Here is a 59,690-nt window from a genome sequence, read left to right as displayed (position 1 = left end):
TGTGCACTGCCTTATTGTGCGCCAAATGTTGCAGGTCCCGTTTTGAAGCCCCTACTGTTTGTAAAAATGAAAGAAACTACAAAGGAGCACGACATCACTCAACCAGTCCACTCAAGCGAAATCTCCGTGAAACTACCCCTTTAGCATTTTCTGCGTCACAATGTAGGCCGAACACGTGAAGCTGTTCTCCATGCATGAGCCTTTCTTCGTGCCTCGAGGGATTTCACAGAGCGTGCTTGGTTCCCGGCTGGTTTTAACTGATGCTAACGATCGTTCGGGTGCTTTGCCACCCACTCTGTGGACATTTGTGGACATTTCCTTCTAATTCTGTAACTTGGGTTGTTTGCGGCAAGCTTCACAATCACTGTCCCGCTGCAACGTGAAAATGTGGTAGCCACCCATCGCTGTCGAAGTCGTGGTCTTTTTGGAAGGATGTGCGCTTAGCGTGGGTAGCTTGACAGTGCAAGAGAACAAATCTTACCCTGACACGATCCAGCGTTGGGCCGACATCGGATGGCTTCAGTTTTATTACGTTATGTCCGCGTCTAGAAGATATACTTTCCTCTCAGTGACACGCCACGGCCGAGCTAAAGGAGTGCGCGCCTCTCGCTCGCCAGAGGAGGAGAGCGCCTGTGCCCTCCTCTAGCCCGGCTAGCGCAAGGCAGCTCATACGCCGCATACACGGTCTGCGTGCTGATGCTCGCGGTCATGTGATGCGGGTTCCATGGCTTAAGATGAGCACGCAAGGTCGAGCCAACACGGTGGCTTCATGCGCATTGTGTTGCCCATAGCTAACAAATGGTAGTTCCGGTTCTGGAGGCAGGGAAATTCTCCATATTTTACAGCTGATGACGGCTCTATTATGTACTTTTGGGCTGGGCAAATAACATTCGCTCCGGTAGCACAGGGCGCTAAGCTAAGCCCCGGTAGCGCAGGACGTGCCCGCTTTTTAGCACTGTATATGCTTCTTTTGGCCTCCTAACTTCACTGGGCCCTATTATATCGCATTTACTGCCCTCAAGTTCCTCCATTAGCACTGCTAGACTCGCCTCCCTAGATAACGTTCTAGCGTTAAACGTCGCCAGGTTCATATTCCAATAACGGCCTGCCAAAAATCCCTGGCTCCTGACAGGCTGCCATTGGAATTTGAACCTGGTAACGCTTAACGCTAGAACGTTATCTAGTGAGGCGAGTCTATCAGTGCTATTGGAGGAATTAGAGGGCAGTAAATGGGATATAATAGGGCTCAGTAAAGTTAGGAGGTTAAAAGAAGCATATACAGTACTAAAAAGCGGGCACGTCCTGTGCTACCGGAGCTCAGCGGAGAGACGAGAACTAGGAGTCGGATTCCTGATTAATAGGAATATAGCTGGTAGCATGCAGGAATTCTAGAGCATTAACGAGAGTGTGGCAGGTCTTCTTGTGGAACCTAATAAGAGGTTAAGAGGTACAAAATGAAGGTTATACAGGTCTACGCCCCTACATCCAGTCATGATGACCAGGAAGTCGAAAGCTTTTATGAAGACGTGGAATCGGAGATGGGTACAGTGAAAATAAAATACACTATACTGATGGGCCACTTCAATGCCAAGGTAGGCAAGAAGCAGGCTGGAGACAAGGCAGGGAAGGAATATGGCATAGGCACTAGGAATACCAGGGGAGAGTTATTAGTAGTTTGCGGAAGAGAATAATATGCGGATAATGAATACCTTCTTCCGCAAGCGGGATAGCCGAATCTGGACGTGGAGGAGCCCGAACGGCGAGACTAGAAATGAAATAGACTTCATACTCTGCGCTAACCCTGGCATCATACAATATGTGGACGTGCTCAGCAAGGTGCGCTGCAGTGACCGTAGGATGGTAAGAACTCGAATTAGCCTATACCTGAGGAGGGAACGGAAGAAACTGGTACATAAGAAGCCAATCAATGAGTTAGCCGTAAGAGGGAAAGTAGACGAATTCCAGATCAAGCTACAGAACAGGTATTCGGCTTTAACTCAGGAAGAGGATCTTAGTGTTGAAGCAATGAAAGACAATCTTGTGGGCATCATTAAGTAGTGGGCAATAGAAGTCGGTGGTAGCTCCGTTAGACAGGATAGCAGTAAGCTATCACAGGAGACGAAAGATCTGATCAAGAAATGCCAATGTATGAAAGCCTCTAACACTACAGATATAATAGAACTGGCAGAGCTTTCGAAGTTAATCAACAAGCGTAAGACAGGTGAATTACGGAAATATAATATAGACAGAATTGAACATGCTCTCAGGAACGGAGGAAGCCTAAAGTGTGAAGAAGAAACTAGGAATTGGCAAGAATCAGATGTATGCGTTACGAGGCAAAGCCGGCAATACCATTACTAATATAGATGAGATAGTTCAAGTGGCCGAGGAGTTCTATAGAGATTTATACAGTACCAGTGGCACCCACAACCATAATGGTAGAGAGAATAGTCTAGAGGAATTTGAAATCCCACAAGTAACGCCAGAAGTAAAGAACGCCTTGGGAGCTATGCAAAGGGGGAAGGCAGCAGGGGAGGGTCAGTTAACAGCAGATTTGTTGAAGAATGGCGGGAACATTGTTCTAGAAAGACTGGCCACCCTATATACACAACGCCTCATGACCTCGAGCGTGCCGGAGTCTTGCAAGAACGCTAACATAATCCTAATCCACAAGAAAGGGGACGCCAAAGACTTGAAAAATTATAGACCGATCAGCTTACTGTCCATTGCCTACAAAGTATTTACTAAGGTAATCACAAATAGAGTCAGGAACACCTTAGACTTCTGTCAACCAAAGGACCAGGCAAGATTCCGTAAAGGCTACTGAGCAATAGACCTTATTCACACTATCAATCAGGTGATACAGAAATGTACGGAATATAACCAACCCCTATATATAGCTTTCCTTGATTACGAAAAAACGTTTGATTCTGTCGAAACCTCAGCAGTCATGGAGGCATTACGGAATAAGAGTGTAGACGATCCGTATGCAGAAATACTGAAAGATATCTATAGCGCCTCCACAGCCACCGTAGTCCTCCATAAAGAAAGCAACAAAATCCCAATAATAAAGGCATCAGGCAGGGAGATACGATCTCTCCAGTGCTATTCACAGCGTGCTTACAGGAGGTATTCAGAGACCTGGATTGGGAAGAAATTGGGATAAAAGTTAATGGAAAATACCTTAGTAACTTGCGATTCGCTGATGATATTGCCTAGCTTAGTAACTCAGGGGACCAATTGCAATGCATGTTCACTGACCTGTAGAGGCAAAGCAGAAGAGTGGGTCTAAAACTTAATCTGCAGAAAACTAAAGTAATGTTTCACAGTCTCGGAAAAGAACAGCAATTTACAATAGGTAGCGAGGCACTGGAAGTGGTAAGGGTATACATCAACTTAGGGCAGGTAGTGACGGCGGATCCAGATCATGAAATGGAAATAACCAGAAGAATAAGAATGAGCAGGGGTGCGTTTGGCAGGCATGCTCAGATCATGAACAGCAGGTTGCCATTATTTCTCAAGAGAAAAGTGTATAACAGCTGTGTCTTACCATTACACACCTACGGGGCAGAAACCTGGAGGCTTACGAAAAGGGTTCTACTTAAATTGAGGACGACGCAACGAGCCATGGAAGGAAGAATGCTGGGCGTAACGTTAAGGGATAAGAAAAGAGCGGATTGGGTGAGGGAACAAACGCGAGTTAATGACATCTTAGTTGAAATCAAGAAAAAGAAATGGGCATGGGCAGGACATGTAAAGAGGAGGGAAGATAACCGATGGTCATTAAGGGTTACGGACTGGATTCCAAGGGAAGGGAAGCGTAGCAGGGGCGGCAGAAAGTTAGGTGGGTGGATGAGATTAAGAAGTTTGCAGGGAGGGCATGGTCACAATCAGTACATGACCGGGGTTTTTGGAGAAGTATGGGCGAGGCCTTTGCCCTGCAGTGGGCATAACCAGGCTTACGGCCACTGCACGGCTGGTCTACACCCTCATTCCGTAATGCCTCCATGACTGCTGAGGTTTCGACTGAAAAAACGATTTTTCGTAATCAATGAAAGCGATATTTAAGGGTTGGTTATATTCTGCACATTTCTCTCTCACCTGATTGATAGTGTGAATATGGTCTATTGTTGAGTAGCCTTTATGGAATCCTGCCTGGTCCTTCGGTTGACAGAAATCTAAGGTGTTCCTGATTCTATTTGTGATTACCTTAGTAAATACTTTGTAGGCAACGGACAGTAAGCTGATCGGTCTATAATTTTTCAACGCTTTGGCGTCCCCTTTCTTATGGATTAGGATTATGTTAGCGTTCTTCCAAGATTCTGGCACGCTCGAGGTCATGATGCATTGTGTATATAGGGTGGCCAGTCTTTATAGAACAATGTTCCCACCATCCTTCAACAAATCTGCTGTTAACTGATCCTCCCCAGCTGCCTTCCCCCTTTGCATAGCTCCCAAGGCGTTCTTTACTTCTTCTGGCGTTACTTGTGGAATTTCAAATTCCTCTAGACTATTCTCTCTCACACTATCGTCGTGGGTGCTAGTGGTACTGTATAAATTTCTATAGACCTCCTCAGCCACTTGAAATATCTCATCCATATTAGTAACGATATTGCCGGCTTTGTCTCTTAACGCATACATCTGATTTTTGCCTATTCCTAGTTTCTTCTTCACTGCTTTTAGGCTTCTCCGTTCCTGAGAGCATGTTCAATTCTATCCATATTATAGTGCCTTATGTCAGCTGTCTTACGCTAGTTCTATTCTAGCTGAAACGCTAGAGGTTTTCATACATTGACGTTTCTTGAGCAGATCTTTCGTCTCCTGCGATAGCTTACTGGTATCCTGTCTGACGGAGTTACCACCGACTTCTATTGCACACTCCTTAATGATACCCATAACATTGTCGTTCATTGCTTCAACACTAAGGTCCTCTTCCTCAGTTAAAGCCGAATACCTGTTCTGTATACTTGATGCGGAATTCCTCTTGTTTCCCTCTTTGGGCTAACTCATTGATTGGCTTCTTATGTACCAGTTTCTTCCGTTCCCTCCTCAAGTCTAGGCTAATTCGAGTTCTTACCATCCTATGGTCACTGCAGCGTACCTTGCCGAGCACGTCCACATCTTGTATGATGCCAGGGTTAGCACAGAGTATGAAGTCTATTTCATTTTTAGTCTCGCCATTTGGGCTCCTCCACGTCCACTTTAGGCTAACCCGCTTGCAGAAGAAGGTATTCATTATCCGCATATTATTCTGTTCTGCAAATTGTAATAATGACTCTCCCCTACTATTCCTAGAGCCTATGCTATATTCCCCCACTGGCTTGTCTCCAGCCTGCTTCTTGCCTACCTTGGCATTGAATTCGACCATCAGTAAAGTGTATTTTGTTTTGACTTTACCCATCCCCGATTCCATGTCTTCATAAGAGCTTTCGACTTCCTGGTCATCATGACTGTATGTAGGGGCGTAGACCTGTACTACCTTCAATTTGTACATCTTATTAAGTTTAACAACAAGACCTGCCACCTTCTCGTTAATGCTATAGAATTCCTGTATGTTACCAGCTATATCCTTATTAATCAGGAATCCGACTCCTAGTTCTCGTCTCTCCGCTAAGCCCCGCTAGCACAGTACGGGCCCGCTTTTTAGCACTGCATATGTTTCTTTTGTCCTCCTAACCTCACTGAGCCCTATTATATCCCATTTACTACCCTCTAATTCTTCCAATAACACTGCTAGACTCACCTCACCAGATAACGTTCTAGCGTTAAACGTTGCCAGGTTCAGATTCCAAAGGCGGCGTTTACATAGCTCTTTATTATTGCTGCCATCTGAGGTAAGAAGGCGTACTCCAGTTAAAGATGACACTCAGTTCATTTATACTCTTTTATTCAGGAAATATAAAATTCACACTTGAAAGTAATTCTGGAATTTTTATTTTTGTTATTTCTTGTTTTCAGCACAACCAAAACTACCGAGAAAGAACACTTCCCCATCCCTAAGACACGAAACAAACACATGTCATGAGTATGAATACACAACCCGACAAAAACGAACACTATTACGAAATTATAGTATTGGTAATAAATGAATCGGCTAATTGAAGTTATCACAGAAATGCTTGTGTTGATTCATTCAGCCATTAAAGTAAAGCGTTGTGTCCCATAGATGTCCATTTGCTCTGATATGCTTTAGTGAAGAATTTTTGGTTTTCACTCTCTGAGAAAAGAGTGGGAACTAGAGGCAGTAGCAGTATGAAAATAATTCCTGATATAATACTTATTACTTAACTTTCTGTGTCTATTTATTGCTCAGAAATAGCATACCTTGCTTTATCTCGAAGTGATGAAATAGATATTTTGCCTCTGCTGTGAAAAGTGGCAAGATAAAAGAGAAAAAAACTTGTCTGTTCTGAGCATATTTAACCCAATGAGCTTTAAGCAAATAAACATCTGCTGAGAAAAATAATAGCGTATAATGTTTGCATAGGATCATAGCATATTATTACAGCAGAATATTAAAGCAAACGAACTCGGCACCAGTTGGAACTAAAGGAAGCCCGCAAATACTTTATGACATCGTTTCGCACTTTAGGCAGTACTTAAGCGTCGGCATTAAAGTAACCATTCTACATAAATGTTACTCCCTTTAGCGATTAGTGAATCTTTTATCACCGTAAGCGGCTGGTTCTGAGCAATGAATGATAAAAAAGCAGTAGATTCAATTAAAGGAACGATTGCATTTAAGTGGCATGGAATTCTTCTATAAAGGAAACTTACGTACACTCAACGCAAAAACGCAGAAATAATTCGACTAGCTTATTTTCAGTATCATCCCTGCCTTCCTTGTTTCTTCTCTATATTTGCGCTGTCAAGAAGCCAGCTGGATTTCCCATCTGCACCAACAGCGTCATAAACTGTATCGCAGCATTTTGCTCAACACCCACACAATACTCATGGAAGACAGGCATCATTACAAACACATAATCTTTTCTACGCTTTGTTCGGCAGCTTGTAGCAGTGGAGTCAAACTATCGAGAACTTGTGGTAGTATTAGGCCCGATAGCGAGTTACAGCAATGCAGTCCCACACCTTGCCTTTGGCTGCCAGATGTTTCCCGCCACTTAGCCAAACGTCTTCAGAATATCGCTTAGCGGCGGCAGCATAGACTTTGTCTTTGGTTTCTGGACGGGGTCAATGACCGGCAGCGATTTGCAGCCCTCTTCACCCGGTCGGTACTTTGTGCACACGGCGTCCAGGATCTCGCCCGCGTACTGTTGCACGATGCCTTCGGCGTAATCGATGTGGTCATCCGAGCAACTTCCTCGAATAGAGTCCTGGACACACTGCTTGTATGTCGCGAACGTGCTGAAATAAAACGCGTAGCCAAAAAACATTACAACGCAGTGAACGCCGTCCGCGCGGCGGTCATAACGGGCGCGTTTTTGTATGGGCAGTTCCCAGAGCCACTCTGTGGCAGAAAGCACGTTATGCACCTGACAGGCCAGCCTCTCGGCACTCTGCCCCCCCCCCCCCCCCCCCCATTCCCAATAAAAGGGTAGTCTGTGCTTGGAAATTGTCGCTCAAGCTCTCGTTGCTCGTCGCTCGCACTAGCAAGCAAGAACACCTCGCTACACACAGGCAAGCGCATGAGTATTAAAGCGTTTGCAGTGACTCGTATGCAAAATAAGTGTAACACTGCCAATACCGTGCCGTATGAGAGCCACAAAGCGAGATCTCCTCTTCGAATAAGCTTGTACGGAGACGATTATGCGGCATTTCTATTTAGGAATCGGGGCTAGTTTTCGAAGGAATTATTCCGTCATGTCAAGCAGACGCCTCAATTTGGCATTCAATTTAAATCATTTTAAGGATCACCGCTCACATCGCACGCAAAGTGAACAAATGTGACACGTAATGAATGTGAATCGCCCAACATTGCTTCGTACCGACCATGAACCCTATTGCATTATTTTATTTAGATTTGGCGGTGAGGCTCCACCTACCCGTCCCGACGTGGGAGCAGCTCGCTGCTCTACCGCCTTGAGTGGTAGCATACCTCAGGACCTAAATACAGTTCCCTGTCTGTCTGCCGCTCCGGAAACTTCGCTCGGTTTTGAAGCAAGTCTGAGAAAGTCTTGTACAATTTTTGGCCACACATTTCTTTCAGTTCTTCAGTATGGGGCCATGCTTGTAGCGATTTGAATTAGCCGTGCAAATAAAGTGCACTCGGATTGCGCTGCGCCCTGGCGAATTATTCAGAAAAACGAAGAAAGCAGTACGGCCATTGTACTAATTTGTACTAATTGTACATTGTACTAATTTTTCTGCATTGCTTACGATAACTACGCAATTCAACTATAAGACCGTCGTAATACTATGGACTTGACCAATCACGTCGCTTCGACCATTCAGGGCGTAACACTACAACGCAAAAGTACGGACCGGCAGTAGGACCGAATTTCATGCTACGACAACATCCCGCTCACTTAATTTAGGCTTTTTTAGTTTGAACTCAGCCTAATGTTGTCATTCTTTTCTTCTGCGTATATTTTAATCCTTATACCAGAGTTTTTTCTGGAATGCTGAGACGGATTTGTGAACAGGATAATATTGCGTTGCCATTTTCATAAACGGAGTGTTCAATTCTATGACTTCGAGTTTTCTTTTTTGAAACCGTATCTGCTTTCACCGAAATACACTTCTATGTGCTTTTATCTGCCGTGAGTCCAGCGACTTGAAATCAGTCACGCAGCATGAATACTGCTTCAAAAATTGCATCATGTCCAAAAGCAGCGATAACATAGGAAAGAGTTCTAAAATCATGCTGTATTCCAAAACTCTGCTTCATGTTCGTAGCGAGGCATGGGTGCCTTTCTACAAGTGCCCGTAATGCATAGATGCGCCAGAATTCAGTGATAAAATGAACGTCGCCGTCCCTTGTCACCTCCTAAAATAGGTAACGAAGTTGTGAAGACATTGTCTGATTGTAAGAAGTGATTTTGCTGGCTTCGATCAAAATCTGCGCCTATATCTTTTGTTGTTTGCAGCGAATTGTTGTTTTGTGGTTATTTTCATCCTCTGTTGGCGATAATATTCGTGGCGGTGTTCGTACATTAGTGTGTATGGAGAGTTTCGTAAGTGGTACTATCGAAGACCTTTGTTCTTGACACGTATTTCGGAGGTGCAATCCTGAGCATTAGGGCAGGCAACGCTGAACTTGTTTTTGTGCATCCCGCAGATGTATTATCCCTAACCCGACATTTCAATGAGTGCGCAGTATAGCTTTCCCTTTGAACACTTACTCGTGGGGCAGAATTTCATGCGGGCAGCTCGTGTTAAGGCATGCAGCCATTCGAACGGAATTCGCGTATTACCTTTGACGCTGTTCAAGGAGCTAGGCATATATCGCGCGATGTCACTGCTCCAATTTTGTACATCGCGATGCTCGCACTCTCACTGCGGCTGAACTATGTTCCACGCGGATGCTATTTTGGCTCGCTAAACGTAGAGCGTGGTGCAGGTCCTTTTGCAGCGCAGAAAGTACACGTGAAAACGTAGAGGTCGCGTTAACGAGCGTAAAATACGCGAGAAGTGGGCTCCACGTTGTACAAGTTTAATGATACACTTTCAGCAAAGACCGCCACGCTTGGGCGAACGCTTCCTGTTTTCTAAATTTTATTCGTTGCTGAATGTGAAATTTTATGTTTCCCGAGTTCATGGTACTGAAGCTAATGCTTTTTCTTTCATTTCTATGAGTAACATCGCTGTGTTTCTGCTGACAGGTGTAAGGTTTAGTTAAGCGCTAGCTCTTTCATTCATTTTGCAGGGTCACAGAAAACTCGTGTTCTTTCTTTCATCCGCTTGTTCACCTGGCCTCAGTTCTACGGCAGCGTTATGGCGCCTTCTGCGCAGCGCATGATGAACGATTGCAAAAAAGCTTGAGATTTGTTAAAACAAGGGTGTCATACAAATGGCAATATTGCCACAATAAAGGCTTGAGAGCTCGGAACTAACGTTTTTCTTTTCAAGCACGCGTGAAAAGTAGAAGTGCGGAACATTAGCCTATGGCCCTTAGCTTGATTGTGCTCTATAGACTGCATTTGAAAAGCAAGGTGACATTTTAGTGAGCGTTGAGAAAAAATGCATCATACATGCCGCAAAGTTTCCATACACTCTCAATTATTGGCAAAATGTTGAAATGCAATTGAGGCTACGCTTTTAGTCAATTCCGGCACACCGTCCCCCGTATAAGCGTGCGTACTGAGTTCAGCCAAGACCACAGCATAGAAACGTACTTCCAAACAAGACCATGCGGGACAAAACGCGGCGGACCCGCTGGTCGTGGCTGTATGCGGCCGATGAGCAAACGCAAGGCTGATATGCAACCCTGCCGAATAGGCGTCAGCAAAGCGCCACCGAAATGGTGAAAGTGTGCAACGAAGTAAAAGTTATAAGGAGCGCAGAGAGAGATCATGTCTGCGTTGAGGAGTGTGGTCTCAGAAGAGAAGAAAAAGCGAAGGGCTACAGTTGTCGCCTCTAGTTTGTTGGCTTGCGTGATCTTCGGGTGGTGGAAAAAAGCCAAGGCTGCGCCGGCTGCGGGAAGCAGCGAAAACATGGCGTGAGCGGGCGGATAGGTCGATTGTTGTCGGTTTCCATAATTGTCAGTGTGTGTGTGTGTGTGTGTGTGTGTGTGTGTGTGTGTGTGTGTGTGTGTGTGTGTGTGTGTGTGTGTGTGTGCGTGTATGTGTGTGTGTGTGCGTGTGTGTGTGTGTGTGTGTGTGTGTGTGTGTGTGTGTGTGTGTGTGTGTGTGCGTGCGTGTGCGTGTGCGTGTGTGTGCGTGTGCCGACGACGTCATGCGACCCTGTTTGTGCTGTGGAGGCATCCGTCCGCGTTAGAGAACGCTCTAAGTGATCTCTGTGACGTTCACGTCAGCCGATGTAAACGAAATTTGGAAGAAGCTTGTTCAACTTCAACAAGGCATGCCAGTGCGACGACCACACAAGAGTCATTAGAAGCCACGCGCAGGTGTGCGCTGTGTGCGACTGAGAACCAGTGTCCGATTTCCAAGTCAATTTTGGCTTCGCGTAGGCTAAGCTGCTTAAATGCTTAATTTGTGGCATTGCAATATTATGAGCCAGTGGGTAATAAATCGCAGCGATTTAAAGTCTGTACGTGGAGTGACAGGCCACGCGCATGAAAGTTTTAGCGTGTGACGCCAGCTATAACTGACGGCGTAGTGGAGTTTCTGTTTTCTCCATTTGCATTAATAGTCTATATTTTCTCCGGGTGGTAGCCTTGTGAACTAATTAATCATTTAAATTCTATGGCGAATTTTCTATAGTCCATGCGTTTTGTAGCGCAGCAAGCAAGCCCGTGTTCTGTTGTAACCCTTAGATCTTCAATTTTTGATCGCCTTCCTAACTTCGAGAAACGAATTCATTGCATTTCTTATTCGAAGTTGGTGGATAATCTGTAATTCTAAACAATTTTCTCGCGTGTTACTCACTTTCCTCTGTTTAGTGGGTTTATTTGCGTAGTTTCTTTACGTTTCTCTCTTCCCTGTAGAGGGCATTGTGTTCACTTGAACTCCAAGCTTACTTTGGCTCAGAACTTGGTTCGACCCGCAAATAATCATTTATATACGGCGACGTAGAAGCTCCAAAGTGTCGTTTTGCGCTGGAAGCACAATGCACCACAGCTTGGCTTGGAGATGAGCAGTACACTCGCTACATATACACGGTGCAAAGCTCTATACCACTGGTAAATGTTCGACATTACGATATCTTATGTACAGCGTATAAGCTTGGAATTTTATTAAAGGCCGAGAAACCTGGTTTTCAATACTTGCCTCGTCTCGTAGTGTTGTGGACAAGCGGAACTGCATAGCTAAAAATCATGAAAAGAAAACAAGATTGGAATATTGCTTTTCTCAAACTGCGCAGCGTTGATTTCCGGCTATGCATTACCAAATAGCCTCAAAATGGGCTTTATTACCCATCCGCCCGGGGCCATGTTTCTCAAACGAGAAAATATCCACAAATTATTTTTATTATCACCTTGCTGAACATTTACCATAGGCAAATAAACCTAGAGAGGGTAACACCAACAGCAAACCCCCCGACGACAGCTGAACCCCTTAGTCTCTATAGTAGAATCATACAGTGGGCCACAGCACCCGCAAACATGGAATATGCCAAGAATGGCTGCTCATCTGAGTGCGCGAACGTGGTACCTTTATGATGAAGCACAAAAAGAAAAAGCTGTTATTTCGCCAGTATCTTAGATGGGGAGAACTCATCGAGCGACAAGTGTTTCAGAAATTGCTCGCACGCGAATGACATTGACGCACTGAGACTAGCTGCAATATCATCGCCGGTAGGCTCACATTCGAGCGTCCTCTAGATTCTTTATGCTCATTTCTTGAAACTGGGCGAGTGCTGTTGAGCGCGAATAGATTTTTGTACGTGCAAACAGACGTCCTTTAGGTGTGAGGAGCGTGATTGTATGTCATCGTGACCGTTTGTTTAAGATGTGCTTTATAATTGAAAGGGCGAGTGCGAAGTGAAAGGTAAATAATAACTAAGAAGGAGTAAGACAACCTATTGATGTATCGTTAGCAAACATTTCTGCAACCATGCTAGTGCTTATGCCCAAGTCTGTGAGGAAGGGAACCCTTTACAGTAACTTGTCAGTATGTTAGGAAGACACTGAATAAGTTTAGACGAGTGTGAATGGGCAAGTGCAGCCTAATGAAGTGCCACTAAGTGTAAGATACACAAATGAGGGCCGGCTGGAAATGGGGGCCACTGAGGGGAATGACGGAAAGTGTGAAGGTATAAAAGTGTGAAATTCAACATAAACCCATGCCTGTGCAGTTTATTCCAAGGAGGACAAAATATGTGAACTATTGCTACTGGATAGTATTTCCAATGACGAAGAGCCGAGCAGTAAGAAGACGACGACGACGCTTAGAAGCTAGCGCGGGCTGTTGCCTCTTGGCAAAGCGCAGCGTATTTTCTTGTAAATATACTTGTACATAGCTTTTCGTCTGCGTCTTCCTACGTAACATATCTGGTGGAGGTGGACGTTCCCTGTACCTCGTCACGGAGCTTCGCAGTGGACGGTACGTCGAGCCTTCCTTCATGGCTCCCGGCGACGACAACCCGACTCCGCCGGCTCCGACACTTGCTGCCACCTCGACGACCTACATCACTCTCCCCGCTCTCCGTGATCTTGGCGTATTCTCGGGCAAAGATGGGGAAGACGTCGATGACTAGATCAGCCTGTATGAACACGTCAGCCGCGATAACCGGTGGGACCCTACTATTAGGCTCGCCAACGTAGCCTTTTACCTCGGTGGCACACCTAGAGTTTGGTATCGCACGCACGAAGATGAGCTCACCAGTTGGGATTCACTTAAGGCACAGCTTCGAGACTTGTTCGGCAACCCCTACGGTCACCAACTTGCCGCGCAGAAGACGCTTTCCGGCCGTGTGCAGACGTCAACAGAGCCCTATGTCACGTACATTCAGATCGTCTTGGCTCCGTGCCGCAAAGTTGACACCCACATGACTGAGTCCGACAAGGTTGCCCACATCCTCAAAGGCATTGCCGATGACGCCTTCAACTTGCTCGTTTGCAACAACGTAGCGACGGTGTATGCTGTTATAAAAGAGTGCCGCCGCCTGGAACTCGCTAGAAGCCGACGTATTGACCAGCAGTTTGCCCGTCTACCCAACACCCCAGCGACATCTTCCTGTGCCGACACACCTCGTCCCAACAACACTGCCGATGTTACCAGGATTGTCCGGCGTGAGATCGAGGCCGCCTATCCGGCTGCCTTCGACTCCAGTCCCATCTGCAGCCACGGTCTCACTGATCCAGGCAGTTGTCCGCCAAGAGTTCGAAAACATGGGTCTTCACACCATCTGCTCGGCCCATCGTCCTGATACCCGCCCGGCTTCTTCGATTCCGCCACGTCCCGCATCTTCTTACCCACCATGTTCCCGCAACCCATCTGAATGGCGCACTGCTGACGACAAGCCCATTTGTTTCCACTGCCATCGAATCGGGCACATTTCTCGGCACTGTCGCAGTCGCTGGAGTTCCCCGACCCGGTCTACTTATGCTGCCTACTCTCGCCCCCCAGCTGGCCCTTCTCGTCCCTATGCCGCGCGCTCCGATAACGCCGCCGCTGATTCTCCCGCACCTAACCGCTCCTATTCTCGTTCGCCTTCGCCCCAACGACGACAATCTCGCTCTCCCCAGCCCCATCGCTCCTATTCGCCGACTCCCTTCGGACGCCGCTCCCAGCCGGAAAACTAGACGATGCAGCGCCTCGAGGTGACGCTGCATTGCTCCCTACGCCGCCAAATCCTCTACTGACGTTGCCCACTCATCTGAATCTTCTTGACGTGCAAGTCGACGGTGTTTTTGTGTGTGCACTCATAGACACTGGGGCACATTTGTCCGTAATGAGCGCTGACCTTCGTAACCGGCTCAAGAAAATTATCACGCCCGCCACGATGCCTGTTGTCCGTGTCGCTGATGGTGGAACAGCCGCCGTAATTGGTATGTGTACCGCCCGCGTCTCCTTCGCCGATCGCTCAACAATCATGCTATTCACAGTCATCGCTCACTGTCCCCACAACATCATCCTCGGCTTAGACTTCCTCTCCGCACATTCTTCTCTCATCGATTGCTCTGCCAGTACTCTCCGCCTCGACCTGCCTGTTCTGGATCCCGCTGAACAACACCCTACTCGCCTCAGTTCCGTCGACTTCGTTCGCTTGCCACCTTCGGCACTGACTTACGTTGACTTCGTGTCATCCCCACCAGCCCCCGACGGTCACTACATCGCGGCTTCTGTGCAAGACGTCCTCCTTACACACGGGATCACAGTACCTCACACAGTTTTATCTATTACGGCGAATTGCGTCTGACTGCCAGTGGTCAATTTTGGCGTGACGACACAAGTGCTGCCACGCGGGATGTCTCTGGCCCAACTTTTCTCATTCGAGCATCACTCTGTAGCATCAATTTCAGTAGACGACAATTCAGCCGATCCTCCTCTACCGTCGCAGTCGGCAACTTGTACCATCGCTGATTTACAGAAAATGATTGCGCCCGACTTGCCGTCCGAGCACGCTCGTGCGCTCTAGCGCGTTCTCATTTCCTACCAAGATATTTTTTACTTTAACGATCGTCCTTTAGCCCAAACAACAGCTGTCAAACATCGCATTAATACCGGCGATGCCCCTCCTATTCATCGCCGCGCCGCCCGTATCGAGTATCACCGGCTGAGCGTCAAGTTATTCACACCCAAGTTCGCAAAATGCTTGCGAAGAACATTATTGAACCGTCATGTAGTCCATGGGCGTCACCTGTTGTGCTGGTAAAAAAGAAGGATGGCTCATGGCGCTTTTGCGTGGATTATCGGCACCTTAACAGGGTTACCAAAAAGGACGTGTATCCCTTACCTCGGATTGATGACGCCCTTGACTGCCTCCACGGTGCTCGCTATTTCTCCTCTATTGACCTTCGCTCCGGCTATTGGCAGATTGCCGTGGACGATCTCGACCGGGAGAAGACTGCCTTTGTAACACCCGACGGTCTTTATCAATTCAAAGTGATGCCGTTCGGTCTATGTAAAGCTCCTGCCACTTTTGAACGCATGATGGACTCCCTTCTTCACGGTTTCAAATGGTCCACGTGCCTGTGCTACTTGAACGACGTGATGGTATTCTCCCCAACATTCGCTACGCACCTCGAGCGCCTCTCAGCTGTCCTGGACGTTTTTCGGCGAGTCAACGCATCGAAGTGCCAATTCGGCCATCGCCAGATTACCGTCCTTGGGCAGAGTGCAACCGGACCCAGGCAAGATTCATGCTGTTACGCACTTCCCTGTTCCAAAGTGTGGCAAGGATGTGCGCAGCTTCATCGGCCTTTGCTCGTACTTCCGCCGTTTCGTGAAAAATTTCGCGGCTATAGCACGACCACTAACCGAGCTTTTGAAGAAAGACGCCCGTTTCCAATGGGGCGATAACGAGGCCTCTGCATTCTCGCTTCTAATTGACCTTCTCACAACGCCTCCCGTTATGGCCCATTTCGATCCTTCTGCGCCTACCGAAGTCCGTACTGATGCCAGCGTTCACGGAATTTGCGCAGTACTGGCACAACGCCAGCGTGGCCCCGACCGTGTTATCGCTTACGCCAGCAGGCTCCTCTCGCTTGCGGAGCGCAACTATTCCATCACTGAGCGTGAGTGTCTGGCCCTAGTTTGGGCGGTTGCGAAGTTCCGCCCATACTTATATGGCCGACCCTTTTCCGTTGTCACAGACCGTCACGCGCTTTGCTGGTTATACTCATTAAAAAACCCTACAGGAAGACTTGGTCGCTGGGCCTTACGCATCCAAGAATATTCGTTCTCTGTCACCTACAAATCTGGCCGACTACACAAGGACGCTGACTGCCTGTCTCGCTACCCGGTAGACGAGCCTGACGACGCCGACAGTAGTACCGCCAACGGCATTTTCTCTGTGTCTGCCTTCGCTAACATCGCCGATGAGCAGTACCGAGACCTATCGCTGTGAGTACTCATCGAGCGTCTGCGCTCTACACCTACCGACGCATCCGTTCGCCGGTATGTCCTACAGGGCGGCATTCTGTACCGAAGGAACTTCCTCGCTGATGGCCCTGATCTTCTTCTTGTCGTGCCAAAACATCTACGACAGACTGTGCTCTTTGAGATGCATGACGTACCACTGCAGGACATTTTGGGGTAAGCCGCACGTACGACCGCGTCCGCCACCGCTTCTGTTGGCCTGGTCTCGCTCGCTCCGTCCGACGCTATGTTGCTGCCTGTGATCCCTGCCAGCGTCGGAAAACACCTCAGGTGCTACCTTCCGGTCATCTCCAGCCGATCACGGTCCCTGTGGAACCGTTCTTTCGTGTTGGATTAGACCTCCTCGGTCCCTTTCCCACGTCATCCTCTGGGAACAAATGGGTAGCCGTCGCAACTGATTACGCCACCCGATACGCTATCACGTGGGCTCTCCCTACCAGTTGCGCCACTGACGTCGCGGACTTTCTCTTGCGTGACATTATCTTAGTGCATGGCGCCCCGCGACAGCTGCTTACTGACCGTGGTCGTAACTTCCTCTCGAAAGTTATCGCCGACATTGTGCGTTCCTGCTCTATTCAACACAAGCTGATTACCTCATACCATCCTCAACCCAATGGCCTGACAGAGCGGTTAAACCGTACTCTTACCGACATGCTGTCCAAGTACGTTTCGAAGGACCACCACGACTGGGACGTTGCCCTTCCTTACGTCACATTTGCTTATAATTCTTCCCTGCACGACACCGCCGGATTTTCTCCATTTTATCTACTCTACGGTCGCGAACCGACCTTGCCCCTTGACACGGTACTTCCTCCTGCGGCGATCTCAACAACCGAATATGCGCGCGACGCCATCGCCCTCGCCGCCCATGCACGCCAGCTTGCCCGTGCTCGACTGACGGACTCGCAAACCACGCAGCAGCGTCGGTACAACGCCCGCCACCGTGATGTACAGTTTTCGCCTGGTGCACTCGTGCTCCTGTGGTCGCCCTCTCCTCACGTCGGACTTTCAGAAAAGCTCCTTTCGCGATACACAGGGCCCTACCGCGTGATGCGCCAGGTGACGCCTGTGACGTACGAAATTGCTCCTGCGAGCTCAACCTCGTCATCTACTCTGTCATCTAGTGATGTCGTGCACGTCAGTAGGCTCAAGACCTACTACACTGCTTCAGACTCCGGCCTTTAGTCACTCCGGGACGGCGCTTTTGCCGCCGGGGGTAGTGCTACGGGTAGTATTTCCAATGACGAAGAGCCGAGCAGTAAGAAGACGACGACGATTAGAAGCTAGCGGGGGCTGTTGCCTCTTGGCCAAGCGCAGCGTATTTTCTTGTAAATATACTTGTACATTGCTTTTCGTCTGCGTCTTCCTACGTAACAATATGTTTATTCATAAGGTGAAATCACAACTGAACCTATTTTAGTACTCCAGTTGCCTGGCCAGAGTATTACCTCTGTTCATCTTTATTGTCATGCTTTGTAATGTGTCAGCATTCTATGGCGAGTACCCCAGCCCGTCAAGCCAAAAGTGTAATGCCTTGTATCTTCACGAAAACACATAGTTTGCAAAGACATTACATCGTTATAACCGTGAAAATGTAGTTGGAAGCATTTAAGCGATAAGGAACAATTTCATACCCCCAAAAATATCTACAATGAAAATGTCCATTGAGATACGTAGGGCTCATTAGAAAATGCACGAGGTAGCGCATAGTAAATATAGGTCAACTGTAATTTTGGTGTTGGTTCAACCTGAAATTTGGGGTTTGGTCAACCTAGAATTCGGAAGTAGGTCAGTTTAAAATTTGGGGTTGGGCCAACTTGAAATTTGAGGGTGAGCCAACCTAAATTTGGAGGTGGGTCATCATGAAATTTGGGAATGGCCAAATTAAAATTGGGGGTATGCTTACGCTTACTTAGACAACTGCAGGGAAGATTGCATTTTTTAGAGCGCAGCTTTAGGAGCCCGTTCCTGTGTTGAGCGTCGCCGTCCCTCGTCCTACCTCGGTGCAACCGAACGAACAAACACAGCGAAGCGTGAAAGAGCGAACGTGGGAACAGGGCGTTAGCAGAGAGAACGTGAAGAGCAAAGCGGAGGAACCACCTTGAAGCACCGCGAGATGGCGCTCACATCCGTGCATCTGAGCCAGCGGAGGCGCCGACAAAGAAGGTGAAAAGAAAAAGAAAAGAACCAGAAAGCTCGCTTTCGCAAATAATGCTCGCTGCAAGCGGTTCCCGGTAAAGATTCCAGTTGCATAAGCTGCAGTTTCCGGGAAGCCACAACTGTGTGGCCCGTCTATAATAACGCCATGCGTCACGACTCTGCCATTCGGTGCGTTGATCGGTTCGATGGCTCCATATATTCCGAAATAAGAACACTTATAGACCTGTGCAGAAATTTAGCATTAACGAGTGTCGTAATCTTCAGTGAATTTTTTAAAGTTTATCTAGAGTACCTATGCACTCTTTGCATTTCGATGCAAAGAAATTTTTTTATGAATGAAATTGGTTTTTAATAATTACAGTGATATTCAAAACAGATTGATGTAATTTCTAATGTCGCCGACAAAATGCATGTCCTTCACAATAAAATAAATAAAATAAATAAATAAAATAAAATAAATATCGGGCCCCTCGGTTAACCCCCTTTCTTCTCGTTGATTACATAACGAGGGTCTCGAATCCGGAACGTTGACGCCTTCAGGTAGCTTATGTGGGTTAATTGACCAGTTGCCTTCACCCAAAAAGATCACGTTCTCGTGACGCCTGCGGCAAAAAGGACGTTCCACGTCCGTCGCCAAGGTCTATGAGTGGTGGCGCTGGCTAACACTCCCAGGGTTCTACTAGGAGCACATAAATACCCAAAAAAGTGGATGGGAAAAAAGCGCCGCGGTAGCTCAATTGGTAAAGCATCGCACGCGAAATGCGAAGGTTCTGGGTTCGGTTCCCTCCTGCAGCAAGTTCCTTTGTCATCCACTTTAACTTCGATTAATTTATCGTTTATTTATTTTCATTTATTAGGCACAAGTAACTTCCCCTATGTTGTCCTTGGTGTCAGTGTTTGTTGGCTTCTTATGATATGACTAATAAAAATCGGGCCGCTTGGTTAACCCCTTTTCTTCTAGTTGATGTCCTTCACAATGTTATATATGTCATACACATGTGAAGCGTGAGACAAAATGTTCTGCAGTGAGTTATTGACACCTAGTTTTTTAGCATCGAAACAACTCCTTAGAGGAAGGAATAAAAGATAAGAAGGCAGACATCTTAGCCAGTGCATACACAAGCTGGACAAAAATGTTCAAGCGAACAAAATTAATTAGGAGAGCGCAGATTTCAAATAAAACGGAAACATGTATGCAGAGCAACTCGATGCAGCGCATTGCAGCAACAGCCCGCGTGTTAAGTAGCAGAGCAACGCAATAGTGTTGAGAACAGTCTGGACTGTGGTTGTCTTCCCTGTCAAGGTGCAATTACGGATGCCTAAATTGGTTTTCTATACAAATCAGGACCTGGGCAGTCACATGATTTATTTCTGATCATGTGGCTGCCTCAGAAGTTTACAGTAAAAATGAAGGCATGTTTCCTGCAACGTCACTTTTATATTGACTTTGAACAGTTATTGAACAAATCACAGCCCTAAGGGCCTAGGTTAAACCGTGTCTGGTATTGTCTAACGGCGAGTGGAATTTCTTTTCCATTCCGATACGACAGTTGCCAAAAGGTCCATGGGTCATTGGGACGAAGTTTTCTGGCCCTGTATAGATGTTTGCGGCTATGTAAGTGATGACGAAGCAATTAAGTGAAATGAAATGCATATTTTTAAAAGTTTTCTCTCGCTTATTGATAAAATATACATATAGTGCTTCAGTTAAGTGTCTCAGCCTTCACCTAAACAAAGCGACAATTGTGCTAAGTACGCTCCGTAAGCCAATAGTTTTATGTTTTTATCTCTTAGGACAGCTTTAGATTGAAATATGTACAATTTAACGCAGCAAACTTATTCTTTCTTTGCATAATAATGATGGATGGTTCTATTTTCATTAAAACTACTGCCGCTTAGCTGTCTAAATCTTCCTTTAGATAACATGTTTATGGTACACTAGAATGAAACACTCGGGAACATAAGAACTTATAGTTAAAGTATTGAACATACGTGTGTTTTGCTGAGACTTGTACGCGTCGCAGAAAAACAAAGTAATCGATTACTTCTGTACGAACTTTTCATGTCATTGCCAATATACTGTAAACATAGCCAGTTGGCCTGGAACATTGAGAGCGTCCTCTGCAGGCCTTCCTACATAGTTTATTTTTACTAACTTTTGCTTTTTCAAAAATTCCATTGGTCGACTTCCCTCGTTTTTGCCGCGAAGACACCAGCAGTGACACTTAGAACGGTCTCGATGTGCCCGCTGAGCTGTAAGGCAGTGCTGCAACGTATGGATATCTCGCGCACAAGATCGCCGTTACTCGCCATGTGGGTTCTGCCGGGACTTAAAGACGATGCTCCCAGTTGGCGCATTGAAAAGGTGGAAAAAATTGTTTTAGGTGACTTTATGGCAATACCATCCTTACTGTCAGTCGCTATAGAGATATACGAAAACCGTTTCAGTTCGCCGACCGTTCTCTGGTGGAGAGTCAGCGTTAGGAAAGTCACATTGAGCTCCTGGGTTTGGCTGTCTTAACATGGCACTTCAGCGAGGCAACTGTGTGACACGATCTGAGGCGTTCTACGGTTATGCTTGCCCCCAAAATCTTGTTCTCAAAACTTGTTACAGATTGTCTTTTTAATGAAGTGACGAATTACATATGTTCGGTTACTGGGAAAAGCCATTGAATTAAAACGAGCGTTAACGAGTAAAAAAGAAATCGTCAAATTCCCAAGTTAGAAAGAAATGTAAAAGATTACAAGCGATTATTTATACGACATTCATTACTCACACGTCTGGTTGTGTTCCTGGTATTGTACTTTTCTACAATTTTACATAATTTGGATTATAAAAGAAACAATTCAATGAACGCGCAGAAGGCGCACTGACAGGCTCAATTTTTGTCGGTCAACACCGCATGAAGTTGAAGCAAGTTTATGCCTTATCCATAGTTTGCCATTTTTAAAGCTGTATTTACAATAACACTGCAGATGCTGCTTATCCGGTTTTTTATTTTCTGTTCCTTTTTGTCGTCTACTTACTGCATTCAGAGCTTGGTATATAATGCGTTGACGGCATGGAATAAAATTAGGGCCTGCACTTTGTATTATCTTTGATTGTAAATAAATATTCTCATTTGAAGAGTGTACTAAAAAGTGAGAAGTGCTTTACTAGCAATAGTATCTATATGAGCGTTCCATGATAGATAAGATGAGAGATGAACACCCAGATATCTTATTGTTGATGGAGAAACTATGGGCACGCTGTTTATTATGTAATCGCATAACACCGGTTTAACTGTAGTTCTGAATCTGATAGCAGCGAATTTATTAATGTTAATTTTGATTTGCCCCTTATGGCACCATTTACTGAGATGTCTAGATCATACTGAGGGTAAGAGGTGTCCTAACGGTTAATAGTTTGTCTGTAGATGACGCAATCGACAGCCAAATGTCTGACTATAGAACGCATGCCATTATTATTATGGTTAATATAAACTAAAAAAAAAACAAATTAGGCCCGAGCGCGGAAGCCTGCGGTACTGCAGATTTCACGTGTATTAAAGGAGATGAACGGTCATTAACAAAAACTGTATGCTACTGGTTGGCTAAAAAGCTGGTAATCTACCTCATTAAGCTCGCATCTGTGTTAAGACCTGTCAGTTTATGAATAAGCCGCAACACAGGAGCAGTGTCACGAGCCTTCGAGAAGTCTACAAATATGGCACCAATTTCAAGCAAAGAATGAATGGAGTGATGCAAGTCATTAAATAATTACAACAGTTGCGTTTTGCAAGTTCGATAATGTAAAAATCCGCGCAGATTGATAAAGAAAAAGTTTAAGAAACTTCGTTACAGCAGATGAAATGATGTGTTCAAGAAGTTTGCAACACGTGCTGCTTAAGGAAATTGGTCTGCAATTTGATTTGTTAGATGAGTCACCAGATTTAAATATGGGAATTACGCGAGCTTCTTTCCAATAGTTTGGGATGCACATCTTGCAGATAGATTGCTGAAAAATGGTGGCTAAAATGTGACGTATTGCAGGTTTGGACATTTTAATCAGTTTAGGGCCGATGCTGTCAGTACAAGGAGCCGAGTTAGTTGTAAGACGAGTTAGTGGAAGTCGAGTTGGTGCGTTACTCACCAGCAGGCGTAGCCAATCTTGTGCTTTTGCTGTGCGACCTCGGAGCTCGTCTCCAGGATGGCGGTGATGTTTCTGTTGCACTGGTGTATCTTCGGTCCGATAGTGTTCATGCATACCACGTACTTCAGGTAGTCTGCGACAATACATCAGTATGATGATCGAGATTGCACAGAAAGACTATACACTAATGTTACTGAAATTCTATATAGTACTTCTTCCAGTTTGCTTGACAGTACAGCAGCACCGAAGAAGCTTTTTCAGGAGCTCTTGATAGCCTAGGCTACAACAGATTACTTTACGTTCTTCAGGTAGTCTGCCGGAAGTAAATATGTATTAATCAAGAATGAATAAAGAAGAGGGGCCGTACTATTATTCGTGATATTTTAAGTGTTGTAGTTATCTTTGCTTTTTGGTATTGAGCACTGAAGTCGTGGTTCAGAGGCTTGGATGCTACCTATGATGAACTGACAAGGCTAAATAGGCCGACAAGGACTGGATCGCGTAACTTAGGTTGTGACATGGCCATAACGCTAATCTATAGATCACGGTACATTGGTGTAAAGATTGCTTACAGAAAATATTAGTCTAGTTTTTATTTTTATTGAACAGCGGTTGAGTCATTAGATATGGTATTGGGTATGAATTACTCATGATCTCAACAAATAATCACCTTGTCTTTTAATGCAACAGTTTGAAACGCATGTCAAGTGCACTGTCACATTGGAAGTGAAAAAGGCGACGATTTATTTCACCGAAACCGGACGTGGGCGTCTCCTGGCACCAGGCACTATTGACGTGCACACGCGCTATGTGACCTCACTGCTTAAAACTGAGTCTATTCAGCACTGGACTTTGCAAGAGGGAAGAGCTGGTTATCCTAAGTGTCCAAGAGAAGTGCATATTTATAAAAGTCCATTTGGGAGCTTTCGACGACACAGTCAATGCAAGTCTTTCAATTTCCGCACTCGCCTAAATTTGGTGCACTCTTGAGTAGTTTCTAATTACATGTGACGGCCTCTTTCCCTTTCAGTGACGTGAACAGTCCCTTTCATCTTGTCAGAAGTGACACTGCACTTGCCCCACAATATGAACAAGCCGCTTTAAAGATGATGTAATTACATGTTTGTGGTACTATCGAGCCAGTCAGGGTACGTTCCCTAATTACGTAGTCAACCGTTACCTAAAGAAGGAGCAAAAAACGTGCAAAAATTTTTTTCTTAATCCTTAAAGATCAACATGTGATCCTGGTCTTTAATATAGGAGAAAATTGGGCAATCTCAGGTACAATTAAAATGGATTTCAGAACAATGCTCCTATCGAAAGTCGAGCCACCGCACAGTATTAGAGTAGAGTATATTTATCCCAACAAAAATGTACGTTTACGTAAGTAAGTGGTGGAGATGGTGGGAAAAGTGCTGCGTGACTGTTTCTTCAATGGCCTCATGTTTCCTTGAAACCAAACAATTACAGCATTAATAACTCAAGTGACAGAACGACAGTTGCAAGTGTTGGAACTCGACTGCACTTCTCATGAAATACTCACACCTGCATTCTCAATGTCGGTCGTTGAGCCGGCTTCCAACATGTTCATATCACGTAAGAACAATGCTACGCTATTAAAAAATTTATCCATGGGGCGACTTTTATTTACCATCTCGTATCGGTTTGTTAGGTAAGTGCATCCTACGTGAATTAAAGACTCGGTGAGGAAACTATTAACGTAATTAGCACTGCTTGTTTGTGCTCATAACACTGCTTACACAGAACATGTGCAAGCAAAAAATTCAAAGCAACACCTCCGAAATTACGTGAAACCGTGTATATAACTCATTACAGATGTACCACATTCAGTGATAAAACCATCAAGGTATTCAACCCTGTATCAGGTATGAGATTGAAGTACACGCCAGAGTGATTCGCAAGAATCATTTCGCAGAAAAAAAAATTGTTTATGACATTTGCAAAGCCAAGCCTTCTTTGGCATCGAATTAGTGTTACCGATAATAGATATTAAATTATTCTTTATTCTAGTTAGAGCGATACTTAACTATGTTCTAATGAAACCTCTCACTTCTGAAGTGAAAGATCACATTTGAATGAATGAATGAATGAATGAATGAATGAATGAATGAATGAATGTTGATTTGACAGAAAATATAAAGATCTGTATAAGAGTCTAACAAAAAGGCACGAGTGTCAGTCAGTTTCCAATTAAAGAAAATGCTCAAGCACACACGATAAGCAAACTACTTCAAGTGAATAAATCTATTGTAACTTGAAGGCACATGTAATGCCTGGAAGAAATGTTGAATGCTATTTGCAGTTTCGAAGTAAACAATCATTTTAGAAGCGACAGCAAATACACATTAACTTTTTTAAGATATGCCTATAGGTGGTGATTCGTTTACAATAGTGTGTATGGAAGGTTGATAATTTAGAATATCTGAAACAAGGAATGATTGATTTTGCATGCCGTAAATTGTCCGTATCTTGCTTTTGTTCTATGTTATGTACCTCGTGTTATATTTGTGTTCTTTGGGAAGCTATTTCCTGAACAAGAGGCTTTTAATAAGCCTGATATCTTGAAATATTGCAATGGCTGTTTTTTGTTAATAAGATTTTCTATTGTTAATATGCTATCCTTCTTGAAAAAAGGAGCAGAGTGGCGTCTACAGGGCGTATTCTGAATTATACGCATCATGTGTTTCTACAAGTTTAGTAAGATATCGGTATTAGTATTCGTCGTGGTAAACCATACAAATAAACAGTATTGGAGGCGAAAATGCACAAGGCTATAGTACAGTTGCTTCTTCAATTGAGAAAGTAAGAGACGCTTTAATTTATTAATAATGCCGATGGACCTTGCAATGCTAGATTTTATTCTGTGGGCATGACTGGACCAGTTTAAGCTTTCTTTTTTCAAACGTAACACCAATGAACCTATGGCACGTAGAATGTAGGATGACTTCATCACGCAATTCTATTACTATGTTATGATCAATACACTTGTTACGAAGCCGAGAAGCAATGTATTTTGTCTTTTCATTGTTTATTTCCAACTTCCATCCTGAAACCATCCTGAAAGATTACTGAGCCAAATATTTGTTTCTTGCTGGAGACCAGATACTTTATGACGAAAAATAAAGACATTAGTGTCATGAGCATAGATGGCTATGTCAAATGTTAGAGGCGTGTTTGTAATATCATTAACCTTTAACAAAAAATGAAGCGGCCCAAGAATGGTCCCCTGTGGGACAGTACATTTGATGTTAACCGGTGCCGACTTGGAATGACAGATGTCGGCGCACTGTGGTCGGTTCGCTAAGTAGCTTTTGACTAGGTTGGGAACGGTTCCCCTTACCCAATAATCGTTTAACATTTCTAATAAGATATCATGCTTAATGGAATCAAACGCATTTTTGAAGAGTGGAAATATTTAATCTGTATATAGCTTCTCTTCAGTGGGACGTATTATTATTTATTTGATGTGTAGCAGCACCGTTTCGGTGCATTAGAGTTTTCGGAAACCGTACTGTTTTTCTGTTATAGTATTATTTCGGGTGCAGAAATTTAAGATTCAGTCCTTGTAACCTGCTCTATATATTCCGGAAAAATTGGCAGAACTGAAATCGGTTTGCAGTTCCTCATGTCGTTCCTGTATCCCCCTTTAAAAATTAGCTATACTGGTGCAATTTTTTATTTTTCGGGAAATTCACCAGTACACAATATTAAATTGCGCGTGTATGACATGGGTTTGTTAATATGCATCGCCATAGGTTTTATTGGCTCTGCCCTTATGCCATCCACATCACATGCTGTGGGATTCTTCAACATCAAGAATAAACTATTTATTTCCGCTTGAACTGTCGGTGCAAGTAGTAGTCACCTGCTCATACTACACGGAATATATGACCTATATTTTGTGCTATCAACGTTGAGAGATCAGATTCACCGCATTTTAAGAAATGTTGATTTAACTTATCCGCCAGTGAAGTCCCTGTGAGTTAGAATACTTTATCAATGACCTCAAGAACGATCAAAACTGCTGGTCTAATTAAAGTGTCATCATTATTAAGTATTTCAAGCACACATTGCACTGCCTACAAGCCACACTTAGTACATTTCGTAATTTGAATATAAGCGACCTGTACCTCTCAATGAAGTTTGTATTTACATGTGGTCATGCTAAATTTGCTCATGTTAACTCGCGCATTAACACGACACGTAAGGAATGCGCACAAGGAAATGCGCTGTAAAACATGGTTATAGTCAGCGGTAATTTAGAGAATCCTGTGCCAGGATAGATTGGCGGCTCGTGCACGTGCCTATCATAGAATGGCCACAACACTCACTAGCGTGTTGGGGATGTCCGACGGTGCACTTCTCCTGAGTTACCGCAGTGATGCCATCAAATATGAGCTGCACCATTCCCTTGGAGATGCCGTTGAGGCAGTTCTTGATGTAATCCTGTAGGCACTTGATGTCGTTCTCGTCGGACCTGCGACATTTCCGGTACAAATTATGACCCTAGTACATCTGACACAATTAAGAGACGGGAGCGCGGTGGCATGCATCAGTCCATGTAGGGTGCTATTTATTGCCCCTTTCGCGCATAAAACATCTTAGCTGTGAAATTAAGTAGATATGTTTACGTTGCGCTACAAGCGGAGGGCTCACCTCAATACTCCACTCTTAGTGAAGTCCTGCATAACGTCCTCGGTATAAGCGTTATATTCTAGGTTCGGTCCAGACCACCGCATATAAGCGTTCTATAAAGCGAGGTCATACGTGTCAAAACGTGGCCTACCCGCTGCTCACGGATGTATGCGGCCAGTGAGCAAACGCAAGGTTTATATGAAGCTCTGCAAATTTGACGCCCAAAAAGCGTGTTGACGCGTTGAGAGGGTGCTTCGAAGCAAAAGTTGAAGAAGCGGTGAGAGAGATCCTGCGAGGGGGAAAAATAAGCGAAAGGCAAAATGAGAGATCGAATAGACCAAGGAAGTAGTCGTCGCCTCTGTACGTTGCTTTGATGGTGGATGACGAGGAAAGACTGCACCGGCCGGGAAGGAGCGAAGCATTGCGTGAGCACGCACTATGGTCATATCTTTGCACCGGCAAACTTACGCGACGGTGTTCGTGTTGCGAAGTCTTCTGCCTGCGTCGATGAACGCACTCTGTGATCTCAGTGATGTTATATTCTACCAATCTTACCATAAACTGCAAGAAGCGAGTGCGACTTCGACAACTCATCGCAGTGCGATGGCCACGGTGGATCGACGGCCATGTGCGCTGGACCATCGGGCCCCGGGAGTGCGTGCTGTACAGCTGCGAACCAGTCTCAATTCGGTAGGTTGATTTTTCTGTACCATACTACTAAATGTTTAATTCGTGCCACTGCATTACTATGAGTCAGCAGATAACGAGATGTTGGTGATTTAAACATCTGAATTTGTAGTGCTAATGCGGACAGGCGCATAGAAGTTTTGGCGTGTGAACGAGCTATAAGTGCACGCGTAGTTCCGTTGTGATTTGCTCAAATTGCATTACTGCTGGCGGTATTTTTCTTGCGTATACTGTCGTTAAAATTTCATAAGGGCTTCCGTTTTATCACTCCTCTAGTAATTGCGTGTTTCTAACCTTGAAATCTCCCCCTTTTTTATCCCCTTCGTTGACTCGGCGAAATGAATTCATTGCATATCACAGGTTGAGTTTGTGGAACGACGACTCCATGCTGAACAGCTTTCTGGTGTGTTACGCATTTTCGTCGGTGTAATGTGTTGATTTGCGCGGGCTTCTGGCTTTCCTTTTCAATGCGTCGAGGTCACTAGAACTCAAAGCCCAATGCAGCTCGAAGCTTGCTGAACACGAAAACAGCCATTTAACTCCGGCGACGCAGCAGCACCAAAGTGTTGGTTTGCGCTAGAAGGAGCATCTGCCACAACATCTCTTGGAGAGGAGCAGTACGTCAGTTGCTTGCAGAGGCGAAGTTCTATGCCACTAGCAAAAGTTCTACGGCGCGATATCTCACGACCAGCTAGCACTTTCATGCTCTATTGCAGACTGAGAAATCTATGGGTTTGAGTACTTGCGTCGTTTCATAATCTTTTCAGAAAGCAACACTGTATTGCAAAAGAACTGTAAAAGAAGGAAAACATATAAATAAGTTGGACATTTTGCTTTGTGTAGACGTGATTGCTTTGTTGTATCGATTTACGGCTATGAGGTACCCACTATCCCAAAATACGCCTTAATAAGACCTTTCATATGAGCTTTTGTTTCTCAAATTATCACGTGTCTGCAATTTCTTCTTATTGTCACCTAAATGTATCTTTTTTTGTACACAGGATTAAAGCAGGGGGGTTGACACTAATAACAACGCCACCAAAGATAGCAGAACCCCTGCTCTCCAGTGCAACTATACATTGGACCACAACACTGGCAAGCGAAAATAAGGCCCAGAACAGCTGTTCATTGCAATGCGCAAAGATCATACTCGTGTGGTGATGCACACGAAGAAAATGGCGATATTTTGCCAGCATGAAAGTAGGGTGGTGCGCAGAAAGAGACAAGTGTTTACAATACTGCTCGCATGCGGGTGGCATTGAAACACTTGCACGAACTGTATTGTGATTACAGCTAGACGAACATTCAAGCGCTCTCACCCATTTATGCTCATTTCACAAGAGTGGGAAGTCACTGAATTTAGGCGAGTGTAAAATGAGCGCCAGTGCAGGTGAATTCCAGTAAGTGTAAACGGCATAAATGAGTGCCCCTCAGCGCCAACTGACAATGTGGGCCAATTGGTTCTTACTTGCAAGTGTGCAGAAATACGGCTGCGAAATAAACAATAAGGCCAGGCACACTGACTTGATTTCGAAGTCGACAAGTATATGTAAAATGTGTTTGTGCAGAATGTGGAGAACACAGCTGGAGCGCATTTCGCTCGCTTTAGTTGCTTGCTCAGAGCACTACGTGCGTTCGTCGATTGCCATGGCTTGAATACTTCGTTTACACTGTGCATGTACTTATTGTATTCTGACTAAGTAGAAATGGAATTTGGTGCTAATAATTCCAGTGACATTTCAAACACAGTGCTGTAACCTCAAAGGTCGGGCACATTCGCATGTTCACAATTTATGCGTTATGCACATGTGAAGTATGTCATACCGAATGCTCTGCTTTCGGTAAACGAATCACCACCACCTAGTTTATAATGTTAGGATGGATAGCTAGTTGAGCATGTTTTAATGTGAAAGGCGGCCTGACAATGACGGACAAAGACAAAGGTACGTACATAAAGGACACCTTTTTGTTTACCTCCAACGATGTTTAATCGGGAACAAACGCCACTATTTTATACAAGGAGCACTATCACAGTTCATCCGTGCACATTCGCATTCTGGTAATGCAGTTGTGTTTGCGATAATAAGATTGATGCAACACTCACGCATCTATTACAGGCCTCAATGATCCTTTTCGCCTCAATTAACAATCTAATGCATTTGTCACGGCTTCTGGCTACCACATTGCAGGCCTAAAGATAAGGCTAACATTTGCAATCTCTACAATAATTTCCAGGCAGCCCTCTCTCATTTCCAACATCTTGATGTTGCCTCGGCGCATCATTCAGGCATTCCTAGCTTCACCTCACCTACTTTCTACCACACGACAAAAGAACTTCATAAGCGAATCCTGCTCGAGAGTCAACGTATATTTTCGTGATTTGTGAAACAGGCTGGTGCCCCATGATAAACGGGTTGGTTATTCTGCAGAGCCCTCAATGCTTGCACGGGGCAGAAAACACCACCTTTACATTAGCTCACTTGGTAGTCTTCTTCAAATTATGCAACATGTGGTGTATGTAAGTATGACGGCTACCGTTTCTTCTTCGCAATGTGGCTCCTGGGCCAGTTGGCGGATTTGAGACTTCTTCAGGATCTTTTCTCCTACGGAAACTGGCACAAGTTTTGGGTAGCCTGCCTCTTCTAGTCAATCAATCTGCTTATGAAAACTTCCCGCAGCTACAAACGTACAGGACTTCTTCAGAGCGTTCAGTAGGCACATGTTAGCAATGTTGCGTTTGACTAGCTTAACCATATTTTCCGTCGTCGTCTTCGTGTCGTTAGCATCAGATAAGTTTTATAATGCTGATAGGTGCTCTTAGAGGAAGGAGGAGTAAAGAAAGGAAGACAGGCAGGTTAGTCAGTGTAAATACAAGCGACCTACTCTGTGCTGGGAAAGGTTATGAAGGGAATGAAATTAAACAGGGAAGCCGACATTTAATATAAAAAGGGGAAAGAATGGGCCCACATCAATACGATGAAATAAACTTTAGTAACATCCCTCATGTAAAGAAGCAGGACAACGCAACGGTGTTGAGCACAGTCTGGACATTGGCTCTCTCTCCAAACAAGGTGCAAATAAGTGCTGTTAAGTTTGGTTTTCTAGCCACACCACAATGAGGGCAGTCACATAAAAGAATACGGATCGTTATGTCGCAGGATCAGAAGTTTACGGTTAACATTGAGACCTGTTTAGTGCAAGATCACTAATATATTCGCCTTGAACAAAACATAGCCCTAACAAGGCAACGGTGAAACAGCTTCTGGAATTGTTTAACATTCAGTGGAATTTCTTTTTCATTCCAGGTACGACGATCGCCTAGAGGTCCAGAGTCATCAAAACAGATAACTCTGGACATATACGAAAAATATCTGTTGTGTTTGTGATAACAAAGCAATTAAGTCAAAATGAAACACATATCTGAAAAGGCTTTTGTTTCTCTTGCTTGCAATGTATACATAAAATACTTTACTTGCATCTCTCTGTGTTCACCCAAACTCGGCGGAGTGTGCTCCGCAGGACAGAAGATATATTATGTTGCTTGGCTCCCAGAGAAGTTATTCAATTCAAACACACGCATTTTATTGCAGCACTTTTAATCTTTATTTGTTCATACTAGTCATAAATAGCTATGTTTTCGTTAGTTAAGAGCACTTTGCTGTTCCTCATGAGATGACCTATCTATAGAAAATGGGACCTTACATTAAGTTTGGCACGCATGTGTGTCATGTTCCTGATATTGAAATTTCCTGTTATTTTACATAATCTTGCTTATAAACAAACTTTTTTAATGAATGAGAAATTGATGGGCTGATAGACTCGGCTTTTGTTGGTCACAACGTCATAAAGTTAATGCAAGTTCATGCGTTATGCTTTATGCACATTTTAACAACTATAGGGGAAAATACTGCCTGTCTGCTTTAATATTGCCTGTTACAACTTGTTTCTTTTTTACTTATATAAGTCCTTCTTCTTCGTTAAGAGCCTACAGTGGCACTATGCTGCACAATTTGTTGTATTGTAAATAAATAATTCCCCTTTAAAAAGTATGTTCTGTGCCTAAGTCTGCATAAATGCACAGCATGCTTTCAGATTAAGTGCACAGATGAAATGGACATTGTGCTAAAGCATACTTCAAGTGGTAGGAGAAAAGCTTCTCATTTTAATAACTGTATATGGGCGAAGTTGATATTACAAAGGCAGAGAGACTCAGCTAATGTGCACGATACCTGAATGCGAATTCAATCTCTCTTTCAAGATAATTAAGTATGTGACCATGCAGTCCATCTAACCTGCTTGCCACCACTTCCTGGCACGCCTAACTCTGCCTGTCACTCGGCACAATACCATCGTGCCTGCTTAATACAGCGCGTCGACTTTAATAATCTAGCCACGTTGTTCTTTCTTTACATATTGTCATAATTAAAGTAATTTTTGCATGAATACGGCTCGCCTTCCACACCGAGAGTTGCTTGCACTCCAGATAGAAGGAAGTGCTCATTGCGTTGGGGCTGATTACACAAATGTTCCACAAGACAACATGGTCAAATCGCGGTTATTCCAGGTTCATTTTGATTCGGAGCCATCGACTTGCAAGGATACGAATGGAGCTGTTGACAACATCGATACACCGGCAAAATCGTGCCTGTTTATGCATTTTCGAATAGCTAAATCGTTCTTCTGACGACAGTCGGCGCGATAACCCGGTGGCAATAGAGGTACGCCCCCCCCCCCCCCCCCCCCCCTGTCACATTCCGACGGATATGCAAGAACACTTGTGTTTCGTTTGTGTGTGTATTAAATAACCCCAGGTGGTCACAATTAATCGGGAGCTGTCCATTACTGCGTCCCTCGTAATTCACAGCAGTCTCGGGCTGCTAAGTACCACAATATAAATTCTTTAACCACACCTTGATTTATTTCCGCCCTTCCTTATTTTAACATCAACGGCACTGCAGGTAATGGCCACGGTAGCCAGCCGGAATGTCACCTGCGCCCGGCAGGTAAAGAGGATAAAACAAGCTAGCGTGTCCAAAGCAGTGAAGCTTCCCATATTTGCAGCATAATTAGGTTAGGCTCACGAACGGAGATACTGAGGCGCCTTGCTGCTTGAAAATGAACACTGAATCCGTAACTGCAACGGAGCGGCATAAAAGGCATGGTTCGAGAGCATTTTTTTACGTACTCACAAAAGTTATATATGTCAGTCTTACGGACGGAGCATCCCTGTTGCGGCCCGCTAAAGTGAATAGAACTATTCGTAGGTTCAACAAGCTTAGACGTGGCGGCAAAATCCCGCCAGCTTATTCGACGTCTCAGAATAGTGTAGCCGTATTGCCGTTATACCGTCGAGGAGTCGCAACTTTGAAGCAAGTGCAGTCATCTATAGCTGCAAGTGTGCACATTGGCGGTGGATCATATTGATGCTTGTTACGAGGTTGAAAGTTTCTCGGACAAAGCCAAGTTCCCGGTTGAACAGCGACTGCAGTGAACAATCCGCAGGATAGTGAATGAAGAAAACAATGAAGAAGAAGATTCGCCTCGAGAAGCAGTTTGCTTTTAGTGCAGCTTCCATGCTTCGTAATCTTACCACTTTTAGCCTCTCCACCGCACATGACAGCTGCTGAAAGCGGTAGTAAGCAACTTGGAGTGAACCATTTATAAGCGGCGAAATTTTTATCTACTTCCGCATTATACGCGTTGTTTTAAGCCGGAATTGACTAGGAGTGTAGTCAAAATTTATTTACTAGTTTCAAAAGTAGCGTCATTGTACAGTTAGAATTTCAAGGGGTTCTGTAACGCTGGCGAGATAGCTTGTCGGGGGGCACCAAGGGCGTCATCACGATGTAGCGATTTCCGGCAATGGGCGTGATGTCAATCTGCGGCACTTTAATCGCTGTTAGAGAAAGCGTGCCCAAACCGAATGTTCAGCCACTCGTCAGAGCATTCGCAGGCCTGACGAGGAAGCACACCTGCACTACCTTTTGTGAAGAAAGGCCCGCCTGTGCCTGTACCGACGTACACCTCACTACTAGAGCTCTGAGCGCTCTGAGAAGGATCAAGGAGCTTTGAAAAAAACCAAGCGAATGTGTTCTGAGTGGCCAATTTTGATCATCCGAGCGTAAGGCGTGCCACCGGAGCGCTTTGGCGTGCTGTAAAACGATAGTCGAATGTACCTTAAATGGGCTGTCACAGTATAGCAGTGGTGGTGGGAATTCTGAATTCTCAAGAAGGTCGACGTTCAGCTGTTCAAGCGAGGGAACATGTCAATGGGGCGGCTGCCCATTCCTCCAAGAAGTAGGCAGGAAAAAATTATAAAAGGATCTTTATATGCAAGCAGACGTGTGCATCACAGACGCTAGAACATACTGCATACCCCTTTTCGGCGAAACCCAAGCTAATGTCCCTTTAGTCATGACCGGCTCTATAATTCGAGTTCAGCCACATGTAGTCCGGAAGCTCCTTGTGCCATCTCGGTTCCATTCTGAGGGGGAAATTGGGCTAGCTGGTCATTTATGGCGCACTGTTATTAGTATTGACGTTCGATAAATAAACGTGGCACAAGAAGCGTTGATTAATATTGCGAGATAATTTTACAAGTCTTCCAAAATCTGTACATGGAAGCATGTACAACTGAGGGACAATTGAAATACGTCAATGAGCTCAATTTTTCTTCTAGTTGCAACCACACGATGACAATAGGCAATGAAGCCAGGGAAAGCATAAGGGAAAACAAGTGTTTTGCATATATAGAAATACATAATTAAATACCAAGTCAAATTATTCTTGAAGAGATGACAACATACCGCGGAGAGCTTAGATTTCTTTGTAGGACTGGCACACAGCAAGAAGTGAGAGCTCAGTGCTACGTGCTGAGAGCGAATGACAAACAGCACATGAGGGAATGATGAGAAGCATACATCAATATTATTGTGCAAGTACATTTTGTTACACTTTGTTATTAAGTACACTATTTGGGCACATTGCTGTGGGAAGTGTTCTGCATAGCTAAGTGACTGGGATTGAGAGGAACAAACTGAGATGTGCAGGAGATGTAATCCGTAAGATGGTTTACTGATGGTAAATTAGAGTTTCAGAGCTGCTGCCAAGATAGGGAACTGCACTCGAGGTGGACAGAAAACTGGATTATGTGATGGAGTCTGAAAATTTTCAGGTGTAAGATTATGTCAGCTGGCGCAAGAAAGGGGTAACTGGACACCACTGGGAGAAACCTGCGTCCTTCAATGGAGATAAAATAGGGTGCTCTTGATAGTGGCCGTGATGATGATGACAGTGATGAAGACCTGTGCAGTGGAAATATCTCCGAGGGGAAAAAGTTAAAAATAAAAAAAAAATCTGTGACCTACTTGCAAGTTTCTGCGAGTTCCTGGGCGCCAACAGGTATGTGAGGACCACTGGCGAAAAAGAAGAGGCTCGCACTGCACTTTTCCATTGTGTCCCGGTCACAGCCCAACTTAGCAGCCCGACACAATGTCGAGGACAGCAGGACGCAGGCCACCAGAGCTGTTTGAAGAGAGCGTTAGAATAAGACGTCTCGTTCGGCGGTACGACAGCCATGTGCACTGGCGACCGTTATCCATTATGTGAACGGAGCGCGGGCGTTCTGGATATCTGAAATATTGGAAGCCAGCTTTTGGCGCTATTAGGAGGACTTGCACAAGATGGGTGACTTTCCGCTGAAGGCGGCATTCAGACGTCATTAGGCTTGCGAATAGCGACGATGTATTAAAGAGGAGCTGTCGGCTAGGATAGCGAGACAGGCTCTAATGAACCTGCTTTAATTCTACTTCTAGAGTATAGTTCGCCTTCACATGTTGGCCAAAGAAGATGTATGGGCAAGCGTACTTGCAGAATTTTGCATGTTCTCTATCGCGATTGTATCGGGGCATGAATATTTCATTAGCGGCGCTTATTTAACCACAAGCACTGCAAACATTTTCCGGCTAACACTCGGACACCAATGAATGGTGTGTTTGTTTTGGTCGCACAATTTCGGCCATTCGCCGAAAAAAAATTAAATAAACGAGACTTTCAGTTGATGTCAGCGTAATGCGAAGAGTTTACGAAAATGTAGAGAGCGGTTGTTATAAATGATATACCTGCTCTGCAGCGCACTGGTAACGCTTTGGCAACGTTCCACTATACGGGCTTCTCTCTCTCTCTCTCTCTCTGTCTCTCTCTCTCTCTCTCTCTCTCTCTCTCTCTCTCTCTCTCTCTCTCTATATATATATATATATATATATATATATATATATATATATATATATATATATATATATATATATATATATATATATATATATATACACAATTCCGCTCCTTAATCGATTCACTTGTTACTGGTGCAAGTGCCTCCGCGTTGTAGCATTACCTAATTACGAAGACGTTGAAGTTGGAACTGCGATCGGCAAATTAAAATAAACGCTACATCATGAAAGCAGAGACACACGAACCTTCTAAAAACAGCTAGCTCCGCTGACCACTTTTGAAGGCGCATGCAGTTTTTCTTGCGAGAAAGCAGAGTTACCCTTGTCGTACCGTTTGCTTTGTAGTTCAAAGTAGTTATTTTTGACCTCCTTTCTCGGGAAACGGCTTCATTGATAGTGCTATCCAGACGTCGAATAAGAACTTAAATATCGCTAGCACGATTTAAGGCGTCGTATGAGATGTCGTAGTCCTGTCTACTACATCTGTTCTACTCTGATAATGTTTCGCGTACTTAAAATGGCGAATGCTGTATGTATGCGGTTTCAGATCTATCGCTATCTAGCGTTTTGGCTATCTGATGTCGATCTTGGCTTTCATATTTAAAACCTCCAACACTATATTGTAGCGTTGCCAACACTTTACCCAGGCTATCACGCGCCTACATAGCGCCACACGGGCCGCACCGGAAACACGCGACGGGTTCTACAACCAAATGTTGATTGAATGATTGACTGATTCATTGATTTTATACGTCTCACGACAGGGTAAGGAGAGGCGGGTGGAAATGCTCTTCAAACGACCGCTTGAGAGTCCTTCGCCCTCTTTGTCAACAATGACAGCCGCTGAAAGACAAAATTACTGCAGGAACTCAATATTGGACTTGTCAGATAGTGCGTAAGCATTATTTGCAGTCGCTCAAGTTTCGCTCATGCAACGGAGGAGTTAAGAATACCGTGACTCACTGCGCCGATGATGATGCGCTGCTGCAAGTATTGCAACGATATGTTGCAATTACTAAATTGGTGAACCTAATTAGTCGGAAGTAATCTTATTAGTTGTAATTAATGAAATCTTAAATAATCTGAATAGTGGATAAGTAATGTGGTATCAATTAATCTTCATTGCTTTATTCTTGACTGACCTTAACTTATTTCGTAATTATTTTAATGAGGCTTAAGCTATCGTAATGGTAAGCGTTATAAAGTTTACTGATGCATCGTTAACACATCAAAATTACGCCGAATTATTTTTGAATACGATAATTATTATTGGTTAGGCTGAATTACTTAACATCAATTATTCTTGATTAGTGTAACTACTTGACCTTAATCATTCTATGTAGTTTTACTGTTTTTGATAAACTTCAATTATACATCATTATGTCTAATTGATTTCATTGTAATTAATCTAGATTGTGCTTCCTTAGATTCATTAATCTTACGAAGTCTTAGTTACGCTTAACTATATTCTTATAAATAATATTCTGAGATTTCTATTTGCCTTAATTACGCCTAATGTGTGTTCAGTACTCACTACATATCGTTATAATATTAAATAATTGTAGTTACGTATACGTAGTCATAAGCCAATCTCATATATACTACCATTGAGCCCCGTGTATGCCTACGGAGCGCGTCGTGTCAGGCTTTACACACAGGGGGAAGGACAGATTTCCGAGGAAAGTAGCAATTGAACGCTTTCGCATTAAACAAAAATCAAATGGATAATCCCTGAACGGAATCTGCGCAAAATATGCGTACCAATAATATGGAAGTCGTCGTAGTGCTGAATGGGTTGAGCTTGGCAATGATGCATATGAGGGTTAAGCTGATGTGGCACACGTAAATTGTTGTATGTGCATGAGGGGTAAGAGTAGAGAGGTGCACATATATACTTTGACGAATATATGCATTTCATACCGCAACAAACATCGCATAGTAATACCCAAATTTTGCCAGTTCTCGTTCGGGGAGGTTCCGCTTAATTTGTTTGCGACATTCGTGGAGCAATACGACTGACTCATTAAAGCCGTCATAGGCTGCGGAATGACGCATGCGCCTGCATGCGTCATTATTACACAAGTGGCGCATCCTCTCGTACTGGGTCGCCTTCAGCGACCGTACACGCTCACCGGTCGTTTGTTTACCAGGGCGTCCCATACTGCTTGCTATCCACATCTCAGGATAGCCTTACATACATCTGGCCTAGATGCAGTGCCCCTTTTCTACGCATTGTGTATGGCGAACGGCCAAAGCGGACCGTCTAGTAGAATGTTAAGGCGGCACGCCTATTGTTATTGCGGACGATGGCTCGCTACTCACTCTATTCCGAATGGCAGCTATCAACCGCGCATACGAGGAACTTAAACTGGGCATTCACGTCCTGTATTGGAAAAGAGGTTTTTTGGCTACACAGAATTTTTCGACAGACTCGGCATATAATGGTACGCATTCTTGAAAAGGCCCAGTCTCCCTCGCTACAAACTTCGCGGAAGTGCGGCGAAGGTTGCCGCTCGAAAATTGACGCGCGACAGACCTCTCGAGGTACGTTGCGTGTATTCGCGGGTTTCTTTCACGCTTGGAAAAAGGCTTTTATATAGCACATATTGAACAACAAAAGCTGTATCGGAAGCTTTTCATGTTGCTATACAAGTTTCTCATTGGCGCTTTGAATCTAACTTTAAATTTGAGAATTGGATTATTTATTAACACTAATTATCTAGTTAGGAGGAAGCAAGAACATCCGAGTATCTCCAAGCGATTGCAAGCAACAGTATTTTGATTCTGTCCAGTTACGTGGCGTTCTTATATTTTTAAACTCCTGGAAAATTTAGCTGGGGCACCCTGTATACGCATCTGTGATATAGAACAGAACAGGTATTACGTCGCCGATAAGAAGATTAGAGTTTCTCTTCCTCTCCTAAACGTTCCCTCTCCTTCTTCCTTCCCCCAGTGTACGATGGCGTACCACGCTGAGTCCTCATTCACGTCACTGTCTTTCACTTCTGTTTCTCTCTCTCTCTCTCTCTCTCTCTGCGTACACGCATGACCCGATGATCTGATAGATCTGGATGTAGACCGGTAGTAAGGGTGCGCTGCTTGCTGTTTTGGCGTTATCACACGTAATTGTCAAAACAGCTTTCGCCACGTGAAAGAAAGTGCCGCAAAAGAGTATTGGCGCGTTGAGGAATCGAACCAGGGACCGCAACGTGACAATATGCATGCTGCCGCTATGCCACCCTGCAGCTTGAGCAACTGCTTCTGCATTTGTCAAGTTAACCACTGCCTTAAAAGTTTTCGAGGCCTTTCCGGCATTATTTTTCTTCATTTGGACGTTTTGAAGGCCGAGTCTTGTGCAATTTACGTACATTCTGTCCCAAGATTTTGTCCTATAACCTATATAATGCATAGAAACACTTGTAAACGTCTCTCTTGCTTGAATAGCGAGCTCGCTACGATTACATTTTTTTTACCGTCGAAATGTGCTATGGGTTATAGAATTTCCCGCTCGTTTGCACAGGATTCCACCTAGCACATTGCAGTACGCGAACGTATGCTTCAATTACAAGCAGCTCTGTACGTATTCTAACTAACGTGCTCTGAAGGCAGCGCGATGTCTCGCGAAATGCGGTTGCCGATGAGCTTTCTCCTCATGGATCCACCGTATCTTTAAGACGAGAAACTGGATTTTTCAGGCGTGTCACTAGACAAGCGAGATATTGAAGGCGGAACAATATTGACGCTCTACACGCACCAATTAAGAGGAAGCTTTAGCTCGGATGCTCCTATCTAAAAACATGTAAAAGCAGAATGCTTTTTTCTCGACAACCACTGCACCGCCTTTTGCGAGGGTTGTTGCATTAAAAGAAAAACTGAAAATATAGTGACCGTTGGTTTCGAATTTTCGGCTAAAATTGTAAATATTTGATTATTAACTGCCAGAAATCAAAAATTTTCAGAAAACGAAACTATCAAGTTTACAACTCTGCAACTGAGCAAGGAAGAACGATATGAAATTGCATCTAAGAGTAGATCTGAAGCGGACAAAATTTATATCTTACACATGAATTTTAAAAAGTTAATAATGTGGAAATACAGCTTTTACCGAACCCTTGTATACAACGTAACAAATTCACGTAAGACATAATTAGGCATACTGAATTTGTCCGCTTTGAATGATCTAATGGATGCGACATCGCGCGTCAATATTTTAGAACATGTGAATTCTTTAAAACTCTTTTGAAAAAAATCAGGCCCTAAATCGGAAATTCCGCTTTCAACAGTCACTAGAAATTAACTTTCTCTCTAAATGCTACACATCTCATTAAAATCAGTGGGGGTATTATCTCAGAAAAGCATTTTTTTGTTTTACACGTATTTGAATAGGCTGCATCGGAGTTGGGCCCAAGCTAAAGCTTCCCCTTAAATAATAAACGGAGACATTCGTACGTATGTTCAACAAAATGGTAGATCCGTAAATGCGGTGACGTTCAAGCATCTATAGCAGCAAACCAGATATGCAAGCGATACCGAATATTTTAAGGACGTTCCTCTAAGATCATATATTGTTTTTGTGACTATATTGAAAAGCAAGTGCGGCTAACATTAGTACGCTAGCTAGCTGGGCGAGTCGGTACACCTGCGCGCTGTAAGCAATAATAATGCCGCTAATATTAACCAGCCTTTGTGATATGATCAGCTTCCGCCATGTCACGTGTGGGTCGTCTGTCAAAATCCAATAATATATTCCAGTTAAACGTTTGGGCAAGTGTCGCAGTAATAACCGAGCTTGGTCGTTGTTAACTTCTTGACATCCACGTACTTCCTCAACCTTCAATAAAATATTTACCAGTCTGGCGCGGATAACAGTTATCCACGAGTTTTTCGCGACCTTCAGTGAGCGCAACCTGAAAAAGTGCAAATGCAGGAATTCGCTCAGTGCCATTCCAAGCCCTAGGTAATCGTTGACTCCAGCCCTGCGGGATGTGATACAGGAGCAAACATCTAAGGCTATTCCATCCTCGCGTGCTCCGCCGCCAGTTCCAGCACCTATCTCCTACGCCGAATCTGTACCACGGACTCTGTCGCCGACATTCTCGCCACCCATGCCGTCCACTGTACCACCACGTCGACCACGTTACAAGCCAGCATTGGACCACCGGCACACCCGACAGTCGCCCGATATGTTTCTATGGTGGCGTCCCTGGTCACGTGACACGCTTCCGTAGACGTCGCTCGTGGCTTTGCCGAGCTCACCAACCCCCTCCAGTTCAGTTCTTCTCGTCGCCTCCCGAATCACCTGCGATTTCTCCACTCACCATCGACCCGCACAGTACCATGTGTGCACACGGAGGCCCCGCTGGCCTCCGTGTGCACACATGGTGCTGTGATGTGCTCGCTCAGCGCAAAAGTGCATACGGCGAATACATAGTAGCCTATGCGATCAGGACGCTAATGAAGGGTGAATTGAATTACTCTGTCGCAGAAAAGATTTGTTTAGCTATAATTTGGGCCCCTAGAAAATATACACCATACCTTTACGGCCGTCCGTTCGATGTTATTACTTACCATCACGCCCTATGTTGGCTGTTTGGGCCCACTGCTTATAGGACTTCAACCTGCGCGTTGTCTATCGGACTGGCCGTATGCACCCCTACACAGAAGAGGCTCTCTCTCGCTTGCCCACATCAAGTGACACGACATGCCTTTCCGCCATCGATTCGATATTTTCGTCACCAGCGCTCGTGGATATGGCTGGTGAGCCGTGCGATGACCCGTGCATTGCTGCTTTTTTGGACTCCCTTCCTGACTCCTCGGCAAATCGCCCTTTGCGTGCTCTCCACCGTCAAGCTTCCCATTTTGCTGTACGGTATGGACTGCTCTACCGTCGCAACCATCCTTCCAAGGGTCGCAAGTGGTTGTTAGTTGTAGCATACCCACCGTGGCGATGGTGTTGGGCTGCTAAGCACGAGGTCGCGGCATCGAATCCCTATCAGTGCGGCCGCATTTCGATGGGGTCGAAATGCGAAAACACGGGTGTACTTAGATTTAGGTGCACGTTAAATAAAGAACCACAGGTGGTCCAAATTTCCCGAGTGCCCCAATTCACTGTGTTCCATAATGAAATCGTGGTTTTGACACGCCAATACCCATACTTTTTTTTGCTCATCGTACCTCGCCACCACTGTGCAGATCAATGCTATGCTTTCCATGCGGACCCCAGTAAGTACACCCTGGCCTCTTGAAAACTTACTCCGCGCTACGCTTGCGCTTTTATTGGCCCGTAATGTACACTTTTCTCCAGAACTACATCCGCTCATGTTTAGGATGTCAACGCCGGATGTCTCCTGCTCGCCATCCTTGTGGTCCCTTGCAGCCGATTCCGCGCCCCTCTCGGCCATTACACACCGTCGGCATCGACCTCTATGGCCCTCTACAACGCACACATGGCGGGAAACGCTGGATTGTTGTTGCCGTGGATCACCTGACACGTTATGTGGAAACAGCTGCCCTACCAAACGTCACAGCCCACGACGTTGCGTCCTTCCTCGTCCAACACTTCGTGCTTCGCCATGGTGCGGCCCGGAAACTTCTAAGTGGCAGAGGGCGTGTCTTCCTTTCCTATGCAGTTAACGCACTTATTGCATGGCGTACTGTCCATCGCACCACTGCTGCCTATAACCCGCAGACTAAACGTGCGACTGAGCAATTTATTGACACTTATGTGATATGATAGCCATATACATTGCGTTCTACCACACCAACTGGGACCTCGTTTTACCATATGTGAATTATGTCTACAACACCACCTTACAGGCCCCGACGATATTTTCTGTATTCTTCCTCGTATGCAGCCGTGAACAATCCTGTCCACTCGATACAATTCTCCCTTACCCACATGATCCCTCCATGTGCACGCCGCTGTCTGAGGCTTCCAGATACGCTGAGGAATGCCGCCAGCTCGCCCGCTCCTTTACGACTGAAGACTAAGGCAGCAAAAGTTCCGATGACGACCGACCCATCAGCGCATATCAGCCGCGTTCTTTAGTCTGGCCCTGGATACCTTCGACCTCCCCCGGTCTTTCCCTTAAACTCCTCGTGAAGTACGACGGTCTCTACCGTGTCATGCAGCAGACGCCCCCTGTCAACTGCCTCGTGGAGCCGCTCACGCCGTCCACTCATTTAAAGCGCCGGAGATGCGAGACGGTGCCTGTATAACGACTCAAACCGTACTAAGACCCGGTCATCCCCTCCTCGCCTTGAGTCACGAGGATGGCACTCGTTTATACGGGGGGGGGGGGGATTGTAGCAAAAAAGACACGCGCATCATCAACGCCTCGTTCGAGAATGGAGCTCGCGCGCTCGGTGCCTGACGCTCTACCAGCAAACTTGCATGTTTATCCTTCCGGCTTCTAATTGAACCGCGTTACAATTTATTTTTACATACTTATTCGTGAGCCGGCGCTTTGAATTGTGCTAGAGGAATGCTGACCTTTCAGACGCGATATTTCCTTAGGCTAAGTGTTTCTTGGCACGACACACATGTGGTGCCTGGTTTCTGGAATGGTATTCAGGAGACAACGTTGGCATACTATTTGCTTCAAGGTCTCCTCTAAGATACAGACATCTTAATTTTCACACACCCAGGGTCACGCGTCACGTGGATATATGCAGAGCTTGAAAGTACAGTGCCATAATCTCGTAGGTCGTAAATGTGTGTACTTCGTTTCATGTATGACCTGACATTTCAAAACTGGAAGGCAGCGCAAGGGATCTGTGTCTATGAACTGTGCCAGAATGATTTCAAAGAGCAAACCGCGGGGCATGATAAAAGCCGCATCTATAAATTATACCATAAGTAAAGTGGAATAGGACCTTATTTGTCAGGGGAAATTACCAATCTGGAGAATTGGCCATGAATTATGTGGCAGAAATGTGGAAAGTGTGTATACTTCAATATTTAAGAAAATTTTGAAGCAAACGTAAAGTATACCGGGGATAGTAAAAATTATTGGTAAATCTTTAGATAATTTAAATGCAGGAAAACAGAAAAACATAGAAAACTAATTACACTCAAGTAGGCAAACAAAGAAAGACGAAATGGTCTCATTTCAGCAATAAAAGCGCATTGAACGAAGCACATGGTTAAGTGCAAGTATAACTCCTTAATGGCTCATCAAACTTTCTTTTGTGTGTGCACACACAGTGACCGTGCAGCGGTGGCGGTTACATCAAAAGACAGGCTGATCGTCAGCGCGTCCCTGAAGACAACAGACCCCGCAGTTGCCGAAGAAGCGGCCGTGGCCCTCCCACTCGCACAGCCAAGCGTGGACACCGTAGTCACTGACTCAAAGACAGCCTACAGAAGCTTCCGCAGAGGGGTAATCTCCTCCGCGGCCCGAGCCATTCTAGCCAAGCACAAGCCTCCGGGAAGAGCCATAGAGCTCGTGTGGGTCCCGGCTCACTCGCAGGTAGCAGGCAACACCATCGCCGACTACCATGCCCGAGAAATGTCAATCCGGGCCGAGCACGAGCCGGAAGAGCTACCGCACCCGGCTACCAGCTTTCGGGACATTACCCGGATGTACCGAGAGGAAAGGTGCAGACTGCCAGAACCGCACCCCAAACTCACCAGGCAACAACAGACGATCCTGCGTCTAGCGCATGTGGGATCGCTTGCGCATCCCGTACTCATGAACCGCATGTACCCTGCGGAATACGATATCCTCTGTCCATTTTGCAGAAGAGAAAAGGGCACCCTGCCGCACGTCTTGGCAGAGTGCACAGAACTCTAGGCCCCCCCTCCTCCCCTTCCCACCAACACCCCCAATCCCCAACTCCTTGACCGATGGGAGACCTTGTTATCCAGCCCCGCCCTACCGATTCAGCTCGCACTGACGGACACGGGCCAGGAGCTGCTGGAAACATATGGGTCCCGTAACTAGGGAACCATCCCGTCGGGTGCCTGCGTGCACCACCGATTTATTTCGGGCCCAGCAAATGTTGCTTCATCATCATCTTGTGTGTGTGCTGAATAGTCAGGGCACTAAAGAATAGCAGAACAGAAAGCATGAAGTCACCTCCAAGACGAGGAAGTCGTGTTTTGAAGGTTTTTTTCTTGTTTAGAAAGAAAGGAAATCATTATCAAGAAAAAACTTATTGGCTTCTGATATTGCCTAGGGTATCCCTAGGAAAAAAAGATAGAAGGGTAGTCACGAGACTAGGCCCCAGAACTTAATAATATTCTGTACCAAACTGGCCTTTACCAAAAGGCAAGGAACTTCGCTTATTTCTGCAGCTCGACAAACTCTGGAAGAGCAGTAGTCTCGCACAGTGGTCCAGCGTTGCCATCTGGTGAAATTGGCCACCAGATTTCGGAAATCTGGTGAAAATGTAGAGCTCCTGGTGGCCAGGCCAACAGTCTACTACACCAGACGAAATCTGGGGATATCTGGGGAAAACCACTGTACCGAAATTACCGTCTACCCGCGCTGCTCATCCAAACATTTAACACTAGGTAGCGCCTGCGGCCGCCACGATTCTAAGGCCTATATTTGTATTTGTTTATTCCTCATGAAATCCCTGTGTTGTTGTGCTACTGCTAGGGTACAGTGAACTATATAAAGCTTACTGTAGCTAAAGTTTGTGCTAGCGTGTGATTCTAGCTCTAGGTTTCAACGCACGTATAGTTATAAGTCGTTTCAATAGACGGCACCGGCTGTTCTAGTGGAGGTATAAATTTACCGTGGGAAGCACGGGAAGAGCAACACCGGGCCATCGGCAATGCGTCAAATGGCCAGCCAACACACGTGCTGATGCTCCGCTCGTTTCGCTGTCAGAAAAACCTGTTGCGCAGGCCGTCTTCGACGGGAAACTTCCTGAGGATTCTGCAACATTCTGGGCTAGAATTTTCAAGCTTAAAAATGCCATGGGGGAAAAGCCCTACCAGGAACTTGCATTGTATGCACTGGCATGTCTTTCTTGCCCAGTGTCGAATGCAGTGGTGGAGCGTGTCTTCAGTCAGGTCACGTGTGTTAAGACGAAGTACAGGAACAAAATGTCGCTGAAAACTTTGGATTCCATTGTACGAATTCGCACAATGTTGACCTCCAGAAAGGGGTGTTGCGTGAAGTTCACTATCACAGACGATATGCCACGCAGGTTTCGTTCAGGCATCTACGATGCTCCAAGGGATGATTAAAGGCTTCTCATTGTGATTTTATATAAATAATAAGATGAGTGCTTGACGAATGTTAATTCTTGGTCATTTTTGTGCATTTTAAGGAAATTTTATTTTCTGGTGAAATCTGGGGAAATTTTAGCGAGTTTCTGGTGTCGTGCCGACTTTCCAATCTGGCAACGCTGCAGTGGTCACGCTATCTTGCCAAGAAGAAGTTATTTCACGTGCACATAACGTTTCATGCGAAACGTGCACAAAGACGCTCTCAGAATCCGCGTAGTGGGGAAGAATTACAAATAAATTACCAAGCCAGAGCATTGCCTCACATTTTACGTAGACAGGCTGAGCCAACACGCTATAAGTGAGCCGCATTCCGAAAAGAAAGTGGTGAAGTTATCATGTGCAGTGGGTGTTTTGAAGCACCGCAGCAGACACACACATAGAGAGCCTATTCTACTGAGATGAACATAGACAAACTAGAGCGGCTCTTTTAACTTGTAGCGCCGGCGCGAAAACACGAACACGGGAAAACACACAGTGCTATTGCTGTATAGAGAACTTTGTGTTGTCAAATGTGACTGCTGTGTCCGTGTTGTTGTGCCGATACTACAACAAATTAGACGACCAACCAAAAGGCATATGTACCTTATTCCTTATATAGCTTATTGTAATTTTTCCGGTTGACTATGGATTGTGGCTAGTACATCTGATTTGGTCCTTGAGTGGCCTCTGCTATAGCACGCATGTTTTCTCTTGCTCTGGGTTGACATTTTTGCCACTCTTCTGTAGAAACGAGTTTTTTTTTTTTGTGCTTGCGGTAATGCTAAATGCTATTCGGTGTTAGTGCAATGCATAAAACTTTCAACGAACTTCAGTGGCAGTATTTCTGGGCATTAAAAAACATTGCCGGTAGCTCAATCGATTTTGCATCTGGCTCTCACTTGTACATTTGCGTAGCGCCAGGAGTTAGGTTCCAAGTGGCAATGGGGCTATGCAGGTTTCCTTGCCTTTAATGCCATACAATGAGAATAAATCTCTTGATCAGAGACTGAATTAACGAAACTTTTACCTTCATCAGTTCCCTGCGCCATTGCCCGGTCGCCTTCAGTAGTACTACATGGAGCCGAAATTCACTGACTGACTTCGCTCTCACAAGGAATTCTAGTGTTAGCGCGTAAAATAAATACCTGCCCAGGAATTGTGCCCAGCGGCGACATCGTGAACCGGACGCACGACGGAAACAGTACACTCAGGTTTTAGCTTCAACTTGCTGCTCTACTAAAACCTACAGGCTATATAGTGACCTCGAACTTTCGCATTTGACAAAATGTGCTGCTCCACTAGCGTGAAAGGTTCTGCCAATCCACGAAGTTTGATAGAGAAAGGCGAGAAAAATTTGCCTTCATAATGTAGCCGCTGGGATAAAAGCTTTTGAAGGGAGGATTGAAAGATAGCCTACGAATCTGGCATTAGGAAATTAGCTCTTATATGACCAGATACTCAGCCCAATTGTATAACAGTGCAGATGCACTAACCTTTCGAACGTATTCATAACAAAGATGATCTACAACGACCACTGTAAAATTTGTTGAGTGGCGTAATTTAGAGAAAATTAGGACTGATGCCAAAAGCTCCCGCAACAAGACTGGGCGCGAAGTGTGGGAGCCGAAGATAAAAGGGCGACTCCGGAATGCAAGTGACTATGATAATGCCGCATTTTTCATTGCTTTTCGAGGCGTCATTCCCATTGACGGCATTCGACAGTTTGTTGATAACGCAAGCTTCTGAAGCCGAATTTAAAATGAGGTACGTTAGGGGGATTGCATTAATACGATAAATGCCGCTAACGTGCATTTGAGCAAAATGAAGATCGCTGAATGCATTAATTGCCTAAATAAACGTTGGGTAGGCCGAGGAGAGTTTGTAGTTGTGGTATTGATTTAGGATTGAAATATTGTACAAAAATCATATCAGCTGTGGGTATTACCAATCATAAAACAAACCAGACTAATAAATATAAACTGTTCTGGAGGATCTTTCACGAGGTTCATATACCTCGCTTTGAATGGTACCATATGTAGTGAAAACCTAAGTGCAAAGGAGTTATTTATTGTTCTTTAAAACAGTATTTTCATTCGTCAAAAAAAAAAGAAATGTCATGTTGGGCGGCTGTCGTCGTTTGTCATAATGACTGACTATATAGTGTTTGACGTTATGACACATTGTTCTAGGAAGTTCGTTGCGATGTTGGGCCCTGTCTTACAAATGTGCTTGAAATTTAGCTATGCATCTACATACAGTGCTCACCGAATCAAAGACGTCAATTTAGGGCTAACTATTGTGCATACTTTCGTTTTCAGCGACTGCGGGTGTTGTCACAACGGCTTAATTTTGGCGCGTACACTTAGATCGGAGTCCGCGTCACCTTTCGTGACCCGATTGCTAGCGACATGATATGGTACTCTCGAGTATTTTGCACACATGCAGGGTTCTACTAAATGCTCCCTGTCGCGTTTCATTCTGTGAGCACTGTACATAGGCAGAGCCTGCATCCTTCAGAATTGAAAGAGAGAGATGGGCTTAGGCAGGAACCCTATAATACAAACCACACCGCAAATACGAGCCTCACGCTCAACATTTGCAAGAGCGAAATGTTTTCTCCTTACCTTTGCACAGATTTATGGTATAGTAGCGTGCATTCATGAGCTCCGTAGGAAGCTTCACTACGTTGCGGAAATATCACTCGGTAGAACACTCGCTACCATATAAAAAAATTCGCTCTGCTGAAGAAATGGGATCATGTGCGACTTTTAGGTAGCAACAAACCTCGGGCCGTATTAAAACAAAGTCATTCCTCTATAACTCGTAATGAGAGCAGGTACCTAAGAAGGTGGCTGCCAGATGGCCGGTCACTTTCGCAAGAACAAGAGGCCACTCAAGTAGTGTCTTGAGGTGCACCAATAAACGTTTACTCACCTAAGACGGAAACGACGTTCTGAAACTTCTGCATTCTTCCGCTGAAAATGTAGGACCTGCTAAGTCGATCCCTAGAAGAACAGATAAAGAAGCTGAAGATTCCGAGAACTATGCGCTACGTCGGTTTCGACACATGCGAACGCTTACTTTTCTGTTTACGCTCTGTCCGTGGCGTAGCAGCTCTTATAGGGCCGCGCGTCCTCGTGGTCGGCGGTGAAAGCCCCAGTGATTCACGGTCGGACGACTTTCGCTCTCTTTTCCTTTCCGTCTAGTCGTCCTTGTCAGATCACTATCGGCGAGCGCGCGCTCTTTCTTTCAATATCCGTGCAGCGCTGCGGCGGCATGTTGCTGCCGTCAACTGCTTAGAAGTTGGAAGGAACGGCTCGCAAGAAAACGTGCCGAATTCCCATAGCTTTTCGTTGGTAAAAACTATTTGCCATCGGACTGACGTCTTCGCTAATGATAATCACCGACATCACTTTTGATAAACATCTTAAGAGGAAGCTTTAGCTCGGGCGCAACTCAGACGCGGCCTATTGAAATACATGTAAAAGGCCAACACGTTTTTCCGCGATAACCCCTGGACCGATCTTAATGAGAAAGTTACATTCTGGTGACTGTTGGTAGCGGAATTTCGATTTAGGTTCTGAATTTTGTTAAAACGATTTTCTAAAATTCAACGTTTCGAAAAATAGAACCAAGATCTTTACAGATTCATACCTCTGCATAAAAAACTGATATCGCGGCTCTGTAAACAGTGTCCAATAGATCATACGTCATTTGATATCTTACGTGAATTTGTTACATTGTTTACAAGGGTTGTGCCAAAGTTTTATTTCCATATTGCAAAATTTTTTGAGATTCATGAGTAACATATCAGTTTTGTCCGCTTTAGTTGTACTATTAGGTGCAGTTCACGGAATTCTATTATCAATTTTTGTTGCTGAGTTAGAATTGCAAGCTTGATACTATTGTTTTTTGAAAATTTTAGACTTTTGGCAGTTTTTTTTTTAAATTGACGGTCTAAATCAAGAATACCACACCAACAGTCACCACATTTTAAGTTTTTCTTTTAAATGCAACAAATCTTGTCAAGTTTGGTGCAGTGGTTGCCGAGAAAAACGAAGTCATCCTTTTACATGTATTCAGATAGGAGTACGCGAGCTAAAGCTTTCTCTTAAGTAACGGAAGAAAGTTTTTTGAACTTTTTGTGGTGTGGGTCAAGATGGGGGGAGTTTAAATGAAGACTAACAGCACTTTGCATATGACGTCCTTCACTTCGTCCATCTTTCTGTGCCGGGCCTAAGTCGGCGCATTTCTACACGCAGCCAAGCACACCGAATTGAAAGTTAAAGTTACAGGATCGAATTCACAAACATTTTCGTTCGTAAGCAGTTTTCGCTACGTCCGGGCAAGTTTTCGCCAAAATGCCTAAGATCACGATTGGCTGACGCCTGCACTGCGAAGCAGCTCAGGCGTAAGAACTTTTCAATGAATTCGGCACCTCGGGCATATAGGCACCAAAACTCTTTAAGCTGTAGCTCTTCGTCAGGGCAGAATGTATTTCAAATAATATAAAAAGATGCAGGGTGACACGTATAGAATCGGCTTGTTGAATACTCGGTAAAGCCCTCCTAATACGGCATAGGTGGTCTTGCCCAACAGCATAACGAAACAACAAAAGAAAACTGGGGGCAGTGTTCAAAAGTTTTTTTTTTTTAGTAAGCGTTTCTTGCTATTAACCGGTCGCCTTCGAGTACAATGATTGCCTGGAATGCAGAAACGCAAGAGAATGACACCCAAAAATACGTGCTGTAGCAGAAAATTAAGAGCAAGCAAGGTGCGAGCGTAATCGGCACGTACACTATTAAAGAATGCCAGTAGGATGCTTGTAATTCCAAGCAATACGCTGATAACGCAAGCAGTTAATGCATCTCACAGACCTTCACCAACTTGTTCCTAGGTATTTACTAACGCTAGAGCCTTAGTGCTGCAGTCTACGTAAGTTAGTAACTGTTACTCTCTCCTCTTGCCTATGATTTATCCTCTTGCATGATAGTAATCTCGGCGCAAAATTTAAATGAACAGTACTTCCTTTCATTAGCATACATTAACTGTAGGGCAAAATTTGTTAACCAAAATTTTATTTACCCAATCGTATAGGTCCTCGCCAGTCCAACGTGAGGTCCCCGAAACTTTAGCATGAGTGCTGCTACTCATGATATGGCCGTGTCTGTTCGAGTCGGTACGTTTCGTTGTGCAGCACGTCCTCTCTAATCGCGTGTTATTATGTGTGTAAGTAACCTGCAGTTTATGCTTCTGATGTGTAGAAATATGTATCAGTATAATGAGAAGAACATGAACATGTGGTTCTGCTTCTTCGTTTTACCTCATTATGCTTTGAAATGGGAGTGGCGTTGTTATGACCCGGAGTTCCTAATTGCGTGCACGAGATCGACACAAGTGGACTTTTCGAAATTATAATGGTGATACGGAGAGTTACTAGGTCTAGGAGTCGGTACAAGAGCACCATACTCGTTGCTACTCTTTTCTATTCAGCAAACTGTTACACTACAGTTGCTAATCGCAGTTACTGACAGGTTAGTGATATAAGTAGCAAATACTTAGTAATCCAAAGTTCGTAACTACGACAAACTTTTTACGAAAAGTGTAGTGTTTAGGCCTAAAGAACACAGACATATGATTCACGGCGGAATATCCTGCGCTCTCAGTGTCATGAGACTATTTGTGTCCGGCCGCCCTTTCACGGTGTTGCGGCTATTGCCGGGGTTCCGCTTAAGTTACGTGCAACGTGAGCAGGTTTCGCGTGTAGTGCTCCTTCCAAATATCACACTGTTCTGAAATGCCTACTCTCTCGATTGCAGCCCTACTTAGCTGACGTCGGCTGTACGCCCTTCACAACAGTGCATGGTTTTGTTGGGACAGCGCATGCAGAATGAAATGACTTCCAAGGCCCGCGCGGAACGAACCAGCTCTATGCGGGCGTCTCGCGATGTCGGAAAGGCTGTTGCTCCGGCAACGGGGTCACCTCAACCTTCTACGTGCTGGACGTGCACTCACGCACGAGGGGAAATGAAAACTAGAACGCGGGGAAGGGCATGGCCAGCTTTGGCACCGTGCCATATTTGATCCAGTGTCATGCAGGAAAACTGCACCGGCTAGTCGTAGCACATTGCGTACTCCAGAAAGAAAAAAAAAGACGGTGTCTGTGGGAGTAGCGGGTGCCAGGTTTTGAGATTGAGCACAGCACATGATGAAATTGTGATGCGATCATACCAACTCGCGGAAGCAATGGCGAGCCAATGAAATGAGCTGGATAATGTGCTGAGCTTAGCCCTTCACATATTGCGCGAACAATGATGTTTTTGAATGTCCGCGGGGCATATTCTATGACTTAAGCAATTTCTTGTACGTCGCGCATAGAAAATTTTGGTGTGGATAATTGCGAAGTGCTGTCTCGCGGCGTAATGTCCAAGTAAGGGAACAAAAGATAACTGCAGCCATTACTGCTGTTAAACAAGTCTGGCGGCCTCATCAAATAGCCAGCAATCCCAGGCGAGGAAAACAATGGACCCTTAAATTTGAAGCTTCGCTAAAGATTTCTCGGCAAGGACGACCAAAACGACCACTGTGATTCAATGTGTGCGCTTCGTTTATATTCACTTGAAAACATTAGTCCTGATACTGGGCTATGGCGCATTTCCACCTCACTGTACAAACTATGCCTATATGAGAGAGAATATGCAACACAAAATTCGCAAAAAATACGCATCACGTCCGCGTTCACTTCTCCAAAAGGAGCCTGTCGTCATCTTCCAATGAGAAAGTTTGTGTTGTTTTCACTGTGGGCGTTCTCGTTTCCTAGCCTAATATACGCGTGTTAGCCTCGCAGCCACGCAAAGCCTTTCATTACGATGTATCTCTGGGCATCGCCTATAGACACACCTCGTGTCGAGTCTTCCGTTGAACCATGCCTGTTTATGAAGGTCGGCCCCTCTGCAAACTCTTTAAAAAACCCGACAGTGGAGAATTTCCCCTTGCTCGTTCTATTTAGCGTTGCCTCAGCACCGCTCTCGCATGCCTCGCCGTAAAATTCAACGCCCTTTGCACGAGCAGAACGCGTCGCGTGGGATGGCGTCAGTCGCCCTTGTGCGAGATCTCATTCAATGCCACCTGTCTGCGCTCAACAGATGGCCGATAATAAATCACGAGCAATAACAGATTGGTATTTCTATTCATAGAATTTTCGATAGTCTTTAAGGGGCGTCCGTGCACTTGTTTGTGACCGCTTATCGAGGCTGTATAGGCAAAGTAAGCTTCAGGGTCGATAGATAGTGTTGTGAATTTATGTTTATTTTTTGACCCGTGGGACAGTCTTCCACTGCGGCGAGAAAGCGCTTGATCTGTGCAAACGGAAACCGTCACGACGACTTCGTTAGGAATACTTGACAATATGTTTGTTCTATTAACATTTTACTAGTCTGTCGTTTCGAAGACGCGATGGGACATTGAAGGCTTGTTTCCGTCTGGGTTGTGCCGGTCCATAAGAAATAAGGATTTCACATGCTGGCTATTACAATCCTTAATTTGCTTCCAAGATTCCTACGTAGCAACTTCTTCATAAAAGTTCTTTACGACGCAGTGCACACCTCGGATAAATGAAAGCGCAGATGACCACGACATGGCCGATTTCATAGCTGGCTGCACTTACTCGATGGGTACGGTGCACAAAGATGTGCTTGTGATAATATTTTGATCAATACTGAAGTTCCACAGGAGGTCTAGATTTACGCATAAGATGTCGTCACCTAGAGCTGGGCCCACAATAAGTGTGGTTTACATAGTGCACCAGTGAGACCATATTGTATTTTTTTCTTTCTTACCTACGGGATTCTTTTACATTTTCAAACTCACAGCGCCACGAGGCATTATAGTAGGAAACGTTGCACAGCAACGAACGAATCGCTCGCATCTTTAGAGGGAAGAGTACGCCTTCAGCTAATAGCGCAATATTTGCCTAATTTTAAAGGTATACTCTGCGCTAAACATGAAACGTGATTCATACTCGATGTGGGGACTCTTTGCACCCGTCCCGCGTTCGCGCGCTATTTGAGATATTATCCCGCAACGATTGTTGCTAAAGCTCACTTTTAGTCCACATTTGGTATTTTTTTACGCAAACGCTGGCCCGACGCGAAGCCTGGAGGAGCCTGCACTCGCGTTACGCCGTGAGCCGTGCGCAGGACCAGTGCCCGGAAGAGGGCCGCCTTCCAACTCGGCATCGCTCTCGTGCAGCGTGCCAGGTCTCATTAGGCCTACTTATATTTTACGCCATTAATTATCGGACATTCGGACACGCTTATTCACACTCTCCTTTGAGCGAGTTTGCCTAAGCATGCTCCCTTTGACGGTGAGTTTTGCTCGCTTCCTGGCCCCGTACGGTTCAGCGCACTTCATGGCAGTGTCTTTCTGTTTTTCCTCATTGTCAATAATTTGCAGCACCAGTGTCACGACTAAGGTAGCCCTCTTACGTAAGATAAGTTTCGTGAATATAGGACTCGTACTTCTACAGTACGTATCACTGTCGATTGCGCGGACAAGCAAATTTTCCCTCGCTTCAGTTTAGCACTACTGAAATTAGCATGGAAGCTATGGAGAAAACGAAAGACAAAGAAAGAAAGAATGACCACTGGGCACATATTGCTTCGATTTTCTTTATTAGAACAGTGATTATTGTGGCTTTAATGTCGACAGACTGTGGCAGTCAATTTCAATTGAATTTGTTCCCTTATGCTCACAGAATACGCGTTTTATCATAATTCACGTCAGAAACTATGCATTTCGTCACAGAAATTTCTATGAGTGGGGCCTAAAAGCGATGTAAGGTTATTGTGAAGGCAGGGATCATCTGGATCATACAACCGTAATATCGCCTAATATTTCTGGGCTACACTTTCTAAAGAATATCGAAAATAAGCGCGTAAATACACAGATCGCGAATTCTGCAATGTCGATGTCATTCAGTTGGGAAAAATGGTAGCAATTCTTTGTTAAATAATTATTCAGAAGCTGATTCACCGTGAATTCCAGGGGCAGCGTGATCTCATTCATCCAGCTTTCTCGGTGTCAAAATTTTAGGCATCATCAAACTGTCTCTTCTCGTCAAGGTGTGCGCGCTCTCGGACGCACCCGTCAGTCCAAGCAAAAATGAACATATGCCGCAGTGAGAAACCGCACTACGGGCGATGCATGCAATTATTCGCAACCGATAACGCTATATAAATAATCCATTCCCCAGGCTGAACGAATATATAGCATCATCTATTTCATTTGACGTGTAAGAACGTAAAATGTAGGCTTAGTATGTACGGTTTACAGAGTGTCACCGGTGGTGGCCTCGCTGAGGAAGAACGCTAAGTTTTTCGCTTCCAAATGTCACCACTAGAGGTGTCGGCAGGTAATCAAGTAAGAAGAAGAAAAAAAACAATTCTAGGCAATTACGAACAGGCAAGCCCTTACGTACCCTAAGAAATATCCTGATTTCCCCAAGGAAATACATGCAAAACGCAGGAATAGTCTCATGAGACATCCTCTCGGCATTCTATAATGAAAGCTTGTCGCAGTTGAGGGTAAAAAGTTAATTTCTGGCAATTTTATGAAGTGTTCTTTTAGGTGTAGTATCTCCTACAGGTTGCAAAGATTTCACAAAAGCAGTAAGTATAAAAAACTGCAACCGCGATTCTACAAATTCGTAGCACTGCACCAGAAGCAGATATAGGAGTTTTGTAAACTGAATACGTTAGAGCGTCTGTATCTATGTTTAAAATTAATGTGAAGTGATTGCAATGATTACACATTTTTCGCAAATGTCTTAATCCCAAATTAGTGTGTAATTATGAATGGTGCTATAATACATCTTTTTGTGATTTAGATGTCGAAATATGTGTCGTCAGAAGAACTGGAACATTGTTATTTATTTCTCATAAAGTTAAAAATTTGACACTAATTTTGGCATTCATTACAGCTCTTGCACCAAAATTGACGGCCTATATAAAAAAACCTGCTCTTCATAGCCAGTAGATTTTCGCCCTTTTCTTTCAAATGCTGCAAACTTCATCGTTTCACTGCAGTGGATGCCGAACAATACAGTTTTTTTTTCTTTCGCAGACCATTTCTATACGGTGTGGTAAATGTTCCTCTTAACCCTACGAAAAAAGTGTTCATAAGCGTCAGAGATTCGGTACCGATTCTTGGAATAACTTCATTGTCTACCGAGATCTGCTCGCAGGGAAGAAAACTCGTCCGGAGAAGCGATAATAAACGTGACTATAGGCGCGCCTACTTTCACCGCTCTCGAAGTGATAGGGAGAAAACACATATGGCGAACCGATTACTTTCCGTATTATGCGGCTGCGCTGGCATGCATTCTCCTGGGTGAGCCATGAAAGACGAAATGCTAACCAAATAACTCTCCACATGTGCCCCTTGTTCGTTCGGTTGTGAAAAAAAAAAACTTTGCTTTTTCTGCTGTAAACACTGGCAGCACTTATGGCGAGCCACCGCTATACCTAACCAGCGGTAACCAGTGTTTTTCATGGTACTCGTTAATGCTCAGAAAGCAAGCGGCATACGTTCTGGACGAAGTCTATGAAGCACAAACAAAACGTCACTTTGACGGCAAACGACTCAGATGCGGAGCCTGCAGAGCTGGAAGCGTAATATTCTGCGAAATCTCTTATCAATAGAAAAGAATTGACATGATATGAGCCATCAAAGATGCTTTTGTCATATTGATCAGCTGAGAATTTTCTTCGTAATCCATTTTCTCTTTGTGTCACAGCTGAAAGTACAATTAGCGCATGGAATGTGCAGAAAGCACACTGGCAATTAACCAAAGCATGAAGGAATGAATGCATTAATGAATAAATGTTTATTGGAAGGACATGATACTTGGGCCTAATTATGTGGAAAAATGTGATTGGAAAAATCGCATAATGGTCAGCAGTGCTGAGTCCTCCTCACGCCTAGTCGCGGTGGATATCTCTTGTTTCTGTGATACTCGTTGAAGCACCCTAGACCTATGTCCCTCACACCCTGACTCAGTGTTTACAGCTGAGCGAGTCATTCAACCACTAGATGCGTGTCAATAGCGATTGCTCGCGTACGAGCGTCATTCCATGTTATCAGTGTAGGCTCGCAGCGAAAAATCGCGGTAAGCACATACAGACATCAGCCTATATATATTTTCCTGCCTCAATCTATAGTGTTATTCTCATGTTCTGTATGCCAACTGGTGCATCTTGTGTATCACATCTTAGAGATAATATTTCACTCCAGTGTAGCTTTAGCAGATATTTTTGTAGAAACTACTGAAAAATCTCCTGGCGCGTCCTGTGCGCACGGGTCTGCCTCGGCGCTGCCCCAGTGAATATAGTGCCTCGTAATACTTCAACTCGGCATTAACATCATTCATTCAAAAAAATAGTGTTTGCGGGAAAATGTCGCGTGATGAGTGTATTGTAACCTCCATATATGAAAAGACCCGAGGACTGCTCCTTTAATGTGTGCTTGTAAATTAGTCAAGCTGCAATGCCTCTTAGGCACAATCCTTTCCACAAGCACCCACCGTTGAATAGATTGTCTTAATTTCTCTTTTATTTGTATAGTGTGACTGTAAAGTGACGCTTTCCCTTACCATCGCACCAACCTTTGCGTGTCACGCTTGCAGGATGCGTCGCATTAAATATTATTATTTTTTTTTTGCTTCTGCATCAATCAACCATTTTGGGTGGACTGGCCCACTTCATGAGGCAAGCTTTCCTTTAACGAGACATTTTAAGGTTGAGTTAGATAGCTTGGGACCGCTTATGTTTACCCATAATAAACTTAGAGAATGAAAAAATTGCGAATCTGGAGCCGAGTTCACAACACTTCTATTTCGTAAGCGCTCTCTGCCATTGGTTGGCCACCTTTGCTAACAATATGGCCAAGCAGGAGTAAGTGTAGTGTTTTCGGCCCCTTGCAAGCTTTCGGGTCTGTGCTCGCGCATTTCTCGAGGAAGGAAAGGAGCCACGTTTCCGCAACGCAGCACGAAAACCGTTTCACGGCTTGTGTCGCACGGGCGGTGTATAAGTTCCCTCTCACATGCGAGAGAGTTCACATAGGCCAGTCATCGACCGGTTTGCTCGATGTAATAATGAACGGTTGCGTGAGCACCACTCCTCCCTGGGGTCCGATGACGGTGCAAACGTACCTCGCCATTGCAATGAATGTGGCTGTTACCCATTGTTCAGCAATGTAACGATTCTTGGTAGGGGCAAGGGCATAGAAGAACGAGAAATCCTGGAAGCGTAATACATCAGTTTATTATGTGACGACTGCATTAGTACGACATCGGTGCGCTTACGTCAAAAAGAATTGGCTTTTTTAGGTTGGTCCCGATAGATGTGATATCTTGTCTTTTCAGTGTTCTGTGATTAGTGATGCTGCTGTTGCGCATGCTCTGCTGGCCTTGCTGGGACTATGCCGTTTCCAATAACGCTCAGTTGATAGTTCAGTCCTAGTGATGTGAACATCTCTTTTTGTCCTTTGTCGCTTTTGACTGGTTTTTTCCTTCACCCAGCTTCAGGATTTACTGGAATTTGTTTATAGGGTGAATTCTAGCTTAAGAGGTTTCTATGAGTACGGGGCGTGAAGGGAGATTGCATATGAGTCATTCTAACTGAACAGAAATTGTGAGGTAAACAGCATTTCTCAGGCAGGAGCGTCCATTGTGTCAGGGAATAAACTAGTACTCACACTCTTCTTGCTAAATGTGCGCGACAGTGGCGTTCTCGATGGATTATTTCAACTGCGATGCTCTTTTTTGCACAATATATTGAAATGAAATGAACACATTCTCGCACATGCATACAGGCATGTGCCACGTTTGTGTAATGTAGTTGAACCGTAATATTGAGTGCTACATACAACATAAAAATAAAAAGAAACATTAGCAGGAGTGATACAGTTCCGAAACGATCGCA

General features: G+C 44.8%; 1 protein-coding gene across 1 annotated transcript; it reads right to left on the bottom strand.

The window, feature by feature from the left end:
• Positions 1-5,878: 5,878 nt before the first annotated feature.
• On the bottom strand, positions 5,879-35,898 carry LOC126535312 (uncharacterized). Its single transcript, XM_050182210.3, has 4 exons — positions 35,628-35,898; positions 27,270-27,415; positions 22,918-23,050; positions 5,879-7,365 (listed from the first exon to the last, which is right to left on the bottom strand). The coding sequence occupies exons 1-4, from the start codon at positions 35,711-35,713 to the stop codon at positions 7,122-7,124; spliced, it is 609 nt and encodes a 202-aa protein (XP_050038167.1). The 5' UTR covers positions 35,714-35,898; the 3' UTR covers positions 5,879-7,121.
• Positions 35,899-59,690: the final 23,792 nt, after the last annotated feature.

The sequence above is a fragment of the Dermacentor andersoni genome, chromosome 7 (genome assembly GCF_023375885.2).
Source record: "Dermacentor andersoni chromosome 7, qqDerAnde1_hic_scaffold, whole genome shotgun sequence".
Taxonomy (NCBI): domain Eukaryota; kingdom Metazoa; phylum Arthropoda; class Arachnida; order Ixodida; family Ixodidae; genus Dermacentor; species Dermacentor andersoni.
The sequence above is the reverse complement of the archived record's forward strand: the minus strand, read 5'-3'. Positions and strand labels throughout refer to the sequence as shown.

Excerpts from the sequence above, each read along its gene's own strand:
- LOC126535312 (XM_050182210.3), bottom strand. The coding sequence starts at position 35,713 with ATGGAAAAGTGCAGTGCGAGCCTCTTCTTTTTCGCCAGTGGTCCTCAC. Across the intron at positions 27,416-35,627 it reads GAACTCGCAGAAACTTGCAA|GTCCGACGAGAACGACATCA; the intron begins GTAGGTCACAGA and ends GAAATGTCGCAG. Across the intron at positions 7,366-22,917 it reads AAGATTGGCTACGCCTGCTG|CACGTTCGCGACATACAAGC; the intron begins GTGAGTAACGCA and ends GTTTTATTTCAG.